The sequence below is a fragment of the Lycium barbarum genome, chromosome 3, assembly GCF_019175385.1.
Source record: "Lycium barbarum isolate Lr01 chromosome 3, ASM1917538v2, whole genome shotgun sequence".
Classification (NCBI taxonomy): Eukaryota; Viridiplantae; Streptophyta; class Magnoliopsida; order Solanales; family Solanaceae; genus Lycium; species Lycium barbarum.
The window spans coordinates 137,039,693-137,111,781 of NC_083339.1; the positions used below are offsets into that span (position 1 = coordinate 137,039,693).

A 72,089-nucleotide genomic window follows, 5' to 3' on the forward strand; every position below is an offset into this window, starting at 1 on the left:
TCAAAAACATCTCCCATGTCTCGTTACTGTCGTTAGCGGCACTAGCGAAAGCAAGAGGGAATATCGACCCGTTGACATCCATTCCTATGGCAATCAGTAGCTTGATGTCGCATATTGTTGACACCCAATTTCGTCCCTCCATTATCCCAATTTATTTCCTTGGGCTTCTAAATTTATTGACGAGCTGAACACTTTATTTTCAATATTATTTTTATTGCTACTACTATTAATATCGTTACTTTCATTTTCACTATTTTTACTATCAACATTACTAGCATTACTTTATCACAAATTTTGAATGGTTCGTCATCATTTCATTTTAGGATTTGTACTCGCTAAATTAATTATGAGTCAATACTTTAGTAAGACCTTTACTTTCTACATATTAATTACTATTTGTCTTCACTAATTGTATATTGTCCTAGTTATTAAATTAGAAGCCCAAAAATAATCAAAATAAAGGAGGAAGGATCAATATTTTTCAGCCAATTAATGGCCTAAATGATCAAGCCCATAAATCCGCAACCCACATAATTCGGCCAGCCCAACTAAAACTGCCCAGCCTTCCACTCGATCCAGCCCACACCCGCTATTTCACCCGACCCGACCGGCCCACTTATCCTTAAAACCTTTCATTCGGTTGAAACCTAAAAAAAAACTAATCCCTTTCAAAACGCCGCACACTCCCATCCCTTCATCTCCTTCCTATTTTAAGCTAAGAGCCACGTTCTTCACAACAATGGCAGGGTTTTGTTACCCCCATTTCGTGCAATACCTCCACCCTCCTGTCCATTTCGAGGAAAATCTTTATTTACACCTACCATGGATAGAAATTCGCCCCTCCATTTTAGAATAAATTCGCACTTTTTCACCTTTTCTCTTTGTCACGGGATTTGGTCAACAAAGATATATCACAAGAAGCCAAGAAAACTTTTCAGAGATTTGAGCAAAAGATTCGTTCACGGGTTGATCCAAACGGCTTTTTTTTAGCTTTTGTTTGGAGCCAAAAGTCGAGGATTCAAAAACTGAAACCCTAGTCACTACACATATAAATATCACTCTAAGTCTTCAGTGAAGGGGGGGACATTGAAAATTTTTGAGGTATACAGAATTTCTTTTCAAACGGGAGGATTACTGACATTTAAAAATTGTTTTGAGATAAACGGATTTCCCTTTTTTTAACAAGAGTCTACTGTTTCTGCTGATATCAAAATTTTCGATTTGAAATACTTTTCGAGTTCGTCGTGATCGAGTGTGGATTCGAGGCCTCGACGTCCCATTTCACTGCACCCGAAAGGGGTAATATTTCTTCCTTTAAGTTATTTTGTGTTGTTTAGTTCATCATTTGTTATCTGTTTATGCTTAGCTTAAGTTTTGTGTCATTAGTCATTTTTGTTATTATTAGTAGTAGTTTAGCATATCTATTTAGGTTTTACTTATTAGTTAATAGAGTATGTGTTAATGAAGTAGGTTGTATGCCTTGTTGGTTGAATGTCCAGTTACGTTTAAATGTTTTTTTAAGTCAAGCATGACTAATAGTAATCTGTATCCAAACTTTACCTGTCCATGAGCAGATTAGCCTATAATACCTCCTATAATGTTATTTATGCCTAATATAGTATTAGTAGTGACATAGTAACATGGACTGCTTAGATGGAGACCTATTGAAAGAACATTTAGTTTGTTATTGTGATAAACATGACTACTTGTGTTTAAGATATATGGTTTTTGTTTTTATTTCTACCTTGGGAAAAGCCAAACTTGTTATTTGCCGGAGTTACGAATGTCTGTTCTTGTTGAAGGATTAGAATGATGTTTCCCCCTTTGGGACAGCCTAGGCTATAATATATCACTGCTATATTATTTTTCCATTGAAGACAATTATAATAATTTAAAACCATTTATTTTGTTTTTCTGTCCACGGGAAAGAGGAAATGATATCATGTTTTTATATATCTTAAACCAGTATGATGTTCATTTGGAACTCTTTGAATCATGATACAATGTTTCCCACCATATGTATGTCATGTTTAAAATGCTAAGCCAATGTGCATGCTTATATTGACCATATAGAGTTCTTTGTGCCTTTCCCTGCTTTGTGTTAAACCTTCAACAGATGTCTTTCTTTTTTTGGATTTTGAACACCATGATAAGTGAACAATGGACTAGTATGTTAAGATTTCTTATACATATGAGAACCTATGTGTGAAACTGATTTAATTTGATTGACATACTGCATCTTGCCTGATTGTATGACATCTCGTCATCTCCCTTTTCTGTTCTTCTCCTATGTGGGTATGTTAAACATAATCATGTTAACATAAGCTTTTAAGAAGTTCCCCTCCCTGTTCTGTTCATTTTATGATGGCGAAGGCACACTGTTGGGTTGTATGAAATTTTGAATCGTCGAAATACTAGTTTTCTATATCACTGAGTATTGACATAAGTCACGTTAAAGGGTATGTTATATGTATGAGGTTATAGCTTTAGTATGTGGATCACTGTATGCCATTGTTATGTATGGAGAGTATTCTGGAATCTCTTTTGATGAACATATGAATCAAATGTGTGTCAAGTATGTCATGCCATTATGTATTCAATTGCGTTTGTCATATATATTTGATGTGGATTTGAGGTGGCATCTTTAGCTTTGACTCTTTCTTGTTTGTATTGTGCTGATGGTTGAGTGAATACGCATAATATTCTGGTAAATGCTTATGCAAATTTGGTTCGTCTTACACTTCATCTGCTGATTAGGAATGGACTGATTCATTTCACATTTTTCTTTTCTTTCGCATGTACTCTGGAGCCTGAGAGTCTCATTTTTTGAGACTCAACTACACCACCATTGAATGACAATCTTGCTGCCACATTCACGGAATAATGTTGCTTATCGCTGCTGTTTCTCTGTGACAAATTGTTGCATCTCTTGGGCAAACATTTGACATGTTTAAGGCCTAAGCCTACTGCCTGCCATAAGCTGCTGTAGCGCCACTGTTTTCTCCATGTTCGGGCTGTACAAAAGGCCTTAGAACTTGGCTAAATGTTCCGTTAATTTGTTTCGTTGTGTTAGTTTATTTGCCTCTATTTGCTTGTGTGGTATTTGGTGAACAATAAGGCTAATAATCGGTTTTATTTAGTCATGCTAATTTCATCTATAACTAGTAATTAAGGGAGTAATTTTATTCACATATGGCAGTACACGTCCCTGAGGGCAGTAGCTAATTTTTTTTATCATATAGAATGTGACTTAAGTTTAGAGATTAAAATCAACAACCCAATATTTGGTTTTTCTCTTTTCAAGTTCAAATGGTCTTTTCCTCTAAAAGAAGTAATTTTCAAAGGTGTTAAACTTGAAATAATGCATAAGTCGATATTCGTTGTCCTAACTAGATCTTTGCTCCTAACCTTGTCCAGATCGTGTTTTAAACAATTTGTCCATTGGTCACTTTTCAGCATATCGTTTGTCGATGCTTTATAAACTCAAAATGTCTAATTATGAGTTATTTTCAAAATACCGTGAGATTTCATATTTATATCTACACTTGATACTTAATCTTTTAATCAACTTTTTTGGCAAGCTCAAAGGATTTGATCTTTTTACAATTTGAAACCAACGCTCTAAGGTTCCTTTTAGTAGTGTCGTAGCTGCTTTACACTTTAAATTTATTCTTTTAAATTCTAATTAATTAACATATGTCCGGTCGGTTAACCATTGTTAATGGGTCTTAAAGGATGCCTAATACCTTCCCTTTAGACTAATTGAACCCTTACCTAGAATCTTAGGTTTCGTAGACATTAAAACGGGGTTAACTTTAAAAATAACTTTAATAAACTTTAGGTGTCCTAATTCACCATAAATAATTAGGTGGCGACTCCCTAACTTTAAATAACCCCGGAATTACCGGAATGTTGTAACTATTTTGACTTCGGTTAAAATAGGGTATAACATATATTCTCTACACATGCATGCCATCTATGGGTATGACTGGCCGGCAATGAGCGAAACCATCAACGCATGCTCAAAATGTCCAAAAGACAAAATTAAAAATATTACTGGCCACACAAGGTTGGGTGTCGAGCTTTCACTCTATAACAGTACCAGGATTGAATTTTTGTAAAGCTGCCCTATACCTCAGCAACTGGTAGAAAGAGCCCACCCATGTACCATAAATCATTTCAAAAGCGCGCCTACGCTCGAGATATCCCTTTCTCTTGCTTATCGTTTTATGATATACTCTCTCAACGTTTCTAATGCAATCTTTGATAGGGATCCTGGACAAGTTTAAACAGACAACATTTAGCAATGATAATTTAATTGATGTCACAATTATAATGAACTTGGTCGAATAGGTTACCTTAGGGTTTCGGCAACGTCAACAAGTAACACTTGAGCAATCATATGTGTATCTAAATTAAAATGATTTATTCGATTCTCTTCCATATCACAAGTGTGACGTAGGTGGAATTTTGTGACAATCCACATACTATCATGAGTAACAACAGCCCGAAGCATCCATTGACTACCTTGATACTGTCGTCTGCAAACCAATCTCCATATCTTTCGGATAGAATCATCAACCCTAAACTCTCTCATTTCCTTGAAGCTATAAATTTTGAATGTCCTTTGCAATGCCTTTTTGGATTCGAACATCATGCCTTTAGCAAGGTGAACTTCATCGTTTACAAGATTGACCGGTTCTTTCAATAATTTTTGGTGAATTGGATCATCTTCTCTGGTGAAGACAAAGGCATCAACACGACCTTGAAGATTGTCAAGATATGAATCACGTCAGAGTACCACTGAATTGGGCTTTCTGCCATCGGTACTTGCTGGTGAATTCGGTTTCCTGCCAGCGGTTCTTACTGGTGTGGCCGATTTTGCATCATTTCTACTAACAGATGTTCCTGCCTATAAGGATGAACATCAACCTCATTAGCTGATATATTTACGCCATCATCATCGGATACCTCTGCATTCGGTATATCATCGCTATCACTCAATGAGGTTTTTATATGTTTTGGATAATCATCACCATCTAGTAAAGGCCTTTTCCTACACGAAAAATAGGTAACATATTTTAAATACCAACATCAAAATATATATGGATTATTTAATATTAAGGTGTTGAACTTACCGATAATGACCAATATTGTCAGGGTATGAAGGAAGATCAACTACATCGAAATCAACATTTGGTACCACTAGCGAGTTTTCTGAATAATTTTCGCTACAGAAGAAGTTCAAGTATTGCAAATACTAAACATCAAAATACTTATATTATTTAATTAATAAAAAGTATACCTACCGATAATAATCAACTGCACCTAACTGAGAGGATTGCCTAATATTACTCATATCAGGTGTATAACCCCTAAAAATATACAAAAAAAAAAAATACTATTACCATACATATAATAAAATAAACATGTGCTACTACACAAAATAATAATTAAAAATGGATATTTACCAATTTTCACCGTAATTTTGATTAAATTGTTGGCTTAGAGTTTCCAGCGGCAGTTGACCACTCAAAATGTCTACATAAGAACTCAAGTCCGTATAAGTGTTACCATGAGTAGGCTGGACTTGAGGGACTTCCTGACGAGTCCTGGACAAGACTTCACTACGACTGTGAGGTATCTTTTCAACATACATTTCAAGAACATTTAGGGTGAGTAACCCCCTATATTCTTCCGGCGCCCTCAAAGACTCATCATCAATGATATTCCACTCCCCATAAAGCACTAACCTTGCGGTGCAATGGATATTGGGTATTTACCTATTATAGATAATATGTACTCACGATTACTTTTCATTCTTTTGTGTATGGCACAGGGGCGGTCCTACCTTGGTGCAAGTGGGATCAGTTGAACCCACTTTCTCAAAAAAAATTTTACTACTTATTTATGAAAACTAGTTTTCGAAGAACTAACTGCAATATATTAACGAGGATTGAACCCACATGACAAAAGACGAGGCGCGGCGTAATGGTTAATGTGTGTTCATTTTGACCGAAAGGTCAAAAGCTTGAAACTGGACTTCAACACTTTTGCGCATGCATTTTTCATATTTTTTCAGAAAAATGGATAGATTTGCTGCTCCTAAATTTCTATTTGTGGCTTTTTCACTCTTTCCAACCTTGGGCCATGCTTGCTATCAAAAGCCCATCTGAATATGTCCATACTCCGTCACTCTGCAAATATTCTTTTATCTCAAAATTTCACAGTTTTTATTTTGAAATGTTTTGATATTTTAAAAGATTCTATTACCTCTTTCCATGGTCGACAGCCACGATTTCGTTCTTTTTTAAAAAACATTGTGTTAATTTAACTTATTTCATAGTCCAAAATTCTTATATTAAGATTATTAATGGTATAGTTTAGTTTATATTCTCTTTTGTTGTTATTGTTTGCAATTTGCTGTTTGTCAAAATAAAAATTTCAGAGCTTTTGATTTTTTTAGTATAAAAAATAGTACGTTTAGCATTTTGGTATAGATCACTTGATGTTTGTTAAGTGAAATATTCTTTCTTTTATAAATTTTGATAGATTTTTAAATTTTACAAAGTAAATATATTTGTTAAATCTTGATTTATGATTTTCATATTTTAAAGCGTGGCCTAGAAAAAGAGTTGTAGGCAAAACCATTTTGAGGTTTTGTTATGAACCAAAATAAAGAGTGGAGGTTGAAACACATTACGTTATGCCTAGTATTGCATTTACGGTGAGTTACTATCGTGGACTTTAGTTTTTTTTTTAAACCCCCTTGCACGAAATCCTAGGTCCGCCACTGGTATGGCATTGAGTAATGTTTCGTAATCCAAGGTAGTTGGAAACTTAAAATGGTATTGTGGTTTAACACTATAACAAACAGTATGATTATCATGAAAAATCTCTCCATCCCAAAATAAAGAAACCTTAACAGTTGAAGGAGGAGAGGCATTTTTTTTTTATGAACTTTGGAGTTTGTTTTTTTTTTTTCTTTTTCTCAAGAACTTGAAAAAAGATGGCTTAAACTTTTGAAATGGATGAGTCTTTACCTCATCCAAAATTCATACTTATTAAACAGAAAAAATGTGAGCTAAAAGTGAACATTTAAAAAGCGTGGGCCGCTAAATAATACTACCTATTGCGCAAGAATTTCTTGTGCAAAAGGACTTAACAACACCTTTAACTGTTAAGTCCTTTTACGCAGAAAATTCCTGCGCAAAATGTAGTATTGTAACTTCTTTTTTTTAATGGGTATTTTGGATCAAAATCTCACTTTGTGGGTCAATTAAGTTGCGTACTCATACTATCAGGCATATGGTGCCAAATTAAAAAGCCAAAAATGTTCTCTTATGCAACGACACTGCTCCACTTACTTATCCATTATCACCTTCGGAAAACTTAATTGTCTGAAGATGATGTTCATTGGTGTCTAATCTCTTGTTACATAACTAAAAGTCATTATTCATTTGTCCCTGCTGAGTGATTGTGAGACGAAAGCCCCATGTGGGCTGAACTTTATTGTCTTAGCAAAGTAATATGGTAAAGAAAATCTGTAACTTATTGTTAAGTTAAACACGCCTCTTTTCCGTTCTAGCTCGGGACAACATAGATTGGTCAATAATTAAGTTGGTAACTGTTTATAAAATCTGGCTTCAGTTTTCTTTTTTTGCGCATAAAGAATCTTTGCAAAATTATTTGTTTATTTAAATGGTAAAGGATTATGTTCATCCATTTTCTAGAAATTTAAACAAAGGTAATTTCATTAATTCTATATAATTCTTAACTTATTTTGTTTCTTCATCTTTAATTCAATGACCAGCAACGAAGTTCTTGAGCAATATAGATATTTGTACTTAACTGGACCACAGATTGAATATAGCATGGGCGAAACTGATGAAGAAGGCTGAAAAAAAAAAAACTGATGAAGCAGAAATAATAGGCTGAATTTGGAATGGGGGTGAAATTATTGAAGTGTTATAGTCAACAAAAAAGACCACATATTTGTCTTTTTCTCGGATAGGCTTCGACGTCAAAATAACCTGCTAGTATTAGTAATAAATAAAAATAATTCAAGTCTGTTATTTCACCAAAATAGAGTCGAAAGATACCCTACAGCACTCAATACTAAACGCCAATACTTGTTTTTTTCCTTTTTCGATGAATTAATTAAGTTGTCCCGGAATAGAAAATGTTCAACTATTTCATCAGAAGCATATTTAAAATTGAAATAGTTTATATTACTAGTGACCATTGTTTTAAAAGGCAGTGTCAGGACTCGCCCCGGGGCTCGCCTCGGGGCAGGGTGATACGCTCAAATTACACCTATTAATGGTATAACGCGGACGTTGTCAAATATAGTAACCCAACAAGGTTGGGGTCGAATCCCACAGGGAATATGGTGTGAAAAGGTTACTAAAGTCGTAGATGCTAAGTTCTAGGTCTAATGTCTTAATCCGATAATTTTGGTAAAAAAAGTTGGTTTTTCTATAACTGATTGCTAAACTATTTCTTTGGTGGAAATTTATGGTAAAAGAAACTAAGGTTGTGTCCCCGTTAGATAGGGTGTATGATCATGGGTATTGATCTTGATATACTTATAATGGATCATTATATGAATGCACTTAATCTCTATGCGAATCTCTACTATTTCCCAATAAATAAAGATTATGTCTTTCTATGATTTTTCCAAATATAAGAAAGTGACCATGAAGAACGATTAATCATGCCAAGTAAATTCATCTTATTCCTAAGTGAATTTATTAAACAAAGTTTAAAGCTTTGAGTCCTTGTTAGTTATTCTTACCAACCCTAATTATTTTCCCAAATAAATTAAGGTTTATGGCTTTAATCAATGTTTGCAACCATTAATTATGAATGAAGAATGAAGAATAACTAAACCCTAATAATCCATTATGTGTATATCATTCACAAAACCCAATCACAAAACACCCATCATTGGGTTCACAACCCTAGTAAGGGAATTTAGCTACTTATGACACAGAACAAGAAATAAGAAATTGAAGAATTCATAATTGCTTACTTTGGAATGAAAGATGAATTGATAATACTTGAATTGATGGTTGAAATCTTCAAAAACTAGAGAGCATTTGATATTCTAAGTCAAGAGAGAAAAATATAATAGCTGATGTCTATTAAAAACCCTACAATGACTATTTATAGGTTTTGGAAATACAAAAGTTACAGATTTGCACTTTAGTCCCGTCGTTCCGAAATACGGTCCGTAAAGTGATTTTACGGACCGTAAAGTCAGTTTACGACCCAGTCGTCCATCAGTTGTGCGCAAATTCCTTCTTTTGAAATAAGGACCGTAAAGTGTTTTACGGTCCGTAAACTGCCTGGTCGTATTTCAACATCCAACACTTCGACTTTCTGCCAGATGCTCAACTGGTTAAATACGTGATGGAATACGGACCGCAAACTGAAATACGGTCCGTAAACTGAGCTCGTAAATCACCATCTTCTGAACATGCCTTTCTGGTTCTGTTTTCCTTAAACACGACCATGGAATACGGCCCGTATTGTAGAATACGGACCGTAAACTGCATTTACGACCTGGTTCTGCACTTCAACTGTTGTCATGTCAAATCTGTTCCTTCACCTGAAAAACACTAAAAAACACGTAAAATCACATAGACTTGCTTAAAAACAAGTAAAACTTATAGTCAAAAAGCATCGATTGTGGCGTAAAATCACGCCACATCAACACCCCCAACTTAAAGTCTTTGCTTGTCCTCGAGCAAGCCATACACAACAATGACTCAATCTAACACCTAGATATTATAGAATAAAGTGTCTACATTGGTTTTGACTCTGAACCACCGGCATGCATGTTTTTCTTCAAAGGACCAACCCAATTTTCTAAGTCAAAGCAATATACACAACTCAAGAACGTTATGACTAACAATGAAGCTTCAATAACATTACGTTATCGAGCATATTATGATGCACACAAACGCTACTTTCGGCGGTCACTTTATTTTGCTCAATTCTCATCCTTATGCCCTCACATAGACCAAAGAATGTCCCAACACACATATATACAACAAGAATGGGACGAAGATGAAAGAGAAGAGAAAAACACTCACACTCACAAAGAATTCATATCTACACATGCAAATACCATAGTCTTGCCCTTATTTTCTACGTTCTCATCCTAGGCTCGTTCGGTTTTGATCACATTAGGACTTGTTTCGGCTTGTAATGTAGGCTTAGAGATGGGTAGGATACTTTTTGGGTTTTAGTGACTCACCCTCCTTGACGCTACACCTCTTTACCTTGATTCGCCTTTTTTCTTTCTAACCCCTTTATCTTCTTTCACGTTTTCAACCTCGATGTGGTTTTATTCCTATCCAACTAGCAATTCTTTTTGTGTTTCAATTTTCTGATTTGATGTTTATATATATATATATATATATATTATGTGCAACTACCACATCGACTCTCCACTAGCAAACTCCACCACCCCCAACATTTGTTCTCAACATCTACTTCACTTTTAATTCACCCCCAACTTAGGCGCTTTGCCTCGTCTAGCTAGTAGCATCAAGGAGGGAACGGTTTCGAAGATGGGTAAATTTCACAACGGGTGAGGTTTCATTCGGCTAGCCAAGAAAAAGGTCAAAAAGGCTCAAAAAGGGAAACTAGTGATATTTTCAGCTTTTGGAGAGGCTTATTTAGGCATAGTGACTTATTCAAACAAAGAAATCCTAAGATCCTTTCACAACCAAACTAACTTTCGGGTTTCAAACAAGACTAACCAGGAAAGTTCTAGATTATACATGCGTAAATAGAATTAAACTAGCAACTCACACACACATCGGCATACAACAACAACAACAACAACCCAGTGAAATCCCACAACGTGGGGTCTGGGGAGGGTAGAGTGTACGCAGACCTTACTCCTACCAAGGTAGGACGGTTGTTTCCGGGAGACCCTCGGCTCAATAAACACATAAAAAGAGGTCAGATAAGGCTAAGAGATTCAAAGCGATATGAAAATGAAGTAACGCAAGCGAAACAGATAACATAGAATAATCAAAGCACAGAAAACAACAGATAATAGCATACATCAGAGCACAAAAAATTATACTATGATAATGCGACTACTAATAAGACAGGATAATGAGACTATCTACTTAGCCTTCTACCCTAATGTGGGTCCTCCAAACCCTTCTATCTAAGGTCATGTCCTCGGTAAGCTGTAACTGCGCCATGTCGTGTCTAATTACCTCTCCCCAATACTTCTTTGGCCTACCCCTACCTCGTCTGAAACCATCCATGGCCAACCTCTCACACCTCCGCACTGGGGCATCCATGTCTCTCCTTTTCACATGCCCAAACCATCTTAATCTCGCTTCTCGCATCTTGTCTTCCACCGAGGCCACTCCCACCTTGTCCCGAATATCCTCATTCCTAATCCTGTCACTCCTGGTGTGGCCACACATCCATCTCAACATTCTCATCTCGGCAACTTTCATCTTTTGAACGTGGGAAATCTTAACTGGCCAACACTCCGCCCCATACAACACATCGGCATAAGGACAGTAATTTTTGCACTTGTGGCCTCCTAAGTAGTCATTCATCACACACAATACCCCAATAATCATAATGTCATATAAAGAATCAATCATGTCAAACAATAACTGTTCTAAGTATGCATTTTTCAAAATTTCTGAGGGGTCCAAAATTCTCAACAAACCACAACACATGCCGACAGTTACACAGTAACACCAAACAAGTTAAAATTATTCTACTCAACCTAAGCAACACCCTAAACATGCCAGTTTCAACAAAATAAATAGGACTGAAGTGCAGCAACCCCAGCTCTGGATCAGCAAGTTCGGCTATCGCAGCGGCAGTGGCAAACCCCGAAGGAGGGCCTTGTGTGGCCGGAGGTGGTGGTGGAGGTCGTGCCTCAGAAATACCCAGTGTGGCTGCAGCAGCCTGTGTATCGACTATCTCTGTAACCCCTGTCGTGGGAGCCTCAGGCCCAGTAGTAGCAGCACCAAACTCGAACCCTACTGGATCAGTCCCATAAGCACGGCTCGGACTCAACTCCAACTGAGTGTCGACATCATCGCCGGACTGATCCGCCTCCCGGTCCTTTTTTCTTATCACCTTATTTTTTTCTCCAATCCCCTACATGTGCAGCTGTGATGGTACCGTCCCAATCTGGAAGCTGAAATATCCTTGCCCGTCGACACAATTCCGTGATAAGACACGGAAAGACCATGTTTTGGTTGGGCTTGCGTGCCTGCACGTGCAGTTCCTCACCTATTAACTCGCCAATATCCATCGGGTACCTTGACATGAAGGAGGCAATAGTTACTGCCTGAATGGTGGACAGGGTATTATCTGCTTGGGTTGGCATAATCCTGTACCGCAACAACGTCCACCAGAATTTAGCCTCTGTGGACAAACAACTTTTAGCGATGTTGACTTTCCCATCATTAGTCCATTTTTGCTCATGTGGCTCAGATGTGATAAGTGTCGCAGTCCATTCCCTGACGGATTTCTTGTCCTTCCTGTCTCGATTGTCTAGGAACAGGCTCAGATGAGTAGGAGCCACAAAATCATAACCAAACAGGACCCGGTTGATGGCTTTAGAGGAAATATCAACCAGGGAGTTCCGGACCGTCACATTTTCCAGCATGGGAATCTGATGCCAAGCAAGACTCGGCTTCTTCATCGACATCAGGACGGCCCCATATGATGCATAGAACTCCCGCACAATATGCGGAGCATACTCTCCCGGCTCATGAGTGAACGCATCTAACTTGTACCCTTTGATGGTATCATCCAGCTGTGGATGAGCTGAAATACCATCGAAAATCATCCGCCGTTCTTCAAATATTTTCTGCGACGGCTGTCCCCCAGTTTCGGTCCCGGCCATCCATTGGTCATACAATTTCTTTGACCCTTTTACCGAGAACCACAGCTTTTATTCCTCCAGCCGTTTGGTCCGGACGGCCAGTTTTCGACCCTTAGGAGGCGTACCATCATCCGGATCATTATCATCACTAGGCCCCGCTGAGTCACTCTCCGGATCCGTTGGGGTGGCTGCCCCCCTGCTTGATGCTTCCGCGTCAGAATCCCCCCTCTTCAGACTGGGAGGCTTCCGACGCAGATTTGGATGGGGTCATAGGTGATAGATGTGATGGTGTTGCCGCTGTGTCTTGCGTGGGGGCCCCCTGACCTTTTGTGGTGGTATCACCTCGGCGTACTCGGATCCTGATTGTTCCCCTTCCGAATTGGAAGGTTCATCTATCAACCTTGAATCCGAGCGTGGTTTCTTTCTTGTGCCCGTGCTTTGGGCCCCCGGTTTCTTTGCGTTCATTTTCTGACCCATTCCTGCAAAAGACAACAACATCTTAGTTACCATGGAAGATCCAATCAAAGATAAGGCAACTTGACTGTGCACAGATTCTATGATCTGTCTGTGGTCGTAAACACAAAAGACGGATCGTAAACTGATTTACGGTCCGTAAAGTGCGATCGTAAACTGCGGTTTTCTTTAGGGACATTCTGTCCCTTTGTAAGATGCTTAAATACGAACCGTAAACTGAAATACAGTCCGTAAAGTATGATCGTGTTTCGCATCACAGGCAGATACATGTTCTAATTTTAGGATTTCATTTCACATCTCGGTTTCACATTGTGTTGGGGTTTAGGCTACTCAGACTTCACCTATTTTTCTACCAATATTCAGAATTCCTGCAAAAATCAAGCTATTGGTGGGCATACCAAAACTTCAAAATCTGAATTTTAAAGTATGGAATGCCCTCCAACCCATTTGGGTTTTATTAACACTGACCCACGAGAAATTGAAAGAATTTAATACATCTATCCCCTCACAAGATCATCAACCAAGGTAAACAAACACTTAATTTCACAAACCCAGCCTAAACAATCACTTACCACCAAGTTCAAATTCACAGATGTAAAAAAATGAATGGGGAGTGTCAATCATACCTTTCAATGATGAACCACAGAGCACTGTAAGCACAAATTTTGAGAGAACACAACTTGAATCACAAACAATTTTAAACCTAGGGCAGAGGGGGTACGAATTTTTGGTGAGATGGGTAGTATTTATGGTGGTTAGGAGATGGAAGATGATGTGTTTGGGAAGATGGAAGATGATGGGTGATCGTGGGAATGATCGTTTCAGTTAAATCGAAATTAATGGAGGGAAGTTTAATGGGTGTAATGTTTTAATAGAGGGAATGATCGTGGTTCTCTGCCCTTATTTAAAACGTTGTAATGTTTTAAATCGTGCCTCTTTCATTTTTTTTTTAATTTCTAAATACGGTCCGTAAATTAGTTTACGACCCGTATTTAGAGAGGTTGATGAGGGCAGAACACTGTAATGTCTCATGGTAGTTTACGATCAGGTTTACGGGCCGTATTGTGAAATACGGTCCGTCCTCCATGGTCGTAAACTAGCATATTACATTACAGTGTTTACTATTACGTAACATTGTTAAATACGTCCTGGTTTACGGTCCGTATTGTGGAATACGGTCCGTAAACTACAGGCGTATTTTGCAATGTTACGAGACAGTTTCTAACAACTAAACTTACCTGCTTTTCAGCAATATTTTCTGCAACATATCTCTGCACCAAAACAACTATTACCCTATATGTAATAAAAAAACAAAAGAAAAATAAACATTACACTTGGGTTGCCTCCCAAGAAACGCTTGATTTAACGTCGCGGCACGGCGGTGGTGCCCATTCACTCCTTATCTTGGTACACCAGATCATTGTCCGTTCCGAGGTGTTTCAACCTGTAGCGATCAACAATCCTATCCTCCGAAATCATTCCATGATAGTGCTTCAATCTCTGCCCATTCACCTTAAATGTCCAAGTACCATCTCCGGACTTCAATTCAACCGCTCCATGGGGTGAAGCACCTACCACCTCAAATGGACCCGACCGCCTGGATTTAAGCTTACCCGGTAGCAACTTCAGCCGAGAGTTAAACAGTAATACAGAGTCACCCTTGTAGAACTCTCGCTTCAGAATCTTCTTGTCATGGTATTGCTTCATCCTTTCTTTATAAAGGGCTGCACTCTCATATGCCTGGTATCGAAATTCATCCATCTCATTTAATTGAAACAACCGCAGCTTGGTTGCTTCCTCCCAATCCATATTCAGTTTCTTCAGCGCCCACATAGCTTTGTGTTCAAGTTCAACCGGCAAGTGACAAGCTTTCCCGAATACAAGCTTGAAGGGTGAAGTCCCAATTGGAGTCTTGAAAGCAGTCCGGTATGCCCATAGAGCATCATCGAACTTGCGGGCCCAATCAGTTCTATTAGCATTCACTGTCTTTGCTAGAATATTTTTGATCTCCTTATTGGACACTTCAACCTGTCCACTTGTCTGCGGGTGATAAGGCGTCGCCACCCTATGTTTTACACCATATTTCTCCATCAGTCCCGCGAACGCTCTATTGCAAAAGTGGGATCCACCATCGCTGATTATCGCTCTCGGAGTACCAAAACGAGTAAATATGTTCTTCTTAAGGAACCCCATCACACTCTTGGCCTCATTATTAGGCAAAGCAACCGCTTCTACCCATTTTGATACATAGTCCACAGTAACCAAGATGTATTTCATTTCACCCGAACTCACAAAGGGTCCCATAAAGTCAATCCCCCAGACATCAAACACTTCTACCTCCATAACAAAATTCATAGGCATCTCTTGCCTTCTGCCGATATTTCTTTGCCTTTGACATTGATCACAGGACCGCACCAATAGATTAGCATCGTGAAAAATAGTCGGCCAGTAATAGCCGCACTCAAGTACCTTAGTTGCAGTCCGGTTTCCGCTATGATGACCCCCAACAGGAGAGTCATGGCATGCCTTTAGAATCGCCATCACTTCACTTTCCGGAACACAACGCCGAATGATGTTATCAGCGCATGTTCGAAACAAATATGGCTCGTCCCAATAGTACTGCCGAGCATCCCGCAAGAATTTCTTCTTTTGGTAGGCCTTGATATCATCGGGAACTATACCTATTACCAAATAATTAGCAATATCAGCATACCACAGTGCTACCTCCATTGACACAGCCAACACCCTTTAGTCTGGAAAAGCATCATCGATATCAAGCTCATCAGAAGGTCTCCCAGCTTCTTCAAGCCGAGAGAGATGGTCAGCCACCTGGTTTTCAGTGCCCTTTCAGTCCTTTACCTCAAAATCAAACTCTTGCAGCAATAGCACCCATCTGATCAATCGTGACTTTGCTTTCTTATTTGCCATGTGGTATCTCAAGGTTGCATGATCAGTATAAACCACAACTTTGGACCCCAACAAATAGGCCCGAAATTTCTCGAAAGCAAACACAATGGCAAGCAGCTCTTGCTCCGTCACTGTGTAATTCATCTGTGCAGCATTCAGTGTTCTGCTAGCACAATAGATCGGGTGCATAATTTTATTGTGCCTCTGTCCAAGCACAACACCTATTGCAAAACCACTAGCATCACACATCAGTTCAAATGGTAGGGACCAGTCAGGGGCAACAATAATAGGAGCCGTAGTGAGACGCTCTTTTAACTCCTCAAACGCCTTCTGACACTTATCATCAAACACAAATTTAGCCTCTTTTTCAAGAAGCTTGCACAATGGATTGGCAATTTTGGAGAAATCTTTGATGAAGCGCCTGTAGAACCTAGCATGTCCCAAGAAACTTTGGACACCTTTGACTGAGATAGGTGGAGGAAGTTTTGCAATCACATCAATTTTTGCTTGATCGATCTCGATTCCCTTTTCAGAGATTTTGTGACCGAGGACGATTCCTTCCTTCACCATGAAATGACACTTCTCCCAGTTTAGCACCAGATTGGTCTCCTCACACCTTTTTAGCACTTGACCCAGATGGCCGAGACAATCTTCAAATGAATAACCCACCACAGAAAAATAATCCATGAACACCTCCAAGAAATCCTCTACCATGTCAGAGAAGATTGACATCATGCACCTCTGAAAAGTGGCTAGTGCATTACACAAACCAAATGGCATCCGGCTGAATGCAAATGTCCCATAAGGACAAGTAAAAGTGGTCTTCTCCTGATCCTCCAAAGCGATGTTGATCTGATTGTAGCCCGAATAACCATCTAGGAAACAATAGTAGGAACGCCCTGCCAACCTATCAAGCATCTGATCAATGAAGGGCATAAGGAAATGGTCCTTGCAAGTGGCTGTATTGAGCTTGCGATAGTCCATGTAAACTCTCCATCCGGTGACAGTTCTGGTCGGGATCAACTCATTCTTAGCATTCGGCACAACAGTGATGCCGCCCTTCTTAGGAACACATTGAACCGGGCTCACAGATCCCAGATGGAATACCTCGAATGTCCGCTATGGTCCAACCAATAGCACGCCTATACTCCCTCAACACCTCCAAAATCTGCAAAATCTGCTCTTCAGTCAATAAGGCTGAAACAATCACCGGTAATGTATTGTCCGGACCAACGAACTCATATCTCAGATGTGATGGGAGCTGCTTAAACTCCAACTTAGGTGGCTCAATGATCGAAGGATTTGCTGGAGGAGTTGTTCTATTTTCCAGATCAAGATTCAGCTTCTTTGGGTGGTATGTGTATGAGCCCAACCCAACAAGTGAATGAACTGTCTCCACATAGCCTTCCATGTCTTCAGCATCGAAATTCATAAGAATACTAGCTAAAGCCTCACCCAAACTCTCTTCTCCCATCTTGAACTCCACTGTTTCATCAACAACATCGAATGAATCAATTACCGAAATACTCTCGTAAGCACTTGGTAACTTCATCCCTTTGCTAGCCTGAAAAGTCACTTCTTCATTGTTGACTCAAAACTTGATTTCATTTTTCTCCGAATCCATCAGAGCCTTCCCTGTAGCAAGGAAAGGTATCCCCAGAATCATAGGAATGTCCCGATCAACAGCACAGTCAAGAATCACAAAATCAGCGAGCAACAAAAACTCACCAACCCGCACAATTACATCATCAACCACCCCAACAGGTCTTTTGATAGACCTATCAGCCATCTGCAACCTCATCGTAGTCGGCCTTGGCATCCCCAAACCTGATTGCTTATATATAGCAAGGGGCATCAAATTAATACTCGCCCCATTATCACACAAAGCGCGAGCAAAATCATGGTGCCCAATAGAACAACGAATGGTGAACGCCCCAGGATCTCCCTTTTTCTGAACAGTTGTGGTTGAGATAATGGAACTCACCGTGTGAGTCAAACTCACGCTTTCATGTTGAACCGTCTTCTTCTTAGTCAGCAAATCCTTCAAATATTTCGCAAAACCGGGCATCTCCTTGACAGCTTCCAAAAAGGGAAAATTTAGAGATAACTGCTTCAGCTGATCATAAAACTTCTCAAACTTAGCATATTCCTTCTTCTTTACCAACCTCTGAGGAAAGGGAGGTTTGGATTTGAATAGCTGTGTCAAAGGGCGGAGAGCCCCTTTCACAGCCTGCTTACTTGTGTCATCAGCTTCTCTCACCATCTCTGGAATATCAGCAACCTTCTTGTCAGTAGGAATCTCATAGGCAATGATGGGTGTTTCAGACTACACCTCGTCCTCTTCATCTATTTACTTAAGATCAATCATTTTCTCAGCAGCCCCCTGGAGTGTTTTACCACTCCTAGTAGTGATCGAAAATGCACGGTCTACACCGCCTCCCCCATTCTTAGGATTTAGAATAGTGTCACTCGGAAGTCCTCCCTTTTTAGGAGGGTACTGCTCTCTAGAAATATCCCTCATCTGCGACTCAAGCTTCTGAATAGCCGCTGTATGGGAACCCACTGTTTCTATCAGCCCAGATAAAGTCCTTTCAGACTCAGATTGATTTGCTAGAATCTTCTCAAGAATTGCTTTAACATTCGAACTACCCTGCTCTGTTGACTGCCCTTTTGGTGGTATATAAGGATTGGAACTCTTGTTCCCAAGTTGTTGCTGTTGTTGTAGCTCCCTTGGTTCGCACCACCATAATTATTGTTGTAGTTCCCAGAGTTGTTGTAAGCACCTTGACCTTGTTGAGGTCTCCATTGATTCTGATTCTGATAGCCACCTTGGTAATTCTGTCTTTGATAACCCCCTTGAGAGTTATTAACAAAATTTGCATCCTCAACCTGCATAGGTGGCCCATCAAGGAATGAACCATCTTGAGCATGGTACATCCCTTTTGGCAAAATTGTATCATCCTCACAAACATTTACCTTCTTGATTTGAGATTCATAAAATTTCTTCGTCAGCAAGGAAATGTTTGTTGCAAGTTCTGCCAATGTTTGTTGGGTGTCTTGATTCTCCTTCACTATATTCTGGATCATGGCACTACCATACGGTACCACATCAGCACTGTTTGAGTGCCAAGCCTGATTATGAGTTGTCAGCTTGTTGAATATGGTGGTCACTCGTCGGAAGGTCTTGTTCATAAAACAACCATCAGCTGCATTGTTAGCTACTGACTGTGTTACTGGATCTAACCCTCGGTAGAACTTCTCCATCAATATATTTTCCGGAAAACCATGATTCGGGCTCTTCTGCAAATATTCCTTGAATCTTTCCCAGGCTTCATATAATTGTTCCCCCGGTCGGTGCTTAAACTCATAAATCTTGTCACGAATTTCAACCTTCTTGCTAGGGGGGTACCACTTTGTAAGAAAAGCAGTCACCATCTCTGCCCACGAAGTAATTAAATTTCTGGGCAGTTTCTCGAACCAAGTTCTTGCCTCTCCAGCTAAGGAATATTTGAATAACCTCAACCGAATAGCATCTTGTGGAACATTGTTCTGGATGTGATTAGCACACACATCCATAAAATTCTGCAAATGACGTTGAGGGTCATTCTCGGTAGAGTTCCGAAAGTACCCCTCAAGCTTCAACAGCTGGTATAGAGAAGAATCAATTTTCACAGTAGCAGCTCCAACCCGAGGCTGAACAATAGAAGATACATTGTCCTCCTCTGGAACAAGATCAGCGAAAATATTCTCATCATCAGATTCATTTGCCTGATTGTTCAACTGATTCCCCTGGTTACCAGCACGTTGATTTTGCTGATTCTGATTCATATTCACCTGGTTTACACAGAGTAGCAAACAAGGTGTGATGGAATAAGCAAAAGACTTCAATCACAACAAACACTATTTAGTAATTTCAAAACCGTATTCCCCGACAACGGCGTCAAAATTTGATACGCTCAAATTACACCTATTAATGGTATAACGCGGACGTTGTCAAATATAGTAACCCAACAAGGTTGGGGTCGAATCCCACAGGGAATATGGTGTGAAAAGGTTACTAAAGTCGTAGATGCTAAGTTCTAGGTCTAATGTCTTAATCCGATAATTTTGGTAAAAAAAATGTTGGTTTTTCTATAACTGATTGCTAAACTATTTCTTTGGTGGAAATTTATGGTAAAAGAAACTAAGGTTGTGTCCCCGTTAGATAGGGTGTATGATCATGGGTATTGATCTTGATATACTTATAATGGATCATTATATGAATGCACTTAATCTCTATGCGAATCTCTACTATTTCCCAATAAATAAAGATTATGTCTTTCTATGATTTTTTTCAAATATAAGAAAGTGACCATGAAGAACGATTAATCATGCCAAGTAAATTCATCTTATTCCTAAGTGAATTTATTAAACAAAGTTTAAAGCTTTGAGTCCTTGTTAGTTATTCTTACCAACCCTAATTATTTTCCCAAATAAATTAAGGTTTATGGCTTTAATCAATGTTTGCAACCATTAATTATGAATGAAGAATGAAGAATAACTAAACCCTAATAATCCATTATGTGTATATCATTCACAAAACCCAATCACAAAACACCCATCATTGGGTTCACAACCCTAGTAAGGGAATTTAGCTACTCATGACACAGAACAAGAAATAAGAAATTGAAGAATTCATAATTGCTTGCTTTGGAATGAAAGATGAATTGATAATACTTGAATTGATGGTTGAAATCTTCAAAAACTAGAGAGGATTTGATATTCTAAGTCAAGAGAGAGAAATATAATAGATGATGTCTATTAAAAACCCTACAATGACTATTTATAGGTTTTGGAAATACAAAAGTTACAGATTTGCACTTTAGTCTCGTCATTCCGAAATACGGTCCGTAAAGTGATTTACGGACCGTAAAGTCAGTTTACGACCCAGTCGTCCATCAGTTGTGCGCAAATTCCTTCTTTTGAAATACGGACCGTAAAGTGTTTTACGGTCCGTAAACTGCCTGGTCGTATTTCAACATCCAACACTTCGACTTTCTGCCAGATGCTCAACTGGTTAAATACGTGATGGAATACGGACCGTAAACTGAAATACGGTCCGTAAACTGAGCTCGTAAATCACCATCTTCTGAACATGCCTTTCTGGTTCTATTTTCCTTAAACACGACTATGGAATACGACCCGTATTATGGAATACGGCCCGTATTGTAGAATACGGACCGTAAACTGCATTTACGACCTGATTCTGCACTTCAACTATTGTCATGTCAAATCTGTTCCTTCACCTGAAAAACACTAAAAAACACGTAAAATCACATAGACTTGCTTAAAAACAAGTAAAACTTATAGTCAAAAAGCATCGATTGTGGCGTAAAATCATGCCACATCACAGGGCAGTGGCAAAACGCCCTGGGGCTAACGTGCGGGGCTTAGTTCCTATGAGGCTTACGCCCTAAGCGCCCAACCGTACGCCCTAAACACGCCTAACGCCCAACGCCCAGGGCTCGCCTAACAGTTCTTACACAAATTATATTTTAAATTCCTTAATTAAAATCATTCACCCTCATAATTGTTTAACAAAATAATGATACTTAATAGTTTTTCATCTATAGAAATAGAAGATTGGGTGTAACTCATATAACAAGTCGTAGTATTGGATATTTACTATTTGAGAACGTCGTGAGGGTGAATATCACTTAATTTAAAAAAAAAAAACACATAGCGGAATTGTACATTTTCACTTGTCATTGGTCATAAGTCCTATGTATCAGAATTATCATATAATTTTATTTTTTGTTCATGAAGAAGTTATGTTTTAATTGTAATATTGATAAATTTTATTGATTATTTGCTTATAGGGAGATAAAATGAATAGTATGATAGTAATAGTGTTTTAAGAAACTGTGTTTTTTTTCGTGTTTGAAAGTTAAAATGTTAGAATTGTTTTGCATTTCATAATAGCTTTTATTTCATTGTATTGTTTATACTTGTAAAATTATGTTATATATAATTACAAGTTATAAGCGGTGTATAATGGATTGCTTTGATCATTTTTTTGTGAGGATCAAGCGCATGCGCGCTCACACACACACACACACATATACATATATATATATATATATATATATATATATATATATATATATATATATATATATATATATATATATATATATATATATATATATATATATGTATGTATGTATATTTCATTTATTTACAGTTTTCTTTTATTTTTTTATGTAATTTTACCTATTTAAAAATATTTATTGTAATTATATTATTTTAAGAAATACTAAAAATTAAATACCCATGGGGCTCACGCCCCCGCCTTTTAAAACACTGCTAGTGACTTCATAATCTCTCATAATTAAATGGAATACTATGTTCAATGACTTATATTTCATATTTATAAGCCTTAATAGTCATAAATATCTTGTCACGAAGAATGTCTTTAGATTATTAATTAGTAGAGAGAAGGTTAAATGTGTTCTTCGTACCGTGTACAAATAATAATGACATAGTATATATTTGTTTCCTCATTCTTTGCATGTTAAAAAACTTTGTATTCAATAGTTCTACTAGTAAATCGTATGGGTTTATAATTTAGAAATTATGGGTTTAGATTATCTAAAATATTTTAATTTACGTCTTCATCTTCCGAGGTTTAATGTTAGTCCATAAATAAAAGCCCAAAAATAAGTGTGATATATGGTTATTGAGTAGTAATGCACGTCGTGAGTTTGATTGGGTCTAGTAAGATAGTGAATTTAGGCTAAAGCCGATGAAGCATGTAAAAAAATATTCCATGTAGACGTTTTATTTGCAGTCATGTCCCTTTCTGATCTTCATATAAACACTAAAACACACGTTTATTTTTTTTATTTAAACAATTGTTTTAAGAGTTATAAAATTCGCCGTAATTGTCCCATTGACACCATCATAAAGAGAAAGAGATTTAGTTATACATCAAAACCAACATGACTTCGGATTATCATGTTCGATTAAACAATTTATCATGTTAAATGGCTAGTATCATATTTTTTGTTATATCGGCCTAAAGAAAGAAAAAATCTAAACGAAACGAAATGCTTTTATTATATCCCAAAAAAGGAAATGATAAAAAGAGAATAGCTATATAATACCCTGTACTAACCCAATTGATCCTTCCCTTAATATTAAAACCAATTGGCCGAAAAAAGCTACTGACATGTCAAAAGCGGTAACGTAAATGTTACTCCTATTTAATATTTACAACTATTATTGGTTTAAATTCACACACGTGAAGTGGAGGTGCCCCAGCCTTCTTCATGTCATGATATGCTAGTCAATAAATCATGAGTATAATAACCAGCAATAGACCAAAACGGAAAGAAGAAAATAGAAAAAGAACAACAATAATGTAAAAGACTCAGTAATATTGTCTCCACTCAAATGGGACATATTTTACTACTCTGCAACATACGTAGTAAAAAATCTAAAGGCAAAGTTCCACATTTGACAGTCGTTCAAAAATAATACTCCACTCAATAGTCAAATATGTATACAATTATGTATAAAGGATATATATTTTGTATATTAATATATTAAAAATATATATTATATAGTTATCAACGTTTATTTTAGTTGGCACAGATACGGTATAAAAAACACAAATCTAAAAGGAAAAATTGAAAATATGAGGAAATGAGTTGAGTAATTTTTTATGGCATAATAGTTCCAAATAAAGTGGTAGCTGGGCAGTGAACAGTAAGAGTAGTATTCAATTAGAGGGCTTTCACGTGGGCTAGGGCCCATATGATTTAGCTTTATATGCAAGTTGTAGTGATGGGCCTTGTCTCTTTTAGGCTATCATAACTTTTGACTATTTCCTTTGTTTGGCCGAATCAAGTAAGAATGAGAGGCATTTAAGGTTGTCTAAACTTGGTAGCTATATATATTCTTCACTTTTTCTCATCCTACCACCATGTTTTCTTAGTTTCTTCTTTATTTATCCATTTATTGAAGTGAATTATTAATTTCTGCTTGAATTATTGCCCGAAAAACAATTTTAAAAATTGCAATAATTGTCTATGTAATGAATGATTATACCCCATTATTCACTTATGCAGGAATATTCGATAGAGGTTAGGCTACACATCCTGGCGTGCTTGAAATTTTCTTTTATAAAAAGTACGTGGTAGATATTTTCAATATTCCAAGCATTATTCGACAGTAGTTTAAAGCAAAATGCATTGGAATTTATTACATGTCTTAAATATTTGACACTACGTATTAAGATATGATGATCTTCAGAATCTTATCTCCAGTCTAAAGGATGTCGAGAAAGAGTGAAATACAGTAGGGGACCCTTGGCCTTGCAAAGCCCAAACAAGGAATTAAAACATTCGTTATTTGTTTTTCGGTTGGTAGTAGTTGACAAGAATTTCAATTAGGTTGATTATAACGTTTTTGGTTAAGCTTAGAAGCAAAAAGTTTTTTTATTTATTTATTTTTATTAAAGAATATTTATTTTAGAGTGAGTTAGGGTGTTTGATCAAGTTTTTAGAAAAAAATATTATTTTTAAATAATAGCAGGAGCTATTTTTCAGAAGCTGAAAAAATAGCTTTTTGCTGAAGAATTTTTGGGACCTAGGCCAATCATAAAGTCTGCTCTAATGTAGGCAAAAAAAAAAAAATCAAATAGATCATCTAAATGAAAATTGTTAATCCCAAAAAGTATTTTTTTCTAAAAAGCACTTGTGACGAAAAGCATTTTTCAAAGCAAGCGGATTGGAGAAGCTTAGTGGAACAGAGTATTAGTCCATTAATGCAGCGGCAAAACTCATAAACCTATTAAAGTCACATACATGTACCGTTAGTGAAGAGAATTTTTTTCACCATCAAGCATTTTTATATATTGAGCAGATAACATGTCTTATTTTTAAGATTATAAATCTCGTATTTTAAGAAGGTTTACGTGTAATCATCTTTAAGATAATCTGATAGTGTAAAAATTCTTTAAAGTGGAGGTGTATATAAGTCAAATAAGTCAGATTGATTTGCGGTAATTAGGAGGGAACTTCTGTACTCCTGAATTGTTAGTTTTTAGGATGTGTTCATTGTAAGTCTCAGCAAAGAAAAATCATACTTCTCATCACTTATGAGAAGCAAGTAATTAGATTGTTTAATGGAACTAGACAAAAGTAGGCTAGAAACTTGAAGAGAAAGCGTGAAATACAAATTAAAACTGTACCATTCCTGGAACCTTATTTATTCTTATTCTGAACGCAAATGTTGCGTCTTTAAGTAAATATGTGATCTGCAATTGATGCCTTCATTAAGTTAATGCAATTGAATTAGATTCCAGCATAATCTCGTTCGAGTTATACTATAGTTATTTAAACTAATATTACTAGGGTTGAAATATTGGTCTTCTTTAAACTTTGTGATCTATGTCCATGGATAACTTGTCATCTGCACCTATCTATTTCAATTTATGCAAGGAGATTGGTGGAGCAGTATAGGGAGCGGAAGAGGGACTTGCACATGGTATTCATCGACCTAGAAAAGGCTTACGACAAAGTGCCAAGAGAGGTTCTATGGAGATGCTTGGAGGCTAAAGGTGTACCTGTGGTGTACATTAGAGCGATAAAGGACATATATGATGGAGCCAAGACCCGGGTAAAGATAGTAGGAGGAGACTCGGAGCACTTTCCTGTTCTGATGGGGTTGCACTAGGGATAAGCTCTTAGCCCGTTTTTATTTGCCTTGGTGATGGATGGATTGACGCGACAAATACAAGGTGAGGTGCCTCATATCGGTCTCTAACGAATATCTAAGCACGTGAACCCACGCTCCATCACTAAGGAGGTGTCGGGTGGCTTCCCACCGGCGCGTCCTTTGATGGAATCGATTCCTCCAGAGGGGGCAAAGCAACCCACGGCTGGAATTAAAGAAATTCCTTTATATGCCAACACTGTAACAAGATCTTCTTCTCAACTTGCACCACCTTCACATCATATTCGAGAAGGGGTAATGGAAAAACAAACCATACACAATGGTGTACATGCTATAATCTTCAAGGGATCGGAATACTACGGAGTTATGGCAGCTGAGTGTAGATTTACATTGGTAGGTCATTTCTTAAAGACTCGACCACAAATCGACAAAATCAGATCTTAATTTAAAGAATTAGTGACTGTTAAAGGGAACTGCCATTACTGGGGTTTTTTACAATATGAATGTCTTCATTGATTTTAACAATGTAGATGACTTTAAAAAAACTTGGTATAGAAGGGTGAGTGAGATTGATGGACTGCAAATGTGGCTACAGAAATGGTCGCCGGACTTCAAGTCGGAGGAAGATCTCCCAACAGCCTTAGCTTGGGTGCTCCTTCCAGGTTTGCCTTTTCATCTTCATACTTGGCAATATTTGAAACAAATTGTGAGTCCTATGGGAATTCCATTAACTCTAGATGCTGCTACTGCGAATAGAACTAGGCCAAGTAAGGCTAAAGTTAGAGTAGAAATGGATTTGAGGAAACCACAAATTGATCAAGTTTGGATAGGGATGGAATATGAGGACTCACCCCTAAAAGGATTCTATAAAAAAATTGAGTATGAAGGAGCCCCAAAGTATTGTAAACATTGCAAAAAATTAGGGCACAATGTGTTGGAATGCAGAGTCTTGGAAAGAATAAATCAGAAGAAGGAACAAGAAAAAATTGTGAAGGCTAAGGACAGAGTTGAGGAGATTGGAACTGTTTTAGATGGAAATAAAGAGAATACTCAGATTATGAATGGAGAAAATGATCAAAAAAGAGGCGACAATGATAAACAGCATGATAAGAAGGACAGAAACAAAGAAAATGATGAAGCTCAACAATAAATAGGTCAGAAAGAAGAAACTATTGGAACTGATCCTAAGACACAAATGATTAAGAAAGAAAAGGATCAGGAAGGGACTACAAAGAGAAGATTTAAGAACAAGGCCAAAAAGAAAACAGAAAAGAAGATCCCTAAAAAGAAGAATAAAGTGATTTTCAAAACTGTGGCTCCTGGAGAAATTGCTAAGAGAAAAAGAAACAAAAATGAGCCTTATAAGCAATATGTGATTGAACAAAGAAAAGATGAGAAAATGAAAGGTGCTGGGAATGAATCTCATCAGATCAAGGAACATATGGATGAGAAAAGGAAAGATGATAAGCAGAAAGAGAATGTTGGAGAAAACAGCAAAATTAATCAAGTTGATAGTCAACAAGAGATCACTCATATCAGTAACAATGAAGAGAGTGAGAAAGTGAGAAATATTGAATCAATTCAAGAAGTTAGTTCCAAAAGAAATACGGAAGAAATGGAAGAAGGAGAGTTACTTCCTATAAGTATACCTTCACATTTGAAGAATGTAGAATCCATTGAGTTGCTTGTTCAACTTCCTCCTATAGAACAAGAAGTGAATAAGGAAATTAACAACAATTATGAAGTGGAAGGAAGCACCCCTACAGAATCCAAAACAGATATGGACAATAACAAGAGAAGCACGAATGGAAATGGGAAACAAGAAAAAGAAAAAAGAGGAAGAAAAGACATTAGAGAATCTGGTATAGTACAAGCTCTATCAATAGATTCTATTGACTCAACCAAAAACAGAAAAGAGCAGTCGGATACTGCACAAAGTCAAAGAAAGAAATTTTCCACTGACTTAAGGGGCAGGGGCAGAAGCAAAATAGGGAATAAAAGCAAGGAAACCAAATCAAAGCCTACAGCTACTAACAAAGTAAGAGACAAAGGTCAAAGACAAAGTGCCCCTCCAATACCCAGTCATGATTAATGCAATCTTCTGGAATATTAGGGGGGTAAGGTCCAAAAAATCTTTTCTCAGATTGAAAAAGGTTGTCAACATTAATAACGTGGCTTTTGTTGCAATATATGAGCCTTTTATGGATGTAAGAAAGATTACAGGTTACAAAAGTTATTTTGGTTTCCATCATTGTAAGGCTAATTCTAATGGACAGATATGGTGCTTCTGGAATAACTTCGACAAAACTGAGATCATTGCCAATAATGATCAACAAATCACTCTTAATTTGAAGAATCACACCATTGAGGGAGGCACTTTTGCCACTGCTGTTTATGCAAAATGTACTCCTGAAGAAAGAATTGATCTTTGGGAAAGCATTGTGGATATGAAAAATCTTATCACTGGCCCATGGTGCATGGGAGGTGATTTTAATGTTATAATGGATCCTGATGAAAAACTTGGGAGGGGGGGGGGGGGTCCCTCATAGAGCCTCAAAAAGTTTTGATTTTATTAACTGTATGAATTCTTATGGATTGAGTGACATAGGATTTACAGGTCCTAAGTTCACATGGTGTAACTACAGGATTCCTATTAAGAGGATATGGATGAGATTAGATAGAATTCTGGTTAATGAAGATTGGACTAACATTTTTCAAACCAATATGGTTAAACACCTGTCCAAGACTGGATCAGATCACAGACCTTTACTTTTGAAGTGTCATAATCCTCAACAGAATCACATCAAATATTTTAAATTCCTTAATTTTTGGATTGATCTTCCTAACTTTATGGAAACTGTGCAAGATTGTTGGAATGAAGATATCAAGGGTAATCCAATGTGGAGGCTGCAATGTAAGCTTAAAAAACTCAGTAGAATTCTAAGCACTTGGTCAAGACAGAATATAGGAGATGTTAATGACCAAGTAAGAGACTGGGAAGCTAAAGTTGAGTTACTGGAAGAGTTAGACATTATGAACAACATAGATCAAGGAAGGGAAAACTTGAATAGAGGTTATGCTGAGTATGTTAGATGGTTGAACTTACAAGACTCTTTGCTTAGACAGAAAACTCAGCTGAAGTGGTTTAAGGATGGTGACAAAAACACCAAGTATTTCCACAGTGTTTTAAGAAATAGGAGAAGAAGGTTGCACATTCACAGAATCAAAATTCACAGAGGAAGATGGGGTACAAGGGGATGAGAAGATCTCAAAAGCAACCATCAAGCATTTCAAAAACCAATTCAACTTGAACCTCATTGATAAGAATAGCAGTATTATTGAATGTATTCCTCGGATCATAACTACAGAAGACAACAACTTTTTGACAAAGTTACCAGAAGAAGAGGAGATTAAGAATGTTGTTTTCAACATGAGCATGGATAGTTCAGCAGGTCCAGATGGCTATAATGGTAGGTTTTTCCAAGTTTGTTGGCACATTATTAAAAATGATATAGTTGACTTTATGCAAAATTTCTTTGAAGGGAAAAACCTTACTAGATTTTATACTCATTCATGTCTTGCTTTAATCTCTAAAATCGATACTTCCACCAGTTTTAGTGAATTGAGACCTATTAGTTTAAGTAATTTCACTAATAAAATCATTTCTAAAATACTTGCTATTAGGCTCAACCACTTTTTTCCTAAATTGATTTCTGAAAATCAAAGTGGATTTGTAACTGGGAGAAGCATAACAGACAATGTGATGCTTACTCAGGAGATAATCCATGGGATTTCAAAAAAGAACAAAGGTGGTAATGTGGTGCTTAAACTTGATATGGCCAAATCCTATGATAGGCTCTCTTGGTCCTTCCATACAAAGGTCTTAAACAAATTTGGTTTCAATGATGTGTGGATTGATCTGATTTGGAGGAGTATTGCTAATGCTTGGTATACTATTATCATTAATGGGACTAGACAAGGCTTTTTAAAATCTTCCCAAGGTCTTAAACAGGGAGACCCTATTTCTCCTTCTCTTTTTATAATTGTTGCAGAGGTACTTTCTAGGTCCTTGAACAGTTTACTAAATAATCCTAACTTCACTCCTTTTTCAATGCATAAAAATGGTCCCCAGATTACTCATCTTGCATATGCTGATGTATTTAGTAGTGGAAACACTAGATCTTTAAAGCTAATCATGAGTCTTATTAAGAAGTATGAGAAGGTGTCTGGGCAAATGGTCAATAAGGATAAGAGCTTCTTTCTTAACAGCCCTAAAACTTGTGCATATAGGATAAACAGGATAAGAAAATATACTGGTTTTTTAGATAAAAAATTTCCTTTTACTTATCTTGGATGCCCTATATACATAGGAAGGAAAAAAAAATATTTACTTTGATAGCATGGTGTCAAAAATTGTGAAAAGGTTGAATGCTTGGCAAGGTAACATGCTTTCTAGTGGTGGAAGAATGGTTCTCATCAAAAGTGTTATTCAATCTCTGCCTATATACATCTTGTTTGCTATTAACCCTCCTAAAGGTACCCTGGAACTTATAGAGAAGCACATTGCCAACTTCTTTTGGGGAACTGCTAACGGAAGAAACAAATATCACTGGAGTGCGTGGGAGAATATGTGCTTCCCCAAATCAGAAGTTGGGATTGGTACAAGATCCATGAGCGATGTTGCTAACACACTTACTGTGAAAAGGTGGTGGAAATTCAGAGAGGATAAGTCTCTCTGGGCAGATTTCCTAATGGCAAAATACTGTCCTAGAATGCATCTTGTAGGCAAAAAATGGGTTGCAGGAAATTCACAAGCTTGGAAACACTTGCTTTGGGCAAGAGAAAAAAGTGAGAGATATATATCATGGAAAATCAACAATGGAAGTTGTAGCTTTTGGTGGGACAATTGGACAGAAATTGGTCCACTTGCACAGATTTGTCCAAACGATATGACAAGGAGTGACTCCAAGAATAAAGTACATCATTATATGGAGGATCATATCTGGGATGTTCGGAAACTATACACTAGTCTTCCTAGCCAGATTGTCTTACACATCATCTCTATTGATATTGGAGTTGAAGGAAGAAAGGACTATGCCATTTGGAACAATACAGAAGATGGAAGATTCTCTAATGGCTCTGCTTGGGACTTGATCAGAAGACAAAAAGCCAACAATGATTTCTTGAGCAAAATATGGCACAGAGATATACCATTTAAGATGTCTTTCATATGTTGGAGGATGTTTTTAAACAAACTCCCATTTCCTAAATCTTTAATGCATAACAGTAACCAGGAAAGAGTGGACTGTGCATGCTGCTATATTCCTCAACATGAAAGTATGCAACATGTACTCATTGAAGGTCAAGCTGCAGAGTGTATATGGAATGCAATGGGGGCTCCTCTGGGTATAACACATCAGCACCTGCCTATTAATGCAATATTCAGAAACTGGTGGAATGTTAAGGCCAGAAACAGAGTTCAGAGGTTGGTGCTTAATGCAACGCCAATCTTAATTATTTGGGAAATCTGGAAAGCTTGGACAGCCTGCAGGTATGGGGACAAGAACAGATTTTACCACTACAAGATGGTGACACAATGTTGTTGGAACATTAAAGCAGTGATCTAAGAGGCCTATCCAACTATTTCTACTGAAGACAGCTGGATCAATTTATGCAGTGAGCTAGAAAGATTAACACAAAGTGTGAAATGCACAATAGTCTGCTGGATTAAGCCAAACATTGGCATGCTTAAGCTCAACACTGATGGGAGTTTTTTCAAAGACTCTAACAAAGCGGGTATAGAAGGGATTCTGAGAAATGAAGAGGGGAAAATGATTATGGCTTACTGCATGTCTGTGTACTGTAGCAGCAATAACAAGGCTGAAGCGTTAGCTGTTGAGTATGGAGTTAACTGGTGCAATCAACAAGGGATTCAAAATATCCACATCGAACTTGCTCTCAGATCATTACAGAGATGCTTACTCACAAAGACACTGCCAACCTGAAATTGAAGCACACTATCAGCAGCATAACTAGACAGCTTAATCAATCTACATGTGATTACTCATTGCTTTAGGGAAGCCAATCAAGTAGCTGATTTTCTGGCCAAACAGGTAGCAACTAGTGGAAGCATGAACTTTTATCACTCTTATAATGAGCTTCCAAGAGAGGTAAAGGGACTGATTCAACTAGACAAATGACAAGTCCCAACAGTTAGAAGGAGATATGAAAAATGTAATTTCTTTGTAAGTTAAAATGCCTTGTATGCTTTGTAGTATAGGGAAAGGTATGTATAGGCTCCCCTTTCCCAGATTGTTTTGCAATTTTTTTTGTAGGATTGAGGCAAGGTTCCCATGTCCCCCTCTTTCCATTGTAACTTATTACATAAATATAACATGGTAGGGGTCAAGCCAAACCCTCTACACCTAAGGCTCACAACCTATGGTGATGGCTTAATATAAAAAAAATAAAGGTGCCGTGGTGTATGTTGTTCGCGGATGACATAGTCTTGATTGACGAGACTCGTAGCAGAGTTAACACTAAGCGGGAGGGTTGGAGATAGACGTTGGAGTCTAAAGGATTTAAGTTGAGTAGGACTAAGACAGAGTACTTGGAGTGCAAGTTCAGTGGCGTACCATATGAGGCTGGCAAGGAAGTAAGGCTTGGTACCTAGGCCATCCAGAAGAAAGGAAGTTTTAAGTATCTTGGGTCTATTATTCAGGGAGATGGGGAGATTGACGATGATGTTTCACATCGTATTGGTACAGGATGGATAAAATGGAGGATCACTTCTGGAGTGCTGTGTGACAAGAAAGTGCCACCAAAACTTAAAGGCAAGTTCTACAAAGTGGTGGTTAGACCGACTTTGTTGTACGGGGCGGAGTGTGGGCCAGTCTAGAACTCTCACATTCAGAAGATGAAAGTCGCGGAAATGAGAATGTTACGGTGGATGTATGGGCACACTAGGAAGGGTAGGATTAGGAATGAAGATATTCGGGGCAAGGTGGGAGTGGCATCGGTGGAGGACATAATGCGGGAAGCGAGGCTGAGATGGTTTGGACATGTGAAGAGGAGAGACACAGATGCCCCAACGCGGAGGTATGAGAGGTTGGCTATGGACGGTTTCAGGAGAGGTAGAGGTAGGCCAAAGAAATATTGGGGAGAGGTGATTAGACAGGACATGGCGTAGTTTCAGCTTACCGAGGACATGATCTTAGATAGGAGATTGTGGAGCACTCAGATTAGGATAGAAGGCTAGGAGGTAGTCTCGCTTAATTCTTTCATCCTAGTAGTTGCAGTTTGCTTATTCGTTTATTGCCATCCGATTTCTGCTTATATTGCTGGGTCTTATACTTCGAATATCTTATTTATATATGGTAGCTACTATTTATCATGACTCTCTCGCTTTTATTGCTTCTCGTTTTCATATTGTTTTGTTATGCTTGTCCTTATCTGAGCTTTTGTCTTGTTCTCTCTTGAGCCGAGGGTCTTTCGGAAACAGCCTCCTCACATTTCAAGGTGGGGGGGTAAGGTCTGCGTACACTACCCTCTCCAGACCCCACATTGTGGGAATCTACTGGGTATGTTGTTGTTGTTGTTATACTTTTGTATTTGAATTGTTCTAAACAACATGATACATTTTTATTATTTAAAAATAATTTATCTTTAAACTTCTCATTTTACTTTTAATTATATGACTTATAGTCAAATACATACTTACGACCAAATGTTTGAAAAGTCTTTTCGTTAGTTGTAAACTTCTATTTAAAATTAAACATCACATAAATTGAAATGTCTTTTAAGAAATATCCAATAGAGTAGAATCACATAAATTGGGACAGAGGGTTACTAGATCATATATGTTGCTTTTCTTTCTTGACTAGTTATATCAGTCGATTAAAGAAGAAAACAATTCGACATACATACCTCATCCTCAAGCTGTCGAATTAGATAAAAGTTTTTGTGATTAGTCCAATTTCATTTATTCTTGAAAGTTCCTTGTTGACATCAAATCCCGAATTGTCCTTAAAGCGGCACTATGGCCAAGTCACTGGGTTCATCATAGTTCACAACGAACATATAGATAAGCACATTCTGAAATATTGATGGAGGTGCAACATGAACACATGCAAGATAAGCATATGATTTAAAGAGACAAAAATTAAAACAATTCCATTTAATTTACATGGTAGGATACAGGCAGAAATGCATAGTCAGGACAGTTCAAAAGTTATAGTAGCAACTTATGCATACATTACATATATTGTCCTTGATCGATCGCTGCGATAATTCTCAAGAGAGTTTCTAAGTACAACTTGAAATAAAACAAATAGGATAATGCAATACATTATTACTGTATATTGGTTGAACCGAAGATGGACCAGCTGGTTCGATTATCAGATTAAAGCATCCACCCATGAATAAATCCATTCATATTGTGAGCAGATGCTGCTGCATTGCCCTCATCCGTATTAACAGGATTGTACCTGTAAAAATTTAACCAGAAAAACAACCAAATGTAATAATAATAATAATAATAATAATAATAATAATAATAATAATAATAATAATAATAATAATAAATAATAATAATAATAATAATAATAATAAATAATTGTGTAATGCTGGCAATCACTGGAGATTTATTGGCCTTTTTCATAACAGTTGTATCTAGACCAACTTATTACTTATGTGCCATCAACTGATTGAGCAAGACATATAGTACCTCGCATTAACACAAATATCAAATAACTTTACTCGCCAAACCTTTTAGAGCGGTTTTTTTTTCGTACTTTATTAACCGTTAAACCACATAATGATGCCCATTGATAGAAGTAGAAGTTAACAGTCAGATATATTTTGAATAATTACCCAAAATGTGGAGAAGATGAATTCAATCCAAGAGGCTGAAAGAAACCCTCTGAGTGAGGGAGACGACTTTGTTGCATGGCTTGATTAGCTCCATCTTCCCAACACAATCGAAATGGAAATTCAGCTGCACTTTCTTCTAGCTGACAAATGAATATATGCCAACAATATAAAAATACTTTTTACATTATCAAGTTACCCAATGAATATTTATAGATAAGCGTCTTAAAATATGAAATTTGTAATCTTAAAAATAAGACATGTTACTTAGTAAGCGTTTGGAGATTAACTTGAAATCATTAATTTGGGTAAACGTTAATTTGAAGTTGAAATCTAAGTTATTTGGACTTTTCATTTTCAGTGCCGCACCCGCATTGACACGACTTGAGTGTGGGTGTGGAATTCATACCCAAATTGGTCAAACGATTTTGGGTACTTTGACCAAAATCGATAGAGAAATTTGAGACACACAATGATTTCTAAAATCAAAACAAAAGCTAGCTAGGGCTATTGCAATAGCCATGTTACACCTCTATATCTTTGCAATAGCCACGTTACGCCAAAAAAGAGTAAGGAGATGCATCTATACTTAATAACAATTACAAGTTCAAACTATCTCTAAAAAATTTGTGCATTCTTTTCCTTATAAATATCCCACTATATTATAGACATATTTTTATAACTCTATTAGTCTATTTTAGATATTTGAATTATTTTTAGCCGAATCCCAGCACCCATATCTATACTTGGATACGTACCCTCGAATCTTAAAATTTAGATCATGAAGGATCCCATCTCTAGATCCCCGTATAAAACTTCCACCCGAGTCCGAGCAACTTAATTAGGTTGAGTATTTGAACATGTAATTTGGATTTAAAAAGTCGTACCTTTTCTCATCAACATGAAAACCCCACAAGTTTTGAATATTAGCAAACCATAGTTCATAAACAAGATATCATAACATCCTAAGGTCCCACTTTAATAAATCAGATCTCCATGTTCCGTTTATAAATAAAAGTTTGTGATTGCATGTTACGATTTTCAAGTTCACATAATTTTACAAAGATCCACTGATTCAATGAATCAACAATGGTAATAACTAATATTCTTTAATATAATCCTCCTACATGTTATGGACAATCTCTTCACGTCGAGGATGGGTCTTTTATGCAAAATTAAAAATTATGGATCTTTTTTGCAAAATTTAGATTATGGTCAAGTTTTAAATTCTTAAAAAATGAAATCACCAATTTGGAATTGAAATTCTTCGTGAACTAAATTTCATGTTGAAGTTGAAGTTGAAGTTCAAAATATCATAAACAAACACAACTTTTCAATTTGAAGTCCAAATTGCATACTGATAAATTTATGTGATAGGTGTAGAAGTTTCACAATGTATACAATTTAAACTCCTTCAAAATATATGTTAAAGTAAGAGATTTGATCTGATTGGTCATTCTTACCTTTCTGCGGAGTAGTTTATTAGATTCTGCCAGTGCTTGCTCCTGCAAAATTCATCGCAAATTTAGAAAATAGGTCAATATCTCTCGCTTATATCTTTATTGGAAAGAAGTAGAATCCCATAATGAGTACCCTTTGTTGAAGATCTGCAAGCTGATCCAGCATGAATTGTGTCTGCAAAGGGCAAAAGAAACAATGTTGTTGGACAAAACCTCTAAGCAATAAGCAAATAAGCCCAAAGTCCGTAAGATTTACTGCGTTAATAAATATAACGACATGAGAATAAGCTTTACAAAAGTATTGTAATGTTTGGTTGGTTGTGCAATCGCGAAACTTAATACAGCTTGTGGTTGGCAGTGCATGTGTAACAGTAAATGTTTAAGGGTTCTAATTAAAGATAAAACAAAAAATATTAAAGCACTCCCTACATAACAATCCTTACATTATTATTCATCACATAACAAGCTATGTTTCTTATTCACCCCAATATGATGTATTAGTCTGTGAACCAAACAACTTTCGTAAGCAAAGACAAACTAGTTTAACCTACAATTGCAAGGATCAACTCGTAGCTCAAAAATAGAATTTGATTGTTACAAAACTTTTTGTCTTCTCTCTTCCTTAATATAATCCTCCCACACCCAAGGAAAAACACCAATTGGTAGAAAAAACTTGAAAGAGAACTAGCTAGAGTCAATTGTGACTTTCTTTTCCTTTTTCGTTTTCTCATTTTGCCCCAAAATCTCGTGGTAAGTTTAATAACTTCATTAGTTTATAAGGTCTTAGTATATCTTTTTTAGAATTGATATTTGGTTCTTCCGAGTAAAATGTGGAGTTTAAGATATATACTTCTTCTCAAAGGGAAAGAAGGAAGTACATGGAAAGCTAGCTTTCTATCTTCACTTGTCTTCTTTAACATTAAGAGAGGTCCCTATAATGACACATTAACAGACATATTCAACTAAGGGGAAACTATCCATACTCCAAACTTAAGATAAAAAAGAAGCATTTTAAGTTTTCGGTAATCGAGATGGGGGATCATCTAATAACACCCTAAAAATTCTATTGAGACAACCTATGGAGCCAACAATCAAAGGATCATAGCATTAAAAAAGTATTAGAATCATTCATATAAGATCAAACTCGTCATTTACTTCATTAAAACTCTGACGCTTGTTTTTGTACCGAAACAAGTAATCTAACATGCCAAATTACACTAATAATGTAAAGTTATTTATACTATCAGTGTATATAACTTAAATCATTGAATAATTTACCTTCCTTGACCTGATTTGCTTTAACGATGCCTCTAATTGATTCTCAAGCCGCTCGAGGTCTTTCGTGCTTAAAGTCCCCAAATCTTCCCCAAGCAGGTGTCTGTGTAATTGTCATAAAAGGTACCAAATCAAATCAATGGGTATACAGAGGGTACTAGATAATGGATTGAAGTTACATACATTAACAGTGAAGGAAACTTACCTCTGAGATCGTTGAAGGAGCTCAACTCTAGCTTTTAGCCTCAAATACTCGTGGTAGTTGTTCTGTAAGAAAATAGTGCACTTTTAACTTGTCAGGAATTCACTAATTACTCATTTACAACAACAAGAACGGTCGCAACGATATTAACAACAGCAAAAAAATCAGTAATTACTATCTCATCAATCGCACAGGACCATTTTTATGATGGTATTTACTTTGACTTGTATATATCAAATGAGTGATTGTTGAGAAAAGAATGCTAGATTTGCAATTGACTGAAATATTAATTTGATATACAAAAGATCACATCAGATTTTAACAATTGAAGTTGTGAAAATTATATAGAAAACCAATGGTTTTAACATTTCAAGATGTTTTGAGATGAAAAAAGAGTGTCAGATAGATGAAAGTATGTATGGCAGTCAATTTGGAATGAAGGGTTAGTCATGGAGACATCAAGAACAAGAAACATTTTTAATAAGGATGATACAAAATGAGATTGAAAAATTATTTTCGGAAAATATAAAATTAATGCAAAACAATGTTTCAACCAAACTCAACTGAAGAAATTAAAAGGAAAAGTCTTTTGAGTTTTGTTGAAGCAAAGTTTCTCGCAAATCTTAGAAGTGATTTGGTTGTAACAAAGATTTTGCAAATAATTTTCTATTCCTAAGAGGAATAACTTAGAAAGGGATGAAAATGTTTTGTTAAATTTAATCACACGAATCAAAAGAAATTAAACTAGCATTAAACAGAAAATTTCTTATCTAATAAGTATATTTCCTATAAAGAATAACTAATCAAATTAGTATTATCACAACTAGATGAAGAAATCAAAGAGTGCATGAATACTTACCTGAGTATCAATTAACTTTATATCAAATGATATTATCACAGCTAATTAGATGAAGGAATCAAAGAGTACATGAATATGGAGTAATTACCTGAGTATCACTAGCTGTTTGGTTTGCTTCCAAAGTAGCATAGCTGCAACGTTGATACTTTTCAATTGTCTTCACCATGCTGTAATTAAGAAAGAAAGAAAAAAAGAAATAATTAGTAATTTCCAGTGACTCTCCTACTAGTAAATACTGAAGTTCTTTTTAAAATTTTGCAGTGCAAGGCTGCTGAATCAAAAGTTGTCATCATAAAGGTACGATCCACTTGACCATGAAGAAAAAATTCAAAGTTCTCTCGCAGCTCATTTTACATTGTTCTGAAGAATATCCTAATATAAAATAGGTCCTTTTTGGTATCAATTAACAAACAGAAGTCAGTGCTCAAAAAAACAAAATTCCCCTTTTAATTATCGGAATAAGAGAAATGACTCGTCGATGCTCTTCAAACAACGTCCTCAATTTGTTGTCCGTAGATATGCATAAAGTTGTAAGCTTTTTCTTGTTTGTAAAATAAGATTGGGTCAAATAAAAATGTGTTCTTGGGAGATAATTGGAAAAATTGATTTTGAGGACGTCTTGGCGAAAACAAGCTTAAACTAATGAAGGTGCATAAGTTCAAATATGTAAATGGTTGGGATAAACTCATGTTATTTTAATTAATTGCTTAAGAAATACTATGAATCATAACATGGTTCAAGTACTAGCGTAGTTACCAATATATATAGACTCCGGGTCACAAATATTGACAATTATCTGGTGGATACTCCTTCGACTATGGAATACTGTATTTTTACATAATCACTAATTAATTATCTTTCCAAAAGGATTTTAAGCTTTGGCTGCTTGGAAACTAACATAAGCAGCCTTTGCTCCGTCGTCTTGGGAATCAAAGAACAAAAGTAGCAGTTTTTTGCACTGTCAAAAACATGACACCTCTGCAAATCAAATCTTAACAGTGAAAAATGGAAACGTGGAATTTTGCTAATTAGGTTTTCAGATTTTTGTCAGTTAATGCCTTCGCAAGGCGTTTAATGCTCAAAAGTTTCACTATTAAAAGATGAACGTAATTATCGATTATAGAACTCATAAAAATCTATCTGCAGCTCAAAACGACCTTATATTTATGGAGAAAAATAAAAATTTCAAGAATAATCAGTTCTTAGCAACTGTTTGAAAAAATTAAACGAAAAATAGCTTTGACACCCACAAAAGTTTTTAAAAATAAAAAAATAAAAAAAAAAATATATATATATATATAGTTAAGTAGATCTTTCAAAGCGTGAAGGATTAATGTTTTTAAATCGATGATACCCCATTAGAAAAATCATATCTTGAAATAGAGACAATTAAGTCCATATACATTTATAGTAAAAATACGGAACATATGTATATTATGACAACTCAGATCTTGCATAAAATTAAAGTGAGAAGAGAAAACAAAAGTCTGATAACCAATTTTAATGATGTAAGAACAAATGAAGTACTCATTAAAGACCAGAATTTTGCAACTCTTCCATATATATAAGGGTTTCGGTAAAAGCACAGACCTACCTAGAAAACATTAAAAATATAGGCACATCTTGTGAAGCAAGAAGAGGTTATTATTTAATAGATTATTACTAGGTTATATTTGATATATACCTTGAAGTGCTGCAAAACTCATAGAGTTTACCGCGATTAGAGAAGATGATGAGAGCAACCTCAGCATCACAGAGAACAGAAAGCTCATAGGCTTTCTTGAGTAGCCCATTTCTTCTCTTTGCAAAAGTGACTTGCCTGTTTATTTTGTTCTCTATTCTCTTCAGTTCTACTCTTCCCCTTCCCATTATTCTTCTTTCTTTTCTATCTTTGTTCAATTTGCCAGAACAAAGTTTCTCTCTCAAAGGTGTTATTCCACTCTTGGTTACCAGCTGAACTACTTTTGGATAATAAAAGGGGTACAAATTAAATGAAATCAGTGAAATGAAAAGAGGGTGAGAGTAGAAAAAATAGAAACCCTGGGGCTTCTGTATTTGGTCCCTTTCCTATAATTAACCAGCTTGTATTTCTTATTCCCCCACCTACCCCCACCCCTCATCCTATACCCTTCTTAGAAAAAACACCATCCTCTCACTAAAAAACAAAAAGGAAAAGAAAAAAGAAATAAGGTTAATGATGTAGTATTCTCAAACCAACCAAGTAATCCTATGGATCACTCCTGAGAAATGTACAATAAATTTTTACCTTTAGAGTCAACTGGTCCTCATGCCCTAAAAGGTGTATCTAACTCACTCTATGCAGGTGAACACCAAATACTATATGCCTTTAAAAAAAGTATTGGGATTTTTACGCTGAACAATGGCCCAACCAATGCATTCGTACACTAGCTATACACTTATATTACACATTGATTATACACTCGTTAAACACTGAGCTAATATACATCGGCAACAGGAACGAATCTAAGATTTCTAGAACGTGGGTGCGCCACTAAAAAGGGAGAAAAAAAAGTATTTAGAGGGACTCGATCCCTATTTCTTGGGGGTAAATAACTCAGCATTCAACCAAAGTGCCACATTCAACCTTTTTAGGGCATGGGTGTCACCAGATAATATTCAATTAATTCTAGAAAATATGTACATAAAATATCTAGTTTTTGCGAGCGACCACGTGTTCATGTGCCCGGTTGATTGGTGGTGGTGGAAAGTAACATTTTGTATGCTTATATGTAGAAGCACATCTTCTAGCTCATAAAGAGTTGAGACGAGGACCTCCCCTCGCACAGGTATTGTCGCTCGGCTAGGCTTCAGCTTCGGCTTCAAATTCATTTCATTTCTGATATTTTTTCCGCGGAAAATTTAAACTTAAATTCATGGTAAATGTAAACGGTCTGCTTATTTCCAAACAGACATTGCCCTTCTCGACAAACATGTCTATAAAAATTTTAGAGGCTTTGCCTCATTTCACACACAGAAATCACCAAATATTTACTCTCTGAAAATCAATCTTCTTCACACCTTCTTTGTGCATCGTTTTTCGATGACAAAAATAAGTGTCGTGTGATTTACTGTCGTTTGTTGAGTTCGCTAAAGTTCAGCAATTTCGGTTGTCAGTATTACAAATTAGAGTTTCCTTCTATACTTGGAGGATTTAATCCAAACCTTGGGCAATTGTGAGAGGATTGAATGACCTAAAGAAACACAGTTTTCTGTGGGCTCGAAACTAAAACGTTTTATGTTTTCAATACATTATTTGATTACAGGAATAAAAGATTCCAGGCATAAGTTTTGTTACATCCCGTCATTTTTTTTCTTCAAGTTTCGTTGTAAGTTAGTCGACCTAAGCTTTGAGGACAATATTGTCCTTGAGTTTTAAGTGCTCAAGACCATGTTTAATAAATTTAAAGTATAGTGAAAATTAGTGGTTGAGAAAATTGAAGGAATTAAGGTCATTCATGAGGTTATAGCGAGTTTAAGATAACGTCATTGTAGAACCCCGTAAGTTTGACAACCTTGATACCCCGAGATATTATTTTGATAAGGTATTTATATTTTCTTTTAAGTGAAACTTTTTGGTAAAAATTTGATAAGTATGATTTTATGTAGTTACTACTATTACTACTTTTTGGATATGTTTTAAATTATATCCATGACACAAGGAAGTTTATAAATAAGCTTTATCTATTATAAGAGTAGAAATTACTTTCTCATATGAATGTTATCTTTTTACCGTTTTGAGAACTTATAGTACGAAAAATTAAACTCCTGATATTGAGTTGGAATAAGTAGAATTTGGTAAGATATAATTTTTATCCATATCTTATTTTTTTTATGAAATATTAGTATATGTATTACTTTTATAAGATATTTATAATTTATTGGCGATATTAAAGTCCAGCTATGTAGAGAAATTATCAATTACCTAGACAATTTGGTTACATATTGAGTTTAGTGGGTTACAAGAAACTAAATGAATATGAAGGGCTAAGTACTATGTTGACAACACCTCTTTCCACGTGGCTTAATGGCAAGGCACAAATAGTGACTATTAACAATTTTGGAATGTTCATCATAGATCCTATTAAGTTAGACATCCATTTATATAAATCAAGTCGTCCCTTCTACTTCCTTCACAACTAAGTATTCTTGTGTCATAGTTATATACATATACTTGCATGCTTCCATAAGCTTATCCGTTCCTTAACAATTAGTTGTGGTCAGCCAATGATATTTAATTAGATAGAGTAATAGTCAGTAACATCAAAGTTTTAGCCAAGAATATATGCTGCCATGAAATCCCATTTTGTATGAGATTGTATGAACTTCATCGTCAATAAGAATTCTCCAGCACCAACTTTCTATATATAGGTGTAGCTAGTGAGGCATTCCATGATGGAAATGGATCCACTTTGTCATTCAAATAATCTTCCCTTGACAAACTAAGTGAAGTAGTGGAATTCCCCCGGAATTTAAGCTCGAATTCAAGACTAACATATAGAGAAGGTTGGTTTCAAGGTCATCGGTAAAGGTTCGACACTAAAGGTATGTTAAGGCTATTCCTTCTTTCATTTTGACATGATCTATGACAAGTGCGAAATGTAGTGATACTCATAATGAATCCACTCCTAGATGTAGGAGCTCATGTCCCTATGTTTATATTGGTGTTGTTCATATCCTGAGTTCCTTGACTTCTTAAGTCCCGACGGGGCATCCATAAGTTGTTTGTTTCCATAATGGTGTCTAAATCCCGAAGTGGATATTTATAAGGTTTCTTTATTCATATGCATTTCATATTTGATTTTAAAGCCTCGAAGGAGACAAATGAAAAGGGGAAGAAGTTTCCATTTTGAACTAAAAGTTGCTCCAAGGGGAGTCTTTAATGTTTTACAAAGATTATCATGCATTGGAACACTTATATATATCTACGACATGATTTATGGAAAAGGAGGAAAGGGCTATGGCGTTATACATGAAAACCACCTGATCAGCTAGTATACGATGATTATGATACCCGAAGGGGATGCGAGCAGGTGAAGATATGCATTATATATATATATATACACATATGATGTTTCATAAGTTCATATGCACATGCATGATTCTCAGTGTTGGTTATAGGTACAGATTGAGTTTGTTACTTTTTTATTATTCGAGTTGAGATATATTGTTTCAGTTCTGCCTTACATACTTGGTACATTATTCGTACTGACGTCCCTTTGTCTGGGGGCGTTGTGTTTCATGCCACGCAGGTGTATACAAATGAGTAGAGGACATTTGCTATAGGATGTTCCTAGGCTATCAGCTGGATTGGTGAGTTCCATTTCTGTTCGGAGTGTTGCTGAGTCAGAGTACTTACATATGTCCTTTAGTTAGATGCATTACCGGTATGTTGGGGCCCTGTCCCAACTTATGTTATGGTATCTTGCTACATGTTAGAGACTTTTGCAGACAGTGTCCTGTGGATAGTGCGTTGAGATGTCGACAATTATGTAAAGCGGTCATGTAGGTCGACGTGTTCATATGCTTTGTTTTAAAGATTTTATTGTGACTAAATGTTTTCATTAAATTAACGATAAGGGAGAAGTCTCTGACATGATGAAAGAGTTTTATTGAAAAGTTTTTCATGTTTTACTTGACGGGAGCGTCATTTCATAAATTAAAGGTTCACAAGAAGTTGTGACTCATGAATAGAATGGTAGTATGGCACTCAGCCGAGTAGGGTCTTGGGTGTCAGTCGTGGCCCTCCGGTTTGGGTCGTGACAAGTTTGCCCCTGATCAACGAGGTTACAAACTGTTACAGTTAGGCGGGTGAAGTTTTTTAGTTGGCTAGCCAAAAGGTGAACATCCCAAAATATCTACTTAGTTAGGTCACTTATAAGGTAGTTACTTGTAAATCTTTATGATACACATGAAAATTTTTATTTTGTGTCTCATGCAACTAACACTAGTTGATCCAAATCTCACACTTTTGAATTCACAAAATTTGAATATATCCACTAGCTTGTGAGACGACAAGAAACCTCACACATCTAATGTCATTTGGTGTAAGACACATAATAAAAAATTTCAATAAATATTATTTGGTAAACTGATTTTTTGTTTTAATTTTCCTGCCATATGGTGGCAGTGCGCTTTATATCACCCCAAAACGAATCACGTTACACATAAAAGGAGTTATAAATGTTGCGCATCACTCCAAATACCGAATGGACATGCCCATACGATAAGCAAAAAGGACTTCACAAAGTTGCGAGCTCCTACAGTTTAACAGAATAATTATATAATAGTTACAAATTACAGATCAGCATGAGCATAAAAAGAGTTCTTCAAAATTCTATGTTTGAAAGAAGGCATTTGCCATTTATCCAGTCTAAAGCACCCCATTGCCTCCTTAGGAAGATCACCAGGATCGAAGATATACAAATTCTCCCCGTCAGCGCCAGTCTTAGCCAAGATATCCGCTACTTGATTTCCTTCCCTAAAGTAATGGTTTATTGAGATATTACCTTGATAAGTGATTGCCATCACTTCATTAATCGACTGTAAGTCCCATGGAGGCTTTGCTTTCCCTTGAAGCATCTGGATGATTAACATTGAATCCCCTTCAAGTATAACGTTCTTGTAACCATTATTTTTGCACCATAGCATCCCTATCAATGTGGCTTGGGCTTCGGCATAATTGTTACTCCCATCTTGAAGCTGCTACGCAAAAGCCATCACCATGTTGCCCTCGTGATCTCTAACAATTCCACCAGCCCCTATTATTCCATCTCCAAATCTATTCCCATCAGTATTTACCTTTATCCAACCCAGTGGAGGCCTTTTCCATTTGGTAAACTAATAAAATTGATAAAGAACCTATTATCATAAATTAAGGACCCGCTTGGCCATAAGAATAATTCACTTTTTTCGGAATTTTTTTTCACTTTTTTTAAAAAATTAGTGTTTGGCCATGAAAATTCCAAATACAACTTAAAGTTGTATTTGGAATTTGAAAAACAAGAAAAACTTGTTTTTCACAACCAAAACAAGTACATTTCAACAAAAAAAAAAAAAAAAACTATTTCAAAAACTATGGCCAAACACAACTCCAACTTCTAAATTTTAAAAAAAGTGAAAAAGTTTTTGGTTTCTATGGCCAAACACCTACTAAATTTCACTGATAATCTTAAAAATCCTTAACACTCAGAATGTATAGTACTGAATACAAGTATAGCCATTAGAGTTGGGGGGGGGGGGGGGGGGGGTTGAGGGCACCTGGAGTAACTAGGGGCGGATCTACCTTAGTCCAAGGGGTGTCACGTGACACTGCTTCTTCGGAAAAATTTACTAAATATGTGTATAATTAAAATGGCAGAAAAAAATATGAGCTTATAAAATTAAAGTGATTTAAAAGGGTCGTGCAGCTCAGTTGGTTAATCACTTCGCTTCATTTCCTCAGTTTAGGACGTGAGTTCGAACCTTTGGCAGCGTCATTTACTTTTATAAACGTTTTTCTCCTCATATACAAATGGTAGATGTTCAGGTTCGAACCCACGACCTCTTGGAAGGTACCAAGTTAAAACCAATTGATTCAAATTCATAATTGTCATTATTGCGACAATAATTAAGTTAGACATAAGCTGCTTCCCTAGTCAGTTGTTGTGTGTTTCTTTTTTACGTTTTTTTTCTTTCTCACCAATGAAATTAATTAAGAACAATTTACGAAATCAAATTGATTAAGTATTTAGTATTATTTTTAATGTGGTTATTTCTAATACATTTAAAAAAAAAAAAAAAAACTCATCGAGAAAAGTTATCGTAGTCTTTTTTTTATTTTTATTTTTAGAAAAGTTATAGTAATGTACGCGAATTGTATTTATTTATATTTTGCTCTTTTTCATATGGTGATACATTGTTCTATTTATTATTTCTTCTTTTAAAATGTGACACTACTGACGAAAAATTCTGCGTATGCAACTGGGAGTAACCCTACTTAGTTACAGACTTGCAGTTCGTTATTATACCTGAGGGGTTGTCTGTATACTTTACTTTCCAGATACTTTGCTTTTTTTGTGTTTTCGGTAAATTAATGTTTCGCATCCTAATACCTGTTGGACATGAGCAACAACCTTAAAACTGACATTTCTCGACCTTTTACTCTCCCCTGCGTGTCCAGGATTGATTGGTTCTGTCTCCCTAATATTTCCCCTTTCCAACGCTCTTCTTTACTTTCTTTTCCATTTCAAATTCTAACATTACAGAATTTTAACACTATTTGCTATATTAAGCCCTTGTACGTGGATTAAATGGGTCTTAACATTCTTTAGATATGAAATTGGACTCTCAAAAAAGTAATGTGGCATATCTATAGTGTAGTTCGTGTTTATAACATACGGTTACGCTATGGACTAGTAAAAAAGTAAACCAATACTTAGATGAGGACTAAGAAATTTTTCCCAACTACTCATGAAGTCCAACTGATCAGTTGAAACAAACAATGCTAAAATGGCAGAGATGATCTAGCATCGAGTTATCCTATGTACTTAACAGTTGTGCATTTACAGCCTATCCAATTTCACACGTTTTGCTTTTGTGGTTTTGGGTAAATTAGTGTTTCACATCCTTATATCTATTGGACATGAACCTGGCACCATTCTCTTTTATTTAATTTGTAATTATTGTTAACGGTGATAAATAGCATAACTATTTATAGGGATTTGGAAACAATATCGAAATTACATTAAAATGCTTAAACTATGTAGTGAACGAGACGAAACATAAGGTACTTAATTATTAGAAACCGTATTATTTGGTGTCCATTTTCATATGTCATTTTCGACTTGCAAATTAATTAGGGAAATCTTCTACAACACTATATACTGTATGGACATGCTTAATCAACAAAACAGAAAATAAAAATATTAACTCTTTCCTACATCCTCCCGTAGATTTATTTACACAAATAAACCACTCAACTTATAGTATAACTACAGTAACACAACTACTAAGTCACGCAAATACAACTTTTTCAAATGGTAATTAAAAAGATTACAATTACTTTCAAAAAATTACATAAATACAATTTATTCAAAATTTGAATTACATTCTTAATATATGAATAATACTTAATTTTAGGAGTTACTATCATTGATGTATATCCACTTTTTACTTTCTCTTTCTTTCAAAATCATCCTCCCCCACCCCCACCCCCACCCCCACCCCCACCCCCAGCCCACCCTTCCCCCCCAAAAAAAAAAATCTAAGAAAAGGGCATGAGAGATAATGTAATTTTCCATATTTCATCTACCGTTTTAAAAAGATTTTTTTTCTTTCGTCTGCTCCTCTTTATTCGTCTTTTTTTATTTTCACTTGATGACTGACGCAATTATTTTTTGTGGCTAAAAGAAAATATTTGAATATATTAATATTAAGAAAACTACACGAAAATATATAGTATATTGTATAACAAAAGTACATGAAAATATACCTAAAAAGTATATGGTATATTCAAGTTGGAAAATTTAACTGAAAATATGATAACAAAATATTTGTGGATATAATAGTAGATATTAGTATATTTGAATATGTATATTATATACCCTAATATATGAATATATTACTCTACGTGCCAATCAATTGTACTCTATAATAACATATATGGTAACAATATACGATATATATATATATATATATATATATATATATATATATATATAGAATAATATATATAACAAATACTAGAATAATATATATAACAAATACTACAATAATATACTTGTTCATGAATTAGCTTTATTTTTTGGGTTAAAATTCATGAATTAGCTTGCTAGAAGATTGTGCTGGAGCTTTTTTAGGTAAGCATTTATTGTATTTTTATATGCATTTAATTATGTTATCACTAATATAGGGAATCTCTTTATTTTTAGATTTTTATTTATAGCAACAATCTCCTTATTTTTAGTTTTAAATTGCACAATTTGTAATATCTAAATTAGTTATAGATTATCTAATTAACTGTTATATATCTTGTATTATGAAAGCTCCCTTTTATTTTACTAACAACATAATCACTTTGCTTTCACTTAATATTCTAAATTATTATTTTTGCCAAAATCCGGTAAAGTCGGCTGAGTTTTCCCACCACACTTGCAGCTGGCTGGTGCATTGGCCTTATCATAAAAAGTTCAAGAGCAATATATCTCGTGATGCAATGGTCCACGTCGTATTTTTCTTAGGAAGTCTGTATAGTACTAAGGGGTCGTTGGTTGGGAAACAGTTATCCCAGAATTACTTATCCTGAGATTAGTTATTCCACCCTTTCACAGGGATAAAATAACATTATAATCCCGGGATAACTAATTCTGAGATTAGTTATACCGCGATTTTAACCCAACCAAATGGGGGATAAACTCACCTCAAATTTAATTCCGGGATTATTTATCCCTTGTACCAAACGAACCCTAAAAGAATTATTTTTTACGGACAAGTACCATTCAAATAAAAGGTACTTTGCCTTTTTTGAATGAAGAAAATGGTTGCCAGTGAGAGAAACTACTTGGGAGAAAGAAAGAGATTTGTGAAAATTCTGAGATCAAGTCCAAGCATACTTGGAGAGCACTTGCGCTGAGGAGTCGCAACAATAGGTGAGGAAGAGTGTCACAACCCACATTTCCGGCTAACACAATGTGCCAATTATAGCGGACCCGACACTTTGTAACTCAAAAAAAAAAAATTTGGAACCAAACTAGGCTTCACACACAGACCAAACTGTAACTTTTTGAGTTTGGTCCTTTCACGCAAAGATTCTGTGCGTGAAAGGGGGTATTTTTTTTTTCTTTTTTTAAGCTATCAAAAATCACGTTTTTTTCATACTTTGAGCAAAGATTAGTCATGTTTCAAAATTTCGAAATATCAATATTCTATATAGAACTTAATATATTTTTTTGCGTACAATAACGTCGGCTCATTACATCAAGTATACCTAAACTTTTGGATCGTCGTTTAGGGGTTGTAAAGTGCCCAGAAGTAAGTTTTGTTTGCTTGGAAACTTGTCATCTTTAGATTTAAGTGTCATATTTTATAGGATTTTGATTTAAGTGTTTTGAAATAAAAATATTATATTAAAAAATAATTCATTCAATATGATAGGTTCAATGAAGGTATAATATATCTCATTCAATGCTCCCACCAAGGTTTGATCCCATGTTGGCATAAAAAAGAAGTGAGTAAAAAAGAGAGGCTAAATCACCAAGCAAAATTGGTGAATGTTACAAAGTAGACACTTTTTATTTTTTATATTGTTCACTAATGCTATCTAACTCGTTTTCATAAATTGAATTTTGAACCTCGAAATTGACATTCAAAACATCATTACCACGGGATTCGCATCTTGAAATAGATTTTTTATCATTAGATTTTTACTAGAGAAAAATGAAAATTTTGCACAAATTTGAGGGAAAATTCAAATTGAATGGAATAACGGGCGTTTTTTGGAAAATCGGCTCTGCCTAACCGCCTTGCGGCTGTTTGTCCGCGTAGATCTCGAAAAAATACCCTAAATCAAATAAAAAAAATCGCGTCAATCAGACATCTGAGCGCAAAGTTATGACCATTTAAAGTTTCAACAATTTACAACTAGTTTTCTGCCTATGCTCCGGTCCTTAGTTTTTATTTACGTGAGTGAAGAGACATATGTATACTTGATGTAATGAGCCGATATTATTGTACGCTAAAAAAAAATATTAAGTTCTATATAAAATATTTATATTCCAACGTTTTAAAACGTGACTAATGTTCGGTCAAAGTATGAAAAACAAAACTTAAAGATAACAAGTTTCCAAACATACTTCGAGGCACTTTACAACCCCTAAAGCGATGATCCAAACATATATGTATACTTGATGTAATGAGCCGACATTATTTTACGCTAAAAAAAATATTAAGTTCTATACAAAATATTTATTTTTCGGTGTTTTGAAACGTGACTAATCTTCGGTCAAAGTACGGAAAAAAACTTAATTTTGAGTTTGATTTCCAAAGAACAAAGATGATAAGTTTCCAAGCAAACAAAACTTACTTCGGGGCACTTTACAAGCCCTGAAACGACGATCCAAACGTTTAGGTATACTTGATGTAATGAGCCGACATTATTGTGCGCAAAAAAATATATTAAGTTTTATATAAAATATTGATATTTCAGGATTTTGAAACATGACTAATCTTTGCTCAAAGTATGGAAAAAAAAACGTGATTTTTGATAGCTTTAAAAAGAAAAAGAAAAAAAAAGTACCCCCTTTCAAGCACAGAATCTGTGCGTGAAAGGACCAAACTTAAAAAGTTACAGTTTGGTCCTTTCACACACAGATTCTGTGCGTGAAGCCTAGTTTGGTTCTTTCTTTTTTTTAATGAGTTAGTTTGGTTCCAAATTTTTTTTTTTTTTTTGGTTACAAAAGTGTCGGAAACAATTATAGCAGACGGTAGGGCGACTAATTGCATTAAAAAAATATTATTTCAAGCTGAAAAAGCTCCATGGCCCGAATAAATTACACAAACTCGAAACCTGCCCCATGAGATTAAAGAACACAAATCATTACGCTTGAAATAGAAAAACCCTAATTTGACCTATCATCCTTTTTTGTGGATACTTTATGTATCATAGAGACCTTTCAGACGTTTACATTAACATGTGGAATTTAACTTATTTGCATATCCTTAAATTGTTGAAAATGTGGAGGACTCGAACTAAATCTTTTAAGATGAGATGCTGAATTGTGGAAGGAAGATCAACTTAATTTCAAGAAAAAGCATGCTACATTTGAAATTTAAGCTACTGAAAAAGGCAATGACTTAGCAAAAAAATTATGGAAGGAAAATTTCTAAGTAGGCGTTTGGCCATAGAAACCAAAAAAAGTGATGGAATTTTTGAAGTTGGAGTTGAAGTTGTGTTTGGTCATAGTTTTTCGAAAATAATATTTGATTTTTGAAATGTACTTTTTTCTAAAAAACATGAAATATGATTTATAACCCCAATTTCTATAAACTAGCAAAGCAGTTAATAAACATAACCAGTGCGAGAAATAACTATACTCGAGATCAGCTTATGGAGTTCTCAAAACTGATGGTTTTTCCATCAAAAGGTTGCAACTGGGAGGCTTACTGGTGTGCACAAAAAATATAGCATCTCTAAATATGACTTTGCTGCAAAATTCCAACTGATTCTTTTCTTTTAGAGGCTTTTTAGCACATGATGTTGAATGTTGTTGGAGTGGAGGGCAACTGAACAACATAACTTGCCTCTGAGCAGTGAAAAATTTGTATGAACTTTTAGAATAAAAACTGAGCAACCTAACAACTTTTAGGGTAAATGTTGAAAGCATAAAAACAAAAGTTTTTTTCAAATTCCAAATATAACTTCTCGTTGTATTTGGAATTTTCATGGCTAAACACCATAAAGTGAAGAAAAAAAATCCGAAAAAAAGTAAATAATTCTCATGGCCAAATAGGTCCTAAAAGTCTTGGAGCGAGAATACAAAAATTTTAAAAAAAAAAAAAAGTATTACAAATAGAAGGCTAGAAATTGATATTGGATCGTAAATTAACGTATGCCATATCAAATGATGGTTGAGTAAATTACGGATTGGGTTTTGGGTTCCTAATTATTTGGGTCATGGAGCTTTGTTATTTCTAAAGAAGTATCTTAATGGAATGGGGTGATTTTCAGCCAACTTTACCAGACTTTTGAACAAAAATGAAAAAAGAAAATTTAATGGCCTATACTCCACTGCTAAATAAACACTCATTAGCGAGAAGAAAATAAAAAGTAAAACCACTTTGGCCGATACGTACCCATTATGATTTGATGTCACAATGAAGAGAAATTATCTGATTTAATATCTGCTATGAAATTTTCTCAATACAATGAATTATCTAGAGGTTACTATAATGTCTACAAAATATTCTTAAGTGCTCAGAACAACGAAGGAAAAAAAAGAACATTAATGATGTGATTAGACGTATGAAGAGGAAGGAATATTGATTGGTCTCTTCTGTGAGTGACATATGCCCACAGTGGGAAGCAAAAGTTGAAAAGTGGTGAAATACTGTCAATATATTACTTTACTACTGTATAGAAAGGTGGGTTGAGCACCTTTTTGGTCGTCCACTTTTTCATCGTTCGTTTGTGGGCTTAAAAAAAAAATTATGAGCTCACATATTTTAAATAACTATTAATATTTAAAAAAAAATAAGCTCATATATTTTAAACAACTATTAATATTTAAAAATAACTATTAATATTAAAACAAAATTGTGGCCCACATATTTTAAACAACTACTAATATTTTTTTAAAAAATTGTGGGCCCCATATTAAACATCAACCAGTAATAAAAAAAGAGAAGAAAAAAAAGTTGAACCCGCCACATCCAAACTCAAGGTAAAAAAAAGTGGATCCCATATTAACAAAACCAAACAATATTAAAAAAAAAAAAATCTCATATTAAAAAAACAAACAATGTTAAAAAAATGCTTAGAAAATCAAACAACTACTAATATTTTTTTTAAAAATTGTGGGCCCACATATTTTAAACAACTACTAATATTTAAAAACAACTACTAATATTTAAAAAAAAAAAATTGTGGCCCACATATTTTAAACAACTACTAATATTTTTTTTTAATTGTGGGCCCCATATTAAACACCAACCAGTAATAATAAAAAAAAAAAAAAAAAAAAAAAAGTGGAACCCACTACATCCAAACTCACAGAAAAAAAAAAAGTGGATCCCATATTAACAAAATCAAGTAATATTAAAAAAAAAGTGAATCCCATATTAAAAAAAATAAACAATGTTTTAAAAAAAATGCTTAGAAAATCAAACAATTAAATCAATAATGATGGATTTATTGCCACATGCGTATCAACCCATTAGTGGGAGCAAATGAAATTGTTGTACAACAACATACTTAAAATACTTAAAATATTTGTTTTCCAATTTTTGAAAAAAAAAAAATTGTGGGCCCATATAGTCTGATGGATTCATTGCCACATGCGTATCAACCCATTAGAGGAAGCAAATGGAATTATTGTACAACAACATACTTAAAATACAAAAGTACTTAGAAAATCAAACAATTAAATCAATAATGATGGATTTATTGCCACATGCGTATCAACCCATTAGTGGGAGCAAATGAAATTATTGTACAGCAACATACACCAACCAATATTAAAAAATTCAAAAAAACACCAACCAATTAAGAAATTAAAAAAAAAGTGTGGTCCCCATATTAAACACCGACCAATATTAAAAAAAAAAAACACCAACCAATATTTAAAAAAAAAAAGTAAATAAAGTGGAACCTACCATCTCCAAACTCACGGGAAAAAAAAGGGGTGGACTCCATATTAATAAAATCAAGCAATATAAAAAAAAAGTGAATCCCATATTAAAAAACAAACAATGTCAAAAAAAAGAGTGCAAACTTTGTATTCGTAGTAAACACTAATATAATAAAGTTTTAGATACAGAACACAAACTATAATGTTATATTAATTGTGTTTTGAACATAGTATCTCATATTGACAAAATCAAGCAATATATAAAAAAAAAAAAAGTGAATCCCATATTAAAAAAATAAACAATGTCAAAAAAAAGAGTGCAAATTTTGTATTAGTAGTAAACACTAATATAATAAAGTTTTAGATACATAACACAAACTATAATGTTATATTAATTATGTTTTGAACATAGTATCTCATATTGACAAAATCAAGCAATATTAAAAAAAAAAAAAATGAACCCCATGTTAAAAAAAATATAATGTTAAAAAAAAAAATGCAGACTTTATATTCGTAGCAAACACTAATATAATAAAGTTTTAGATACGGACCACAAACTACAATGTTATAGTAATCGTATTTTGAACATAGTATATGTATATATATTATATGCATAAAAATAGTACAAACTAATAGTGTCAAAAAAAAAAAGTGCAACCCATAAAGGGTGGACCCGATACTAAACGACATCAAGCAATATAAAAAAAAGTGTATCCCACCATCTCCAAACTCACGGTAAAAAAAAGTGGACCCCATATTAACAAAATCAAGTAATATCAAAAAAAAAAAAAAAAAACGAACCCCATATTAAAAAAAATAATGTCAAAAAAAAAAAGTGCAGACTTTGTATTCGTAGTAAACACTAATATAATATACTTTTAGATACGGAGTACAAACTACAATGTTATATTAATCGTGTTTTGAACATAGTATATATATATATATATATATATATATATATATATATATATATATATATATAGTGCAAATTAATAATGTCCAAAAAAAAAAAAGTGCACCCCCTATTAAAAAATCAAACAATATTCATGTAATTTCTAATGTATCTCATTAAGTCAATAATGATGAATTCATTATCACGTGCGTGTCAATCCATGAAATTGTTTTTCTTCAAAAGGTTAAGTAGTCAAACCATATAATTTTCTTTCTTTTTTTATATTAGCCTGAGATCTAATCTAGATATTAAACTGTTGTATTTGCTATTCCGCCATGTCATTTATTTGTTTATTAAAAAAAATAATGTCAAAAAAAAATGTAGACTTTGTATTCGTAGTAAACACTAATATAATAAACTTTTAGATACGGAGTACAAACTACAATGTTATATTAATCGTGTTTTGAACATAGTGTGTGTGTGTATATATATATATATATATATATATATATATATATATATATATATATATATATATATGCATAGTGCAAAATAATAATGTCCAAAAATAAAAAGTGCACCCCCTATTAAAAAATCAAACAATATTCATGTAATTTCCAATGTATCTCATTAAGTCAATAATGATGAATTCATTACCACGTGCGTATCAATCCATGAAATTGCTTTTCTTCAAAAGATTAAGTAGTCAAACCATACAATTTTCTTTCTTTTTTTATATTAACCTAAGATCTAATCTAGATATCGAACTGTTGTATTTGCTATTCCGCCATGTCATTTATTTGTTATGTTTACTAAAATAAATATACTTAAAATATTTATATTTTAAAATAAGATAGAATTTAATTACTTTTTTATTTTTATTCTTACTCTAATAAATGTGAAAAGAAATTAATGTCGTAAAAAAAATATATCAAATGCAGATCAAATAATGAATAAGGTAAATTAGTCAAATTATAATTATAATCGACGTTTTCTTAAAAAATCATGCAAAAGACAACATGACAAGTAAAATGAGCTAAACCGAGAATATTTACTAAAAATTAAAAAATAATATTTCTTCGTTTAAATAAAAAATCAATTTCTACTTTGTTTCGTTTTAAACATGTAAAATTAATTTAATAATTTGAATTAGAATTGTTCAAATCAAAATTTGATAAAAAAATAATAAGTATTTTACACCTTTAAATTAATCGAATTAAAATTGAAAGTATCAACTGATGCTTAAATATTGCTATTGTTTTATCTCAAAGAGAAGAAAATAGTTTTCTTTTAAACAAGTCTTCTCTTTTAAAAAATATTAATAAAGTTGCCGATTTTGTGTTCATAACAAACATTAATATAATAAAATTTTAGATACGGAGCACAAACTACAGTGTTATATTAATCGTGTTTTGAACATAATATATACTTTATATATATATTATCATTATTCAAAAACAACTACATACACATAAATACACTATAATCTAAAGTGTTGGGTCCGTGCTGTAGGCTGTCTAGTATATATAGAAGATTTATTGCTTTTTCTGGTGAGTACTCTTCGAAAATTGCAAGGACAAAAGGAAAAGGATGCGAATAATAAATTTAAAATAGACATTAAAAAAAACAATGATGAGACAGAAAAGCAAAAACAAGGGACATTGAAATAAAACAAAATCTAGCTGCAAGAAAAAATGTTACTAGTATACATTATCAGATTCTTTTGGTATATTTTAGTATAATATAAATTATAATGGTATTTGACTGCATATAAAATTTAAATAATAGAAATTCAGCATATAGCAAAAGTTTAATTAAAACTTAAGGTCTTAAACATGCAGGTTCATAGTTATGGACATTTAAAATTTTAAATATAAAAAAAATTAATTAATAATAAACTAAAAAATATAACGGCATAAAAAATGAAACAAAAGGGAATAAATATTTATTTTCATAAAACACAAAGGAAACAAATAAAAAAGTGACAATTACAAATATTGGGAAAGTCACGTCCAAATAGTGGGTGTTCGATTGAAAGTCTTATAGTAATTGGTTGCGGTTTTACTATTTTATTTAATAAAATATCCAACTCGGGCAATTGTTTTTCATAATTTGAAAAGATTCAAATATAAATAACATTTCAAAAAAATTAGCCAACAAAATTTTCACTAATCTGTCCAAATGCCACCCAAGTGTTCCGTATATAGGCCACCCCTTTAAAAATGTGGAAAAGCTGGAGGACATCCCCTTTTATAAATGTGGAAAAACCTAGAGGAGTCATAGCGGTAGGTTAGGTCAAATTTGAGCACATAAAAGGCTAAAAATCAATTAACATATCATGTCAATTAACTTTATTTATTTGTTTGTTTTTTGATAATTATTGTTTCAAATTATTTAAAAAATCTACAGAGATCGAGTAAGTCGATGAACAAAAACTAATTAACCAAGGACCAAAAAAAAACATAATAATAGTTTTCTTATTAATCAACTTTGTACTATCTAAGTAGCTCAAGTCGACTCAAACTTTCAGTGTCCAAATTGACACATAGTGTTAACTACACTAAACACCTATGTACTATGACTCAATTACAAATAGACTTTTTGTATTTTAAAATCAAGCACTTACACCTTCTATAATGTTATCCCTTTCTCTAAAAAAGAACTTAAATCTTTTATATAATGATAATCCTACACAAATAAAATTTCATATAACTAAGTATATTTAAGATGATTTTGAAGCGAAAGAATAAATAAATAAATAATTTACATTAATAAAATTAGAAATTACTTACATATCTAATGTTTAAGAAAGTTATTTCTAATAGTTGGTATATTTTATTAAATAATAATTGATGTTCATTTTCCTGTTTATGAGTTTCAAACAATAAATGTTTCAAATAATATATTTTTTAATTATCAAAGGCATGAATCAAGCGTTTTGTTAAATTCTTTTATCTTCATTTTAAAATTTTCATAAAAGTAATTCCAAAAAAAAAAAAAAGTCTCACTCATAGTTATTGTTTGTCTTTTAATAATTATATTTTAATATAAATTAGTTACGAATATACATCATAGGGGTGTAAGTGTAGGATTTTCATAGTACATGAGTGTAAGTATTTGACTTTCAAATACATGAGGTCTATTCATAACTGAGTCATGATACAAAAGTGTTTAGTATAGTTAACCAATTAATTTATTCTCAACTCAACCTTCCCAATTTGAAAGGCTTATATATATTTCTATCAGCTAAATTTGAAAGGGCGAAACTATTTACTTCCCCAATTTTGCTTTAAAAACCAATCTCTTTCCTTAACTTTGACTAAATGCTATTTTACCCTTACTTCATCTCTTTTCTCTTTTTCCCCCTCTCTTTCATTGATCTTTTGGACTTATTACAATCTAAGTGTGTTGGATTGTTGGTATGAATGAAAATGATTTATTGAAAAAAAAAATGTTTCTTGAAAAATAAGTGAGTTTCTTATTTATTTTTGTGTTTGATACATAAGTAAAAAAAAAATATCACAAAACATTTGTTAATACAGTTTAAGCAAACGCAGTGGAGGTGCAGTGTGGGAGTAGGTGTGTGGAGTGGTGTGGAAGGGAGCCATGGATATGAGGGTGAGGATGGGGTGTGTTGGAGGGTTGAGAAGAGACAATTAATACGGAATGTCATTTATGAAAATTGTTTTTCCTACTTCCACTAAAAAAAAAAAATCATTTTCCTAGAGAAAAATATTTTTCAAAAATTTTAATCAACCAAACATGAAAAAAACTAAAACTATATTTTCCTTCTTACCATACATAATTACGTACCCCTAAATCGTGTTACCGCAATCGTTGTAACACAGATTTTTGAAGACGGATAAGGAGAAATGAGATTACTAGGGGAATTAGCAGGAATGCCCTTATCATGGGGTGGTCTTTAAGTTTTGCCCTTCAAAATGGTGGTCTTTAAAGTTTGTCCTTCACTAGGGAACGCTTGGTCACAGGTTCAAACACCCCACTCAGGGGGAAATTTAAAAAAAATAAAAAATCACAAGGCATAAGTTCAGAAAAAAGGCAGAGTTATAACTCTACCTTAGGCAGAATTTGAAGGCAGAAATTCTGCCTGAGCGCAGAAATTGCATTTCTGCCTTAAGGCAGAATTTGCAGAAATGGACAGAATTTACAAATTCTATCCCATGCATGCAAGTTCTGCCTTAAGGCAGAAATTCTGTCTTTTTTTACAACTTCTGTCTTGCAATTTTTTATTTTTTTTTAATTTTCACTGAGCTGGGGTTCGAACCCGTGACCAAGGAGTCCCTAGCGAAGGGCAAATCTTAAAGACCGCCAATTTGAAGGACAAAACTTAAAGACCACCCCAAATGAAGGGCAATCCATGCAAAAAAAAAAAAAAAAAAAAGGATAAATAGGCGTTGAAAAGGAATATATCTTGGCATTGGTTCCTAAAGTTTTACTTCATGGGCCTGTCCAAGTCAATTTTCCAGGGACAATTTGCACGATTGTTATTCATTGGCGGGTCTTTAATCTTCGTCCCTCAAATTGTTGGTCTTTAAATTTTGACCTTTGCTTAAAATACCCTGATGTTCTGGATTCGAATTCCGGCTTAGTCATAAAAATAAAATAAAATTCGCAAGGCAAGGCTTTGCAAAAAGTCTACCTTATGCGGCAGATTTTACCTTAAAGCATAACTAAAAATCTGCCGGATACGACAGACTTTGCCTTATAAGGCATAACTTTATGCCTTAACCTTTTGCAAATCTTTGCCTTGTGATTTTTTTTTTTTTTTTTTTATTGAGTGGGGATTCGAACCCAGAACCTCGAGGTATTTTCCGCCACCTTTTTAAGCAAAGGACAAAATTAAAGACCAGCAATTTGAGGGACAAAAATTAAAGGCCACCCCAAAAGAACGCAATCCGCGCAAAAAAATGATTTTCCAGTGAAATGGTTATCCGGCCAGAGATATTTTATTGGAAACATATTGAAAGTTGAGTTAGTTCATTAATGAAAAGTAAAATCACTAATTTTGCCAGATAATTTCAATAAAATTGAATGACCATTTGAGAAATTTACACTATAATATGCGTATCCTTTAACTTTGTCGTCCAACCAAATGCTAAAGAATTACTTGGAAATGTTCTCCACATGTACAGTAAAATATTTTAGAGAGAAGCATATCATGTATACCATAGATGCACCATTTGACGTATTAGAAATGGATGCTAAAAAGATACTTCGAGACACATGAATACCAGGAACTTAATTCTCATTGTTGTTTAAAAAATTGACAAGATAGATTCATGCACCACCAATTTCACATTATATGTAGACCCTTCCCTGATGTGTACAATTTTTCGACAAGGAGCATGCATGTGAATACCTTCACGTATTGCTTGAGGACCTAATACATGTTAGGATAACAGAATCGTACTCTTATTGTAAAGACAATTTTGATATAGAATCTAGAGTTTAATTTTTCTGCACATATAGTATAAAAGGTCTTTATACGATCGTCATATATAAAGTATGTATACGTAAATTCTTGTAATAGTTATTGAATAATAATTTGATAAAAATGATAACTAATTTGTTTTGCTTTTGCGCCATAAACATGATCGGTGCTCTTGCTCTCACGCAAGGGGAGCATTATCTGCTTTTATAGCCTGTTTTACCAGCTTAGAAAGCCACAAAAATGCTTATCTATTTTTTATTTTTTTAAAAATATGCTTATTTTAGAAATTTGAGTTGTTGATCATATTTTAGGAAAAAGACATGTACTTTGAGTAGTAGCAAAAAAAAAAAAAAATTAAAAGATGAAAGAACAAATTTTCCGCATAAACACTTTTGAAATCTTGATCAAGCATATAGACAAGAGCGTGTCTCATACTGATTAAACGACACAAACTAACTAATACTACATACTCTCCAAAAGTATTTTTGTTCAAAAAATACTTCTAACTATAAAATACTTCTTAGAACAAATAAATTTTGAAAATTTGGACAAACAAATTATTAGGTAGGTTAATGTCGGGTTATAGTCGGCCCTATATAGTGTAGCTTTCATGATCATTCACGAAATTCATTCACCATTCCATCTTGAAATTCGAAATCAGCTTCATTGTGACTCTGGAAAAGTCAGGTGTAATTCGCCGCTAAAGGCGGCAATTGCACATTGCAAACCCATCATGTTGTTTTCATGGGAAAATGATGTGTCAGTATCGAAGAATGATTTTTATCTAATTTAGCTTAATTTTTTTCCCCAACAAACTCATGGTTCTTTAAAATAGGTTACGTTTAAAATAGTGAATTTATTTCAGTCGAATAAGGAAAAAGATTTGAATTTATCTCTAACGTTACGTTTGTAATTTGTCTTACAAATTCCATCTGTTTGCCTACAAGTTCATAGGAGTCTCCGCCATTATATTTTGTTTCAAATATACTTTTCGCACCAATGTTTTATTTGACAATGAAAAAAATTGATGTGATCTCATTGAGGCAGTGGAAAAATAGCTGCGTTGATTAATTACTGATTCATTGAACTTCTAATTTTATATACATAAAAGTTTCTTTTAAAGTTAATAAAGGTGATGTAGAAATTGCAAAGTGAGCATAAAGTTAGTGGATCATAGCCCTCAATTTAGTACCTGATGAAGCATACTGTTGGTCTGGGTGGTATCGCTTGTTATAGGACCACCTTTGAGAACAACTATTCATTCACCTGAAAGGTGACTTCTCAATGATAATATTTTCCTTAGAATCATATGGTTAAGGAGAATATGATACTACCAATATTTGTTTGAGTTTGTGATCGATCAATTGCCATTCTCATGGTACCTTTAACGTATGGCTGATATCTACTTACTGTCAATTTTAAACATTATCTAATACTATACTATTTATAACTTACTTAGGCTTATTTTGTTTACGCTTAATGAAGATTTTAATCATACTTATTCATATTTCAGACATTAAATTTGTTTGTCTTTTTTTTTTTTTTAATTACATAAGAGTTAGGGGAAGGGGATTACAATGTGGGAATTCGAGCTCTCACCAACAAGATGAGAGTTCAGGTAGCCAACCAACTGAGCTACTAGATCCTTACTTGTTTGTAATTTCATTTTTACATATTTCATACTCTATTTTAAAGTTTGAATCTGTCAGACAGCCATTAGACCATCCCAACACCACTGATGGAGTTGAGAACGATCATCTACGGCGGCCACAAACCCGAAGGCCAAGGGTGCTATTAATCATGCTCTGGTCAAATGGCCACGTGTCATCAACCAGACTTAGTTTCTTGTCTCCTTAGAACTCAAGGATACAGTGGTACGAGCCTATAGAACAAATCATGTTCAAGTAAGGTCGTATTTGTTTGTCTTTTTAGGTCTGAATCATAATCATTCAAATTTTAACTATTAAGTGCATTTTTTTATGTTAAACTCACTTAATGAGCCTGAATAAATTTGAATGATAAATATCAACGAACTCTTAACATTACTAACATCATATATACATACAAAGATTTCTACAGAGTTGACAGTATACCAATTCAATCGATTCGCCCCTACCATCATGGCTCACCATTATTAATTACTACCACCCATAGCCGCCTTATCAGCTACAATTACCACCACCACCATACATCAATTACTACAATCAACCTTCATCATAACTTGTCACCAATATCAATAATTATCACCTCTAACAACCATTACCACGGTAACCAACTATTATTGCCAACAATCACCACCACTGTTCAATACTATATATACTCAATCACCATCATGACTCACCACCACCACAACCGTAACTAGCACCATCAACCACTATTGCTAGTCACCATCTCCAATAGCTACGTACTGCTCAAAACATCACCATTAGTCAACATCGTACCATCCTCAATCGGAACCTAAACGAACCATCACAAGCTGGCCACGGCGGCAACCATCACTTATCATCACCACCACCAACTGCCATACTAGTTTCTTTAAAGTATTTTGTTGATATAGTATTAGATTAATTTAGTATTTTATAGTATTTTATATTTATTAATTTTTATATAGAGATAATTTTTATACATTCAATTGTTGAAGAAACAAACACGCTTGATTATTTAGTATTCATATTCTAATACAACAATTTAATATTCATAAATGTGTATTCAAATTCAGACTTTTTAGTCTTAATAAAAAAATAAAGGAGGCTTTCGAACAGTCTAGGAGAAGATGTAGAAGTATGACGAAACCTAACCTAGCTGCTAGACTTAGAGCCCGTTTGGATTGGCTTATAAGCTGTTTTTAGCTTTTTTGAGTGTTTGGCTGGCCAGCTTAAAGTCATTTTGTGCTTAAAATAAGACTCAAAAAAATAATTGGGTCCATTTGACTTAGCTTATCTAAAGCAGCTTATATGCTGAAAATAGCTTATAAGCAAAAAAAAAATAAGTTAGACTACCCCAACTTATTTTTTTTAGCTTATAAGCTGCAAACAGCTTATAGGCATAAGCCCATCCAAACAGGCTCTTAGACATTTGAACTGTTATCCGTAGAAGCTACAGCTAATTGAGGTTAGATGTTGATGTTATGTTTTTGCTACTGCTTATAACTTGGGACTTTGTCCAAGTATTGGCCTGAACCTTGTTCGTATTGCTCTTTGTAATAAAATGTTACATTGATTACCAAAGGTCTTAGAACTCCAAGCCTGGGACTAGGTAGTTATTTTAAAAAGAAATAGAATTGATCCGGCCAATTTCTAGTTGCTCAAGAGTTAAATTATGTGATCTTAACGTATTTTTAGTCAGCTGACTAATATAAACTACCCACCAAAATGTAACCATTTGTAATTGGTCACTAGTGTGTTTTCAACTACTAACAAGTATATTATCAATATATAGCGATAAAGTGTTTATACTGACTAAAGTCTGTAAAACTAAAGATTAGACTTAATGTTTTTTTCAGAGTTTGTTGGGCTGCTATATAGTACGACAATCACTGATATTGTCTGTCATTTCCGACTTGGGCTAGCCCAACTTCGCCTGCTTCTCATTTTGAAGGCCTAGGAAATGATAAACCTTAGTTGCAAGATCCTGGTTTTTAACAGCTTAGTTTAGCAAACATTGGGCTTTCTATGAAACCACCAACCAGGTCCACCTACAAAGCCCTTCTTGAATCTCATCTTACTAAGAATTGAAGAAATAATATGAGATGGAGCCTATGAAAATGTAAGTAATTAGGATGCCCAAGATTATTCTAGAAAAATTAAAGCCAAATACCATTTGGTCATCTAGTTTACAAAATATGTACACAGTGAATAGGTAGTGTATAATTTATACTAAATATACATATACTATACATGCCTATACATATAATATGCATACCTATACACAACATATACAACCAAAGTGCATAGGTAGTATATACTTCAGCCTGCTGGGAAGAAATAAGCAATAACCAAATTGCATGATGAGTTAACAGCGAAATAAATACCCAAGTCAAAACTTTTCACACTATTTGAACCAAGAGAAAACAATAAACACTAGCACAAATGAAAATCCGGGCAGCAGCTATACCAACAATAAAATAGCAAAGTAAGCAAAAATAAATCGAATGCAAGAGACACCAAATTTACGTGGTAAAACTCCTTCAAGGTGAAGAGGAAACATCCACGGGACCTCCGGCTCACAAAAGCTCCACTATAATCAACAAGAGTTACAGCAATGTTCTCCAAATGGCTACAACAACAAAGCCAAGCACGGAGCAACAATACATAAAATATAGCACCAAAACTAGTGAAGAAAATGAGAGAAATCACCCCCAAAAACGAGCTACTGTTCGTACTCGAAAACTGGTGCTACAGACCACAAAATCCGATCTCCACCGTTGAAATCGAAGAACTAGATGTTGCGAACCCCCAATTCAAATTTCAGTACAATCCAACGGTTAATGAATCGGAAAATACAATTTAAAGCGGACTGCTGTAGCAGAAAATTTCTGGACAAAAATCTGTTTTTTCTCTCACGTTTTTCTCTCTATATGGCTGCAATGAATTCACTCTTTGTTATGAAAACAAGACCTAAATTGATCCTACATATAGAGGAATTTTTGGGCAAAAGTGGTCTGGTTCAAATTTGATTGGGTTTTATTAATCCAATTTCACATAGGAAGGGAAAACCCAAAAACCTGACAATTCTTCCCCTCCTGACTATGTGGAGGAAACCTCCATCCCGGCGATCAAGCAACATTCTAAATCTAGACTTGCAGCCAAGCCCAGAACAACCTGAATGGATAACATCTTCACAATTGAAGAAAAGATTTCATCAAAATCAACTCCCTTTTTCTGATTAAAGCCCTTGACAACCAATTTAGCCTTGTACCGTGGAACTGGGTTACCATCTTCATATTTTACCCTAAAAACGCACCTGCTTTTCAAAGCTTTTCTATCTCTAGGAAGCTTAACCATATCAAATGTATGATTATCATGCAAGGATTTAATCTCATCTTGCATAGCATCAAACCACCTTTCTTTTTTCTTCACTATCCATGGCCTCATCAAAACTTTCAGGTTCTCTCCCATCAGTCAAGAGTACAAACTCATTGGGAGAATAACGAGACGAAGGTACTTTCTCTCTAATAGATCTTCTGAGGAACTCTCTGGAGCATCAATAGCACCTGGTTGCTGGCCAACCACATCATCTTCCACTGGAGCATCAACAAAATCACGTTGATCATTCTGAACGTGATCACTATCTTCATTATCAACTTGATCTTCATTATTTTGAAGATTTTCTTCAGGTGCAATAGTCACAGGAACTGGATCAACATCAACTAAGCTCTCATTGCTCTGAGAATCAACCTTCTCAGTTTTGTCAAAATCTTCAATTGTCTGGTCTTCAAAGAACACAACATCACGGCTTCTAACAAGTTTCTTCTTAACTAGATCATAGAAACGATAGCCAAATTTGTCTTGACCATAACCAATGAAGATACACTGCCTAGTTTTAACTTCCAGCTTTGACCTCTCATCCTTAGGAACATGCACAAAAGACTTACACCCGAAGACTCTCAGATGAGCATAAGAGACATCCTTACCAAACCAAACTCTGTCAGGGACATCACCATCCAAAGCAACAGTAGGAGATAAATTGATAACATATGCAGCAGTATTAAGTGCTTCTGCCCAAAATGAATCTAACAGCTTAGCATCTGAAAGCAAACATCTAACTCACTAAACTAGAGTTCTGTTTATCCTCTCTGCTAAACCATTTACCTGTGGAGTCTTTGGAGGATTTTTCTGATGCTGAATACCCTGCTATCTACAATAATTATCAAAAGGACCAATGTATTCACCACCATTGTCTAAGCGGATGCATTTTAGTTTCTTCCCTGTCTGTCTCCCAACCAAGGCCTGAAAAGTCTTGAACACATCAAGTACTTGATCCATGGACTTCAAAGGAAATACCCAGAGTTTGCGAGAATGATCATCAATAAAAGTCACAAAGTAAAGTGCACCACCACGAGAGCTTACTTTAAAAGGATCACACAAATCAGAATGTACCAACTCCAGCAAATCAAGCTTTCTTGAAGGTGAATGACTCTGAAAAGAAACTTTTTTCTGTTTCCCAACTAAGCAATGAACACATCTCTTTAACTTTGCTTGTTTCACTCCAAAAAGCAAATTCTTCTTAGCCAAGTTATCGATCCCCTTCTCGTTCATATGACTAAGCCTTTTATGCCATAATTCTGATGAAGTATCATTCTCCATCAAATTTACCGAGTCACTACAAATGAAACCCTGAAATAAGTACAAGTCACACATCTTGTAACCTCGAGCCACAACCATTGAACCTCTAATTATCTTCCACTGGCCACCACCAACAGTTTGATCATAACCCTCATCGTCAAGCTTTCCTATAGAAATTAAATTCAGACGAACATCTGGATTATGCTTGACATTGTTAAGAACCAACCTCGAACCATTATTACTTTTCAAGCAAACTGTGCCAATACCAAGTACCTCAACCTCACTATCATTGCCCATTCGTAAATTTTCAAAATTACCCGGAGTATAAGAAGAAAATAATTCCTTCTTTGGCGTGACATGAGAAATGGAACCAGTGGCGGAGCCAGGAATTTTATTAAGGGGTGTCAAAATATAAAGAAGTAAACACGCGAAAAAGCCAACAAAATAAATTATGTTAATGAAAGCAGAATGTAATTGCATTATCGCAACTGTACTCGACGAGGTTTCATCTCTTGAAATGTTTTTACAATAGCATCATTAGAAATATTAATAAATACATCTTTTTCTACATAAGGAACTAAGCAGCCGCTCAAAAGTCCGTCATTCATCCGATTCCGCAGGTCATTCTTAATAAACTTCATTGCCGAAAACGCTCTTTCAACGGATGCAGTGGCAACTGGTAGAAGCAAAGAAAATTTCACCAAGCGGAATACAAGAGGAAAGTTTAAGTGCTTCTTCGTTTGAACTAGTTTTTTTGAGACATCACAAATACCATTCATATTGGCGAACCTTTCATCAATATCACGGACATCAATAATGTATGTCGCAAGCTGATTCTCAAGAGCACCCCTACTAAATTCATCAAAATCATCAGGATATAATTCAGCCATTCTCATTATCTTCTTGATGTTAAAACTAGAAAATGAGTCAACTGGATTCAAACAAGCAACTCCATGAAGCAAATCAGTAGTCACCTCGTTAAAACGATCATTGAGTTCTTGAAGTTGCCAATCAATAATTTTATAGAACACATCATAACGATAATGATGTAAGACTGTATGATCAGCAGGTTTACGTCGTAATCTTCCAGAGTTAACATAAGGCTCATCAAAATTGGGTATCAAAATGTTATACTTGATACAAAATGTCGATACCTTATCAATAAGCTCATCCCAGGCATCCTCCCTCAACGATTGCAACCTTCTCTTTGCTACTTCAACGAGCAGCATAGCATTTGCAATATCCTGTTCTTTCTTTTGTAATGATTTATTAAGCTCATCTGTGATTCCTAAGATATCTCTCATCAAATGCAACATAAAAGCAATCTTAAATGTTTGACAAGCTTCAAGATATCCTGTTGCCTTAGCACTTTCATCTGGAGAATATGCATCAACAACAAGTGCATCAAGAACATCAGTAATAGAGCCAAACATAAGAATAAAATTACAAAAGGATTTATAGTGAGATCCCCAACGAGTATCACCAGCTCTTATAAGACCAAGTTCTTGCCCGCGCACATAAGATAGACTCAATGAATGTTGAGAAAGTAAATTGACAATTGCACTCTTTAGAGATAAAGCACTAGTATCTTGAACATGTACAATATCAATCAATCGCTCCATCACAAATCCCTTTCGATCAACATATCGTAAAACCACAGCCATTTGCTCCTTACGTGACACATCAAAAGATTCATCAACTAATAAGGCAAAGTAGTCACCATTTAATTCCTCAATGATAGCTTTGATGGTCTCTATCTTACATGCAGTCACAATATCTTTTTGAATCATTGGAGAGGTCATTCGGTCATTCTGAGGAGCATGTTCCAATACATAATCATGAATTTTATCACAATGTTTCGCATACCATGAGAGAATTTCAAGAAAATTACCCTTATTAAGTGATGATTTAGACTCATCATGACCCCGAAATGCAAATCCTTGATTCACAAGAAGTCTTACTACATCAATTGAAGCAGTTAAGCGAAGCCCGTACTCCTGCTTAAATTGATCAGATTGCCCCCTCCCAAATGCAGATTTAATAGACTGTTGTTGTCGACTTAGATATTCACATCTTTTTTTTGCCTGATTATGAATGTTATTTGGCTTACCAACGTGTATCCACAAACTTTTCTTTTTATTCCAACTCTTAAACCCAATGGTCGAAAATACATCACCTCCACCTTGATGAATGTTACTATCTTTAAATAAATAACAATACAAACAATATGCTGTATCATTACTTACGCTATACTCCAACCAATCAGGATATTCCTGAAACCATTTAGGATTAAAACGGCGCATATCTCCATAAAAATCTGTTGGAGGAAAGATATGATTCTCAGGTTGACAAGGACCTTGTCGAATGTATGCTCTCCTAATTACATCACGATCGTTTGGATGATAGTCCAAGATTTGAGTTCTTTTCGCCGGATCGTACTCAAAAGAATCTAAATCTATTTCTTGTCTTTGAGACGAATGCAATGGTACTTCCGATTGATTGGCATTCTCTAAATCAGTTTCTTGTCTTTGAGAAGAATGCAATGGTACTTCCGATTGATTGACATTTTCTTATCGATTAGGTTGATTATGAGAGGCCAAATTTGATTTTGGTACTTTGGAAAAATACTTCTTCAGTGACTTTTGAGACTGAATTATAGAATAAAAATTACTTAGAAGTAGAAAAGTAGCAATATAGCAATAATCAGCTAAAATAGCCAAATCTAACCCAAACAAGAGTAACAAACTAAGATTGAATGAATGTTTTTTTTTTTTTGGGTTTCAGATTAAACAAAACAGAAACGGAAATCCACTTTGTAGAATTGTAGTACACTAGTACAACACATTAAATTAAGCTTTTTAACCCATTACAACATCACTCACCATGGAAATTAATTAGTGCAAAACAAAAAGACCGTAAAAAAAAAAAGGAAAATTTGAAGAGGAGAAAGAAAAAGACAACAAGAAATAAAAGGTGAAGACTAACTTACCATTGCCATGATGATGACGACGACGAGCAATTGACGCGGAAGAGAGGTAAGCACGAGTAGAAATTGGGGATTTGTTTAATCCCTAATTGACTAATTCAATCCACTTTTGTTTTCTAGAATTGGGGATCTGTTTAATCCCTTACAGCTTTGCCTTTACTGACTCTAAGTAGTCACATTTTTTATATTAAAAATATAGTCCACGTCGTCGTTTCACTTTCAGCTCAGTTTTTTTTTTTTTTTTTTTAAAAGGACAATGATTGAAGTCAAAAAAAATAAGCATGTCACAAACTGGGATCGAACACGCAACCTTGTTATCCCAAACCTTTGACACCCCTTAACCACTCGGCCAAGCCCTCTACTTATTATAAGAGGTGTCAATAGTAGTACATATATGTATAAAATCAGAATTTCACATATCTATACAACATAATTTTCCGGCGAAGGGGTGTCGCTTGACACCCCTCGGGACCAGGTAGCTCCGCCCCTGAGTGGAACCTGAATCCACAAACCAGGTAGACTCATCAAAAACAAGATTGATATCATTTTCACCACAAGCAACAAGAAGATCATTTTCAGCAACAATAGCAACACATTTTTCATTATCTCCATCTTTCTTTTGCTTTTTATGGTCTCTCTTAAACTTGTAGCAATGTTTCTTGATGTGCCCTTTCAAGTGACAATTAGTCAGATGTAAGAATATTGTACCCGGAGGATCTTGACTTGCTTCTACTTTTGCCTCTATCATTTTGACCTCTGAAGTTAATTCTCCCCCTGTCTTCAGTAACCAAAGCATCGGAGTGTGAAGTTGAAGAAAACGAAGCATGAGATCTTTTTCTCATCTCTTCATTCAAAACACCACTCTTAGTATATTCCATAGTTACACCATCACTGGGAGCCGAATTAGTGAACGAAACTCTAAGGGTTTCCCAAGAGTCTGGCAAAGTATTAAGAAGCCAAAGTCCCTGTATTTCTTCATCAAACTTGACACCCATTCCAGACAGTTGATCAAGGACACCCTGAAAATAATTTATATGATCAGAAATAGGACTGCCCTCTTATTATTATCTAATATTCATCAATTGTTTCAGTAGGAACAACTTATTATTGCTAGTGTTCGAAGCATAAAGTGTCTCGAGTTTTTCCCACAAGATTTTAGCATTTGTCTCATTCACAATATGATTTCAAACATTATCTTCAACCCATTGCCTAATATAGCCACAAAACTGTAAGTGCTCAAATTTCCAATCCTCATCTTCAATAGACTCGGGTTTCTTAGAAGCAAACACAGGTAAATGCAATTTCTTAACAAATATAAGATCTTTCATCTTGTTTTTCCAAATATGGTAATTACTGCCATTTAAGCAAACCATCTTGCTCATATTTGCCTCCATCATTCAAATAGACGATCAACACAACCAAATACAACCACAAGCTCTGATACCACTTTGTTGGGAAGAAATAAGCAATAACAAAATTGCACGACGAGGTAACAGCAGAAGAAATACTCAAGTCAAAACTTCCCACACTATTTGAACCAAGAGAAGAAAATAAACACTAGCACAAATGGAAATCTAGGCAGCAGCTATACCAACAATAAAATAGCAAAGCAGCAAAAATAAATCGAATGCAAGAGACACCAAATTTACATGGTAAAACCCCTTCAAGGTGAAGAGGAAACATCCACGGGACCTCCAGCCCACAAAAGCTCCACTATAATCAACAAGAGTTACAACAATGTTCTCCAAATGGCTACAACAACAAAGACAAGCACGAAGCAACAATACATAAAAGATAGCACTAAAACTAGTGAAGAAAAGGAAAGAAATCACCCCCCAAAAATGAGCTATTGTTCGTACTCGAAAACTGTTGCTACAGACCACAAAATTCGATCTCTGCGTTGAAATCGAAGAACCAGATGTTAAGAACCCCCAGTTCAAATTTCAGCACGATCCAACGGTTAACGAATCGGGAAACGCAATTTAAAGAGGATTGCTGTAGCAGAAAATTTCTGGACGAAAATCTGCTTTCTCTCTCACGTTTTTCTCGCTATATGACTGCTATGAATTCACTCTTGTGTTCTCAAAATAAGACCTAAATTGATCCTATATATAGAGGAGTTTTTGGGCAAAAGTGGTCTGGTCCAAATTGGATTGGGTTTTATTAATCCAATTCCGAGGACGGAAAAACCCAAAAATTGGGCCAAGCCCGCATGATATTTCGCAGAAGACCTCGTATCATTAAGAGTATCTTTGAGCCGTTTTAGCCCAACACGGCCATAGTTGATAAGATAGTTGACCGAATGATATATTTACGTAAGTTTCCCATTATTTTATACCACATAAGAAAGAAAAAAAAAATTATAAGTAAAGGTGCTTTGAATGAAGTTTGAAAGTAGTGAAACCACCAAGGAGTTGTGGAATTGATAAGATTTCTTGACATTTAGTCACTTATAAAATTTTAGGCCTGAGAAGTGAGAATAA

General features: G+C 34.9%; 4 protein-coding genes and 2 non-coding genes across 7 annotated transcripts; 3 read left to right on the forward strand and 3 right to left on the reverse strand.

The window, feature by feature from the left end:
- The first annotated feature begins 19,547 nt into the window (after positions 1–19,547).
- On the forward strand, positions 19,548–19,653 carry LOC132634459 (small nucleolar RNA R71). Its single transcript, XR_009580181.1, has one exon. It is a non-coding gene; the product is annotated as a small nucleolar RNA R71 (small nucleolar RNA).
- Positions 19,654–27,182: 7,529 nt separating this feature from the next.
- Positions 27,183–28,079, forward strand: LOC132631437 (uncharacterized). The gene has a single exon (XM_060347011.1). The coding sequence runs from the start codon at positions 27,183–27,185 to the stop codon at positions 28,077–28,079; it is 897 nt and encodes a 298-aa protein (XP_060202994.1).
- Positions 28,080–28,188: 109 nt separating this feature from the next.
- Positions 28,189–32,794, forward strand: LOC132631439 (uncharacterized). Its single transcript, XM_060347013.1, has 8 exons — positions 28,189–28,471; positions 28,596–29,141; positions 29,224–30,209; positions 30,358–31,538; positions 31,665–31,901; positions 32,064–32,157; positions 32,263–32,273; positions 32,755–32,794. The coding sequence occupies exons 1-8, from the start codon at positions 28,189–28,191 to the stop codon at positions 32,792–32,794; spliced, it is 3,378 nt and encodes a 1,125-aa protein (XP_060202996.1).
- Positions 32,795–34,132: 1,338 nt separating this feature from the next.
- On the reverse strand, positions 34,133–40,726 carry LOC132632835 (MADS-box protein EJ2). 2 transcript variants are annotated; one of them, XM_060348935.1, is made up of 8 exons: positions 40,336–40,720; positions 38,740–38,818; positions 37,796–37,857; positions 37,594–37,693; positions 36,449–36,490; positions 36,319–36,360; positions 34,859–34,998; positions 34,133–34,473 (listed from the first exon to the last, which is right to left on the reverse strand). In XM_060348935.1, the coding sequence occupies exons 1-8, from the start codon at positions 40,518–40,520 to the stop codon at positions 34,389–34,391; spliced, it is 735 nt and encodes a 244-aa protein (XP_060204918.1). In that variant the 5' UTR covers positions 40,521–40,720; the 3' UTR covers positions 34,133–34,388. The 2 variants fall into 2 exon arrangements, with proteins under 2 accessions (XP_060204918.1, XP_060204919.1); XM_060348936.1 differs by lacking the exon at positions 34,859–34,998 and having other exon boundaries at positions 40,336–40,726.
- Positions 40,727–45,374: 4,648 nt separating this feature from the next.
- Positions 45,375–68,923, reverse strand: LOC132631440 (uncharacterized). Its single transcript, XM_060347014.1, has 6 exons — positions 67,120–68,923; positions 66,651–66,787; positions 66,147–66,192; positions 65,500–65,644; positions 65,157–65,298; positions 45,375–45,509 (listed from the first exon to the last, which is right to left on the reverse strand). The coding sequence occupies exons 1-6, from the start codon at positions 68,921–68,923 to the stop codon at positions 45,375–45,377; spliced, it is 2,409 nt and encodes an 802-aa protein (XP_060202997.1).
- On the reverse strand, positions 62,036–62,250 carry LOC132634552 (small nucleolar RNA U3). The gene has a single exon (XR_009580270.1). It is a non-coding gene; the product is annotated as a small nucleolar RNA U3 (small nucleolar RNA).
- Positions 68,924–72,089: the final 3,166 nt, after the last annotated feature.

Coding starts and splice junctions, on each gene's coding strand:
- LOC132631437 (XM_060347011.1), top strand. CDS start 27,183: ATGATTAAGAAAGAAAAGGATCAGGAAGGGACTACAAAGAGAAGATTT.
- LOC132631439 (XM_060347013.1), top strand. CDS start 28,189: ATGGATGTAAGAAAGATTACAGGTTACAAAAGTTATTTTGGTTTCCAT. Junction 28,472..28,595: donor TGGCCCATGGTGCATGGGAG/GTGATTTTAATG, acceptor TGAGTGACATAG/GATTTACAGGTCCTAAGTTC. Junction 31,902..32,063: donor GTTGAGTATGGAGTTAACTG/GTGCAATCAACA, acceptor TCATTGCTTTAG/GGAAGCCAATCAAGTAGCTG.
- LOC132632835 (XM_060348935.1), bottom strand. CDS start 40,520: ATGGGAAGGGGAAGAGTAGAACTGAAGAGAATAGAGAACAAAATAAAC. Junction 36,361..36,448: donor TTGCAGATCTTCAACAAAGG/GTACTCATTATG, acceptor TGAATTTTGCAG/GAGCAAGCACTGGCAGAATC. Junction 34,474..34,858: donor TCATCTTCTCCACATTTTGG/GTAATTATTCAA, acceptor AAATTTTTACAG/GTACAATCCTGTTAATACGG.
- LOC132631440 (XM_060347014.1), bottom strand. CDS start 68,923: ATGCGCCGTTTTAATCCTAAATGGTTTCAGGAATATCCTGATTGGTTG. Junction 66,193..66,650: donor GTTTCATTTGTAGTGACTCG/GTAAATTTGATG, acceptor TAATTATTGTAG/ATAGCAGGGTATTCAGCATC. Junction 65,299..65,499: donor GAAGATCTATTAGAGAGAAA/GTACCTTCGTCT, acceptor TTTGAAAAGCAG/GTGCGTTTTTAGGGTAAAAT.